A 72,089-nucleotide genomic window follows, 5' to 3' on the forward strand; every position below is an offset into this window, starting at 1 on the left:
CTCAGCATAATCTCTTCCAGTTCCATCCATGTTGATACAAAAGTTGGATATTCATCCTTTCTGATGGAGGCATAGTACTCCATCGTATATATATACCACATCTTCTTCAGCATCTATCAAGAGGATCATATGATTCTTGTTCTTTTTAAATTAATGTATCACATCGATTGATTTGTGGATGTTGAACCAACCTTGAAGCCCAGGAATAAATCTCACTTGGTCGTGGTGAATAATCCTTTTAATGTACTGTTGGATCCTATTGGGTAGTATTTTGGTGAGAATTTTTGCATCCATGTTCATCAGGGATATTGGTCTGTAATTCTCTTTTTTGATGGGGTCTTTGCCTGGTTTTGGGATCAAGGTAATGCTGGCCTTATAAAATGAGTTTGGAAGTTTTCCTTCCATTTTTATTTTTTGGAACAGTTTCAGGAGAATAGGTATTAATTCTTTAAATGTTTGATAGGAGCCTGGTGGTGGGTATTATAGAGGGCATGTTTTGTATGGAGCACTGGGTGTGGTGCATAAACAATGAATTCTGGTACACTGAAAAGAAATAAAAAAAAATTAAAAAAAAAAAAAAAAAAAGAATTCCCCTGGGAAGCTGTCTGGCCCTGGGCTCTTGTTTGTTGGGAGATTTCTGATGACTGCTTCAATCTCCTTACTGGTTATGGGTCTTTTTAGGTTTTCTATTTCTCCTGGTTCAGTTTCAGTAGTTTATATGTCTCCAGGAATGCATCCGTTTCTTCCAGATTATCAAATTTGCTGGTGTATAGTTGCTTGTAATATGTTCTTATAATTGGTCTTATTTCTTTGGTGTTGGTTGTTGATCTCTCCTCTTTCATTCACGATTTTATTAATTTGGGTCCTCTTCCAGAGGTTTATCAATCTTATTAATTCTTTCAAAGAACCAGCTCCTAGTTTCATTGATCTGTTCTTTTGGTTTCTATTTCATTGATGTCTGCTCTGATCTTTATTATTTCTCTTTTCCAGCTGGGTTTAGGCTTTCTTTGCTGTTCTTTCTCTAGCTCCTTTAGGTGTAGTGTTAGGTTCTGTATTTGAGACCTTTCTTGTTTCTTGAGACAGGCTTGTATTGCTATGTACTTTCCTCTCAGGATCACTTTTGCTGTGTCCCATAGATCTTGAAGAGTTGTGTTTTCATTTTCATTTATTTCCATGAATTTTTAAAAATTCTTCTTTAATTTCCTGGTTGACCCCTTCATTCTTTAGTAGAATGTTCTTTAGACCCCATGTATTTGAGTTCCTTCCACAACTTTCCTCTTGTGGTTGAGTTCTAGTTTCAAAGCTTTGTGGTCTGAAAATATGCAGGGAATGATCCCAATCTTTTGGTACTGGTTGAGACCTGATTTGTGACCCAGGATGTGATCTATCCTGGAGAATGTTCCATGTACACTAGAGAAGAATGTGTGCTCTGTTGCCTTGGGATGGAATGTTCTGAACATATCTGTGATATCTGTCTTTTCCAGTGTTTCATTTAAAGCCTTTATTTCCTTGTTGATCTTTTACTTAGATGATATGTCCATTTCAGTGAGGGGGCATTAAAGTCCCATACTATTATTGTATTAAAATCAATGTGTTTCTTTGATTTTGTTATTAATTGGTTTATGTAATTGGCAGTCCTATGTTAGGGACATAGGTATTTAAAATTGTTAGAGCTTCTTGTTGGATGGGCCATTAAATATGATATAATGTTCTTCCTTATCTCTTCTTATAGTCTTTGGCTTAAAATCAAATTTATGTGGTATAAGGATTTCCACCCCAGCTTTCTTTTGATGTCCATTACCATGGTAAATTGTTTTCTACCCCCTCACCTTAAATCTGGAGGTGTCTTTGGGTCTAAAATGTTTCTTGTAGACAGCATATCAATGGATTTTTTTTTTTATCCTTTCAGATGTCCTATGTCATTTTATTGGGGTGTTTAACCCATTTTACATTCAGGGTAACTATTGAAAGATATGAATTTAGTGCCATTGTATTGTCTGTTTATTGTCTTTATTCCTTTCTGTTCTATTACCTTTTGGCTCTCTCTTTGCTTAGAGGACCCCTTTTAATATTTCTTGTAGGACTGGTTTGGTGTTTGCAAATTCTTTTAGTTTCTGTTTGTCCTGGAAGCTTTTTATCTCTCTTTCTATTTTCAATGGAAGCTTAGCTGGATATAGTATTCTTGGCTGCATATTTTTCTCATTTAGTGCTCTGAATATATCTTGCCAGTTTTTCTGGGCTGCCAGGTCTCTGTGGATAGTTCTGCTGTCAATCTAATATTTCTACTATTGTAGGTTACAGATCTTTTGCTCATAGCTGCTTTCAGGATTTTCTTTTTGTTACTGACACTTGTGAGTTTTACTATTAGATAATAGGGTATTGACCTATTAATTGATTTTGAGGGATGTTCTCTGTGCCTCCTTAATTTTGATGCTGATTTCCTTCCCCAAATTAGGGAAATTCTCTGCTATAATTTGCTCCAATATACCTTCTGCCCCCCATTCCTTTTTCCTCTTCTGGGATCCCCATTATTCTAATAGTGTTTTGTCTTATGGTATTACTTATCTCTTGAATTCTCCGCTCATGGTCCAGTAGTTGTTTATGTCTCTTTTTCTCAACTTCTTTATTCTCTATCACTTGGTTTTCTATATCACTAATTCTTTCTTCTGCTTTATTTATCCTAGCAGTAAGAACCTCCATTTTTATTGTACCTCATTAATAGCTTTTTTTTGATATCAAGTTGGTTAGATTTTAGTTCTTTTATTTCCCAGAAATGGATTCTCTAGTATATTACATGCTTTTTTCTAGTCCAGCTAGCACCTTGATAATCATCAGTCTGAACTCTAGTTCTGACATCTTACTAATGTCTGTATTGATTAGGTCCCTAGCCATTGGTACTGCCTCTTGTTCTTTTTCTTTCAGGTGAGTTTTTCTGCCTTGTCATTTTATCCAGATAAGAAGAGATGAGTGAGAGAACAAAATACTAAATGTGTAGCAACAACCCCAGAAAAATATATACTAACCAATTGGAAGAGACCAAATTGGAAGAGACCAAATATATACTAACCAAATTGGAAGAGACCAAAATCAGAGCTACACTCTTGATTTTGGGTGTAATTTGGTCTGTTAGAAGAAACTACCCCCCAAAATTTTAAAGAAAGAAAAAAATATATATATACAAAAATAAAGGTAAACATGGTAAAGGGATGGAATATGACTGGAAAGATGAAAATTTAAAAAGATTCTAAAAAATGAATTGATAAGAAGTTGGTTGAAAAAAGAAAAAAGGAAAAAAAAAGGAGAGAATTTGATCTGGCTGGATCCTAGAATAAAGCCATATGCTAGATTTAGGGTATATTTTATCTGGTAGAAAAAACTGTATCCCAAAATTTTAAAGAAAGAAAAATTCATATGTATACAAAAATTAGGTTAAATATAATGAAGGTATAGAGTATGACTATAACAATGAAAATTTAAAAAGATTTTTAAAAGGGTATTGATAAGATGAAATAGTTAAATAAGGTTAAATAGGAAAAATGAAAAATTAAAATAAATAGAATAAAAAAGTTAAAAAAATTTAACTTTCCAAAGACTAAGGAATCATGGGAAAAAAGCCATGACTTCTGTGCTGTATTCCTGTAGCTCTGAAGTTTTGTAGTTCTTATTGACTGGTGAACTTGGTCTTGTCTGGATATTCTTGCTGATATTCTCAGGAGTGGTCTGTTGTAGTGATTCTCAAGTGTCTTCGTCTGAGGCAGAATTGTACCGCCCTTGCCAGGGGCCAGGCTAAGTGCCCTGGTTCACAGAAAGTGAATCTGCTTGGGTTCACTCTTGGGAGCTTTTGTTCCCTGAACACTTTCTGTAGAGCTCTGAAGGAGAAGAATGAAGATGGTGGCCTCCCAGTCTCCCACTCCTTGGGAGCTGAGAGCTTGGGGCACTGCTCCTCAGTGTGCCTTCAGAGAAAAGCAGTCAATCCCTCCCATGTCCCTGGTCTCCAGCCACACCCAGAGCTCACCTAACCAGTGACTGAGCATTCCTATCTCTGGTGCATGGCTCCATTTGGAGTCTCTAAACCCAGCTGATTCCTGCTGTCTTCTTCTGCACTGCTCCTCCCAAAGGATGAAGGTGAGTCTCCCTGGATTTGCCACTTGTGGTGTCCCTGATCAAAGAGCAGTGGTGTGACGGTGCCTCAGATCATGGTTTAAGGTAAGTCTGAGCTGAGCGCCCACTGCTCATCTCCATCTCTGCTGCAGGCTTCCTTGCTCCAATACCTGGGAGCTCTGTCACATTCAGACACCCCTGGTCTTTCTGTGACCCCATGGGTCCTGAAACCACACTGTCCCTGTGAGGGGTCCATCCCCCACTTAGCCTCTGGAGTGAGGTCCTGTAGTGAAGCAGAACTCCAAATTTCAAATTTTGTGCTCTGGGCTCTACCGCTTGCTGGGAGCTGGCCCCTCTCCCCCATGGTCTATCTTCCCATATATTACCTGGGATTCACTTCACACATCCTACCTTCCAGAAGGTGGTCAATTTTCTGTTCCTAGAATTGCTGCTTGTCTTCTTTTCGGTCTCCTGCTGAGTTTGTAGGTGTCCAGAATGGTTTGATAACTATCTGCTGAATTCCTGGGACCCGACAAAATTCAGGTCACCTATTTCTCTGCCATCTTGCTCCCCACCCCCACAAAAAGAATGTATTCTTCTATTGTTGGAGTGTTCTATCAATGTCAAGGTCCATATAGTTGATAGTATTGTTCAAATTGTTAATTATCTTTATTGTTTTTCAGTCTAGTTATTATAGAATAACTAAAGTTATTTAGTTATAACTTATATCCTCAACTATAATTAATGAATTCTCTATTTCTTCTTTCAATTCTATCAGGTTTTTCTTCTTGTGTTTTGGGGCTCCGTTACTATATTCATACCCATTTATAACTTTTATACTTTCCTTATGTATTAAGCCTTTTTTATCATTATGAAATATTTCTTTTTCTCTAGAAAAATTACTTGCCTTAATATGATTTTGCCTGAATTAATATAGCCACTCTAACTATAGTAATGTTTACACATTATACATTTTGCTATTCTTTTACTTTGATATATTTTTATTTTTGAGTCTAAAGTATGTTTCTTATAGATGAAATGTACTAGAATCTTGCTTTAAAAAAAGGCAGAGATAATCTCTGCCTTTTGTTTAGAATTTAGCCCTTCCATATTAATATGATTATTGAAGTAGTTGGATTTACACCTGCTATTTGTTATTTGTTTTTAGTTATGTCCTATTTATATTTTTGTCTCTCTTCTATTGCATTTCTTGTGTTAAATTAGCATTTTAGTATATGTATCATTTTTATTCCTCTGTTTTTTAAACTATGAATTTTTTTCAGTAATGACTAGTCTGTGGTTTTAAAATATACATATTGAGGTATCACAATTTATTTCAGGCTGATATTGACTTTATTGAAGTAAAATATGGCCATTTTGCTTCAATATTCCTCCATCTCCATTTATTTCACCATTCATTCATTGACGGACATTTGGGTTGTTTCCACATTTTTATTATCATGAGTATTGTTATTAATGCCATGCATGTATGTGTTTTTGTTTGTGTACATGCTTTCAGTTCTTTGGAGTATATTCCAAAGACTCAAATTGCTGGGACCATTGGGCAATTCCTTGTGTAGCCTTTTGGGGAATCACCAAACTATTTTCCACAATGGCTGTACCAGACTACATTACCATCAGCAACATATGAGTATTCCAAATTCTCTATAACTTATCCAATTCTTGTTACTTTCTCTGTGAAATGTGAAGTGTTACCTCATTGTGCCTTTGACTTCTGTTTCCCTCAAAACTAATGCTGTTGAACATATGCTTGTGGCTATTTGTATATTTTCTTTGCAAAAAGACAAATTCAAGTAATTTGCCCATTTTTAAGTTGGGTGTTTATCTTTTTGTTGTTGAGTTTATCTTTTGTTGTTGAGTAAGAGTTCATTGTATATTCTGAATGCTAGAGTATTATTAGATATATGATTTGCAAATATTTTCTCTCATTTTGTAGGTTGTCTATCTACCTTCTTGATACCCTTTGATGCACAAAAATATTTAATTTTTATGAAGTCTAGTTTATTTTTTTCCAGGGGAGAACACAAATATAGTTTTCCACAACCCCAAATTATGCAGCCAAGTTTCCCACATTTGGGAAAAATCATAGGGGTCAACATATTTAGAGTGCAGTGGTAAGACTTGCCCTGAAAAAAACCACTTTCCTGATCATGATATCCCCACTTCCAGGTAAATGTATTTATCTATTTTTTTTCTTTTGTTGTTCAAGCTTTTGGTGTCTTATCTAAGAATTCATTCCAGGTCCATGATCATGATGATTTACCCTTATGTACGTAGTTTTTTTTTTTTTTTAATTCTCTGAACATGTTTTTTATAATAGCTACTTTGAAGTCTCAATCTGCTAAACCCAAATTCAATATCTGGGCAAACTCAGCATTAATCTGTAATGATTCCTTTTTTCCCTGAGTATAGATCATACTTTTCTATGTATTTATATGTCTTGACTTTTTAAATTGAAAACTGGACGTGGAAAAAATATTTTGTAGCAACTCTGGATTGGGGGTTTTCTCCTGAAGGGTTTTTTCTTTAATAACTTGCATGAGCTTAATCTGTAGAATCTGTCTTCTAATCATGTGTAACTAGATGTATTTGCTTAGTTTTTGAATTCTTGTCTTTTTTTTTTTTTTAAACCAGGCTTAAGAGTTTCCACTGTATCTGTGTAGATCTGTAGTCAGATGATTGGGAAGATGTTGTGCTCATATGTTCATATGTCTTGGGTTCTTCCATGCACCACATGCTGCTATTTGATTTATACTTATGTTGGGGAGTGCAGTCCATATTTAGGAAGTTTTCAATATTTCCCTTAAGATTTAGTTTTAGTTTCTTCTGTGATCTCTTGAGTCCCACCTGCACCTACCTTCGAAAGGTTCTCTGTATAGCCATGATGTGTGAGTAGCTTATTTGCCTCTTTTAATATCTCTCTATTAAATTTCTAGCTATTTCACCACTCCCTTCAAGTGGGGCTGCAACCTTATATTAACAAATCTGTGGGTTGTCCCTCATTAATTTTCTTCTGAGTTTGCACATTTACTGACACTATCATCAGTTACAGATTTGCCTTCCACTCCAAAACAGGTCAGCTCCCTTTGGCAGTAGAGATGATGTTTTTCACAGTTAGCTTTGCCCTGACAAAATTATGGTGCCAACCCATGTGGGAAAGTGGACAGAGAAAGCCCTAGGAAGAAAGCCACTGACTCAAACATCTAGCAGTTTTTCATGCATAACCACTTCCAATTAGTCATTTACCTTTGGTCAATTCCCAGAATCCTTAAATGTTTGTATTTGATGACTTTATCCAGTTTTATTTTTGTTTTATGGGGCCAAAGATGACAGATCTCTTTTCTCCATTATGGCTGGAAGTCCCATTACCACAATTATTACTTGTAAGTTTGATTTGTTCATTTTTACACAGTCAAATATATCAGTGTTTTCCCTAGTGTCTTACTTAGGATTTATTTATCCCAAGATTACATTGTAATGAACAGAAATTTTATTCTATAATAAATATCATGGCTTAATTTTTTTCAAAGATTTTATTTATTTATTTGACAAATAGTGAGAGAGAGCAAGCATGCACAGGGGGAAGGGCAGAAGGAGAGGGAGAAGCAGACTCCCTGCTGAGCAAGGAGCATGATGTGGGACTTGATGTGGGACTCGATAGCAGGACCCTGGGATCATGACCTCAGCCGAAAGCAGACACTTAAGGAGTGTCTGAGACAACCACGTGCCCTCTGGCTTAATTTTCTATTGAAATTTTTAGTCATTTCAAGTTTATTTCTTTGTAATGAGGTAGGGCTCTGGCTTATTTTCTTTCTCTTTGTTGTCAGCTAGTTAGCTGTCCCACCCCATTTTAAAAATAATCTCTTTTTTTCCTGCTGATTAAAAAAACCTGTTTAAATATTTGAGTGATATGTTTACTTACTTGACTCTTCATTCTGTTCCATTCATTTGTTTCTGTTTTTCCTTTTCATTGAAAATGCCACCGTTTTAATTATTATACCTTTAGAACAGAGTTGAACATAAAGTGTGACAAGACCCTCCCTCCTGCCTCCTACATTTTGAATCACACGATGGATTTGCATTTTTCACACCACAAAGTTAGCATGTATTCCCTCACTCATGCATCCAGCCTTTCATCACACAGATGTTTTTTGAGCTTCTACCGCACGATGAACCTGCCAAGGTGTTAGGCAAAGCAGTGACTGGGTGTGTGATGGCCAGCCGTAGCCACATGGTCTCCTCCTTGCTGGGATCTGCATTCCAGCATGGTGTCAGGGAAAAGAGTAAACAGACAAATTAATAAAATCACTGAAAATGACAACACTGACTATGAAACAAACAATCAAGGTGGTGAGGTGTGGAATAGCAGAGATCCTGTGTTAGCTCGTGTGGTTGGGAGACTTGTTTGATGGTAAATCAAAGCCTACAGGTAGGCAACAGCCATGTAGGAGCTAAACATTGATTTTTGTTTCTAAACACTTGTCCATTGGTTCCAACACTCATTAAAAATTAACCATTTTCCCATGTGGGTGGGAGGAAATAGTCCATGCAAAGAGAATAGCACATCCACGAGTCCCCTGCCATGGAAAAGAACCTGAAGAACTAAAAGAAAGCCTGTGTGGCCTTTGCGTGACACGTGGGAGGGCCTGCAAAGGGGCAAGATTAGGTAAGGATGTAACAGGTCTTGCCGTGATTTGAAGACCAGAGAAGGAGATTTGGGTTGCATTCTTGTGTAGTGGGAAGCCCCTTAAGGGTCGACTGCAGGATGGTGATGCCTTATGTTTTCAGAAAACCTCTCCTGCTGTGGTTTGGAGATAGGTCTGGAGAAGCCTAGTGGAGGAAGACAGAACACGAGTTAGCGTGTGTTTGCATGGTTGGGGAGGGCTGCTGGTGGTGGTGGCCGTCAAAACTGGAGGGCATGTGGGGTGGTGGCCAGGGGACAGATAGCAGGTCCTGCTGATGAGCCAGACGTGGGGCAGATGGAAAGGCAGGTGAAAAGCCTGGGGACAGTTCTTTCCACCTGCAGGTTCTGGAAACAGGCCTTTAGTTATAAACTGTAAAAGGACACAGAAGGAATTTCTGCTTAGGCGGGCTGTGTTTTTTGCAGGCAGCTTCCACCCTGAGCCTGGAGCATAAGCTGTGAGTGTCTTGGGAGATGATTGACGTGGGGTTTGAGCCACACCTCACTGGTGGTCCAGCGGCGTGGACAGTGAGGGAGTGACTCCAAACCGCTCAGTAAGCCTCATGCACCAAGACTGGGAAGGGCCAGGAATGCAGCTGAAAAGCCAATCGGTGTGAGAGGAAGATGTAAACAATTGACAGAATGTTATGGGCTGAACAGAAATGTCAGGGTATTAAAGTGGGTGTCTGAGAAAACAGTAAGTTGCAATCTGAAATGATGAATAAGCCACTGACAGTTGTCACAGAATGTGTGAGAGCATGTGTGAGCGGAGAGGAGGAGGCAGTGCTGCACTCTGGGTGGCAGGCAGTGGTGGGCATGGCACCCAGCCAGGTCCCCTTGCCGCCAGGGATGGAGCCAAGATGCTGGCCCATGGTGCCCTGGTTCAACTGTCTCCTTTCCAGTCATGTATTGAGGTTTGTCTTTCTGGCTGGAATGGGAATTCTGTGAGGGCAGTGTGCTAGGTGGCCCTGAGTTTCCTGCTCTCTGGGGTGTGGTGCCCCATATAACCCCTCCTCATGGACGTAGGGGAAACAAGTGAATATGATGTGGCACATGGCAAAGGCAAAAAGATTTTGCAGGTACAATGAAGATCCCACAGGAGTTGGTTTGGAGTTAATCAAAAGGGAGATGATCCTGGGTGGGCCTGACCTAATCAGGTGGACCCTTTAAAAGAGGGTCTAGAAGTCAGGGCCTTGAAGCAGCAGAGATGTTCCCCTGTTGGTCTTGAAGAAGCAAGCTGCTGTGTTGAGGCAGGGGACTGAGGGGGCCTCTAGGAGCTGAGGACCTCATTCTTACAACCATGGGGAACTCAGTTCTGCCTATACTCAGTGAGCTTGGAAGAAGACCCTGGGCCTCAGCTGAGGTCATAATCCTGGCCAACATCTTAATTGCAGTCCAGTGAGACCCTCCATAGAAGATTCAACTGAGCTATTCCCAGACCCCTGACCTGGAGAAACTTTAAGCTAATAATCTGGTAATTTAATTGCTAAGTTTGTGCTACTGTGTATGAAGCAATGGAGAACTTACACAGGCAGGGGCGCCTATGACCACCTTGCTCATTGCCATGTCCTCAGACCAGGTAGATGGCCTGACCAATCGTAGATATTCAATACGTGTTTGTTGGATGAATAAATGAAGGAATAGATGTTGGATAGACAGGAAGTTGTGTGTGCTCTCATAAGCCATGGGGGTTTGTGTCTATACCTTAATGATCCATGGGGCTCTAGCTGCCTGTGAGCTCAGTGGGGGGCTCACTGGAGGGGGATTCCTAACAGAGACCAAGATGGCCTGAGGTTGCTTTTGCATGGGTCCTGGGTGAGGAAGGTTACACTCTTTTGTTGGGGTGGGAGTGAATGTGCCTGCAGTAGTCATATTCTGTGTGCAGTGATTTACAAAGCCTGGGTTGATCTGAGGGTATGGTGAGAGGTACACCAGACTGGCTTCAGGCTTGGAGACTTCATCTCAAGGTGTGGTGAAGGAGACCCAAGGTTGGGAGACCTGGGGGGTGGGTGCATGACATGGGGATGCTGGGCTTGATCTGTAGAGTCGGTCTGCTGGTGAGAATCTTGTGTATGGGGAGAGGTGACCAAGCCTGACTCTGCCAGGAGGTGTTTAAAATCTTCAGATGGCTTCCCAGTGCTTTGGAATAAAGTTCACTCCTTCCGCATATCGGTCAAGCCTGACATACTCCCACCGGGCCTTTGGTTCTAACCTCATTTTCTCCCACTAGCCCCATCCCTCACTCTGCTCTGGCCTTTCTCTCTGTCCCCCAACATGCCAGGTCCCTCCCTGCCTGGCTGTCTCCTCTGCCTGGGTGTTACCCTCCGGCTTTTCTCTGAGGTGGTTCCTTGTACCAGATCTCCCCTGGGAGGCCTTTTAGACCCGTGTCTGAAGACATAGTTACCCACTTGCACAATCACCGTGGGTCACTCTTTGTCACATCAACTGTTTTGTGTCCTGCATGACAGCCATCCCTGGCTGGAATGATCTGGCTTTCTCCTGTATGTATGTGCTTTTTGGCTGTGTCACCTGCTAAGAACAGGAATGGTGAGCTAGTCTTATCCACTGCAGTCCTCCAGCAACTTGACACGGGATGCCCAGTGCCCTGTCAGTGGAATGAAGGGTTTTGCCTTTTGTCTTCACTTCTCTGCGTCTAAACAACTTGGCTTGGCCTCGATGACCTCAAAGAGAGAATCCTTTCATGGACACATTTTTAAAAGTGGACTGTGGATGGGGCACCTGGGCGGCTCAGTTGGTAGAGCATCTGACTCTTGATTTCCAGTCAGATCATGATCTCAGGGTAATGAGATCCAGCCCCATGTTGGGCTCTACATTGAGTGTGAAGCCTGTTTGGGACTTTCTCTCCCTCTGTAGTGTTCACCCCTTACCCACTGCTGCTCTCTCTTAAAAAAAAAAAAAAAAAAAAGTGGACTATGGCCATCATTTTAAAGAAGACTGAATGAAGTTTGCTTATTTAGCAACAGGGCAAAGAGTGATGGAGCTGAATATCCCCCGGGGTACTGAGTACCAGCTCTGATGCCCCTGACCTGCAGTGAGTCCCCGGCTCCTGGGGGAGCCTTGGAAACACCAGCATGAATCCCTTCTGGTGGTCACCTTTGTATGAAATGATCTCAGATTCTCAGAGAGTTAAACATGTTTGCCAGTGATATTTAATACTCTAACGTATTAGAGGACAACCAATGGTTTGGATAGTTGTGTGGAGTTTATTACACAAGAACGTAATTGAACAAAAACAAAATTTCTCTTCCTGCCCTCTGGGGCCTTGTGATATAACATGGTGACATGTGACAAGTGACAAAATGTTTCAAAAATCCTTGTGGTTGATGTGATTGGAAACACTGAAGAGTGCGCCTGTTGCTAATCCTGTCAGTCACTCCCTGGGCCAAGAGTCCTCAACGGATAGTCATACCTTGTTTAATGCCAATATTCTCTGACAGTCCCACAGAAGTCAACATTTCACGTTGAGTTCAATACACAAGTGCTGTTGGTATTTTTTGGTGACCGGATACATTACAAGGGAAACAGAATAACTTTGGCTATCTTAAGGAGGAAGAGATTTAATACGGGAGGTGTGGTGCTTCTAAAACCTGGATAGGCTGGCAGAAAGACCATCAGGGGACAGCTCTGGCTGTTGGAGAGTCGAGACTTTGCTGGGTACCATGGACAGTGCCTCCAGCTGCCTCTGTTGTACCCCCGGCTACTCTGCACACTGCTGGAGAAGTTCTTATCTGCAGGGCCCATACGCCTGCCCACTGCTGTCACACGAGCAGTGATAAAGCTTCTGCTCTCATACTGGGCAAGTTTTTCTCATTGGCAGCATCCAGGAGGTTCCAGAAAATGTAGTTTCTAGCCCACGTGTTGCAAAGGAGAGCATTGAAGTGGGGATAATGGTGCTGTGTTGCCAATGGATAGCACGGGGTCCAGAGAGCCCCAGGAACTCTGTCACACCCAGTGTGTGCCTTGTCACAGAGAATGCACTTAACTCCAATCATCGTTAGGCTCACAGATTATAAAGTACCCATTAATTTCTCTGGTCTCATAACCGCGAGAAATAAATGCCAGGGAAACCAATGTCAACCCCAATGAAACATCGAGGAACTCAGGAGGGCACCTGATTCCTTTGAAGCATTAGATCAGATCTCCTGGCTTCAGTCTTGCCCAGTTTCCTGGGTGCCACAGAACTGCCCCCCCCCATTACATACAACAGGAGGAGGAAAGGTAGCAGCCACAGAAAGCAAGAAGTGGTGACGGAACTGAGAAACGTGTTCACACGGAGACTGTCGGCACCCCTAGACAGTGGCCCTGTGGACTTACATGGCAATCGGGGAGATCCAGAGGACATGATTCTCAAAGGAATCTCAGGACAACCCTGTGAAGTTTCAGAGATGTGTGTGTGTGTGCTGTGTGCATGCACCTGTGTGCACGTGTTAAGCAAAATAACATGCAGAGTGAGATAAAGGGAGATTTTTATCCTGGTGGCCAAGCCCTGTCCTCCAGCCAACAAAGAGACCTGTTCCTGCAGATCAGCCTCTCTTGTGTGTTCGCTCCTGACTGGGGGTTCTGCCTGCTTCCTGAGAGCCTGTGAGACGGGATGGGTGGGTGTCTGGGAGGAATGCCGTGTTCCGACTAAGTCCGCGTCGTGCAGCCCCGGCTTCTGCAGAGCAGGTGACCCTGTCTTAACAAAGCCCTTGGGGAGGGCTTGAAACACTTCGAACCTGAGTTCAGGCTGGATCACATATGGCCGCTGGCTTTCTCCTTGTCCAGACACACAAGCTTGAGTTTCTGTTTTCATTTCAGGGGCTGTGCCAGGTGAGGGGTGGGGAAGCTCTGTGTGTCGCCCAGACAGGGGGGCATCCACGGGTCAAGGCTGAAGTGGGGAACAAAGCAAACCCAGAGGGTCTTCTCTTGGGGTCTAAGAGGAGCTTCCAGGATCTTTCCCATTGACCTACCTTCTTCTCCAGAGCAAGGTTGCAGGGATGGAGCACATTGCTGTGCGCCGGCAGAGAAGGGAATCTTTGTGCCCCAGGGTCAAGGCCGTGTCCCAGGTTTTGGGGTCCTTGCATGTGAATTTGACTTTGGGACAGAAAGGTGGTCAGAGAGACTGACCAAACCCCATGGCCCTGTCACCCTGAGTTCCTCCCACTGGGTACAGCCCATGTCAGGGAAAAGAGAATCTTGAAGGTAAAGTCCCTGGCACCTACTGCCATTGAGAACTTTAGCATCTCGTGACTTATTTTTTTTTTTTAAATCATGTGAAGTTAGCATTCTATTTATTTATTTTTTAATTTTTTTAAAAGATTTTATTTACTTATTTGACAGACAGATCACAAGTAGGCAGAGAGCCGGGCAGATAGAGAGGAGGAAGCATGTTCCCTGCTGAGCAGAGAGCCTGATGCAGGGCTCCATCCCAGGATCCTGGGATCATGACCTGAGCTGAAGGCAGAGGCTTTAACCCACTGAGCCACCCAGGCACCCACTATTTATTAATATCCACATCTGATTTAATGTGAAAGAGAATGTCTGAGGCTGACTACATCATACAGAGTGAACCCGAGGAAGACATGCCCCTCTCAGTCTGTGGTTTCGTCCTGTGCTTCTCTCCCAGATCCACGCACGTCTGCAACCCCGTGGGACAAGTGCTGTGGTTTGAGAGAGACTGCTGAGAGGGACCTAACCCTGCCTGCCTAGCTCCCTCAAGCATGATTTACAGCAGCCTGGCACCAAGGCCCTGGCTGTGAGTTTTAGGGGAGCAGTTGTATTCATCTGGGTTCTTTAAAGAAATTGACCCAACAGGATCCTGTGGACCCAGGAAGAGGCAATGTTCTCATACAGAGACTGTCAGGCAAGAGACTTCTCTTTCATGTGGGGGAAGGGGCAGCCTTTTCGTTCTAGTCAGGCCCTCACCAGATTGGATGAGACCCACCCATGCTGGGGCGTGCTGTCTGCTTTACTCGGTTTATTTATTTATTTATTTACTATTTTTAAAAGATTTTATGTATTTATTTGACAGAAGGAGACACAGCGAGAGAGAGAACACCAGCAGGGGGAGTGGGAGAGGGAGAAGCAGGCTTCCCTCTGAGTAGGGAGCCCGATGTGGGGCTTGATCCCAGGACCCTGGGATCATGACCTGGGGCAAAGGCGGATGCGTAACGACTGAGCCACCCAGGCGCCCCTCGGGTCTATTGATTTAAATGCTACACTCATCCCCAGACACCCTCCCAGACACACCCAGAATAATGACTAACCGACTATCTGGGCACTCTGTGGCCCAGTCAGGTTGGCAAAGATTAACCATCCCAGTGGTGTTTAGGGGCAGGAGTTAGAGATGTCAAGAGTTTTCTCTGGATGGCCACTGGGGTTTCTTTTATTGGGGCACCAGAGCCTCGGCCTCTCAGCTGTATGGGTAGGGGGTGAGGTCTCATTAAGTGACATACATCTAAAGCCCCCCACCCCACCCCCCGCCAGATCCACGGCCGCTCTGGGAGCTAAGACATGGCTGTACCAGCTGGGCTGGGTCCATGTAGGGCAAGAACCAGGTTCAGGGGCCCAGCCTGAGACTTGGACTCAAGTAGGCAAGCACCTGAGTCACAGCGCCAACAAAAAAGCCCTCATCAAATGGGTTCTTTCTTTTTCTCCTTCTTTCCGGCAAGAGAAGAGGTTTCTTTCAGCCTCGACTGGTAAGTTTTCAGCCACACACAGAGCTGGGTTTTCAGTTCCTCCTCACACTCCATCTAGCAGCTGCTTGGGAAATAAAACCTCTTCCACTTAGATAAATAAACAACAATAACAAAAAAGTCAGAAAATTAATAGCCAGAAAGATACACTCATTTTACTGCCCTGTTTCAGAAACAAAACGAGGCGCAGGCCTGCACGGGAGAATGTGGAGGAACCCCGCTGGGTTGAGCTGGGCTGTCCCCTGGGCAGGTGTGGCAGGGGCAAGGCTGCTTGCTGGGGATGGGGACAGGACCCCCACCTCAGCAGCTCCCCCTGAGGGCTCAACACCAGCTGGCCCGGTGGGGGGTGGTCTGTGAAATGGGCTGGGCCCACCCTCCCTGCCCGCGGAGCCAGACTTCCAGACCACCGTGACCTCCTCCTACCCCAGGACTAGTTTCCCCTCCCTTGGGGTCCCTCTGAGGCTGACCTTGTTCGGACAGCTTCTGAGGTTCTCAGCTCTGGCACATCTAGCCACCTTTCCCGCCCCTGGGTCTGGCACCCTTTCCCAGGCGCATCTCCTGTCCAGGGGGCATCACGGACGCTCACGAGGGCTTTCTAGGCACCAGGGTCTGTGAACGGCAGTTCACATGTGTGGGTTCAGTTAAACCTCACGGCAACTACACCAGGTGGGTGCTGGTAGGATTATCCTCATTTTGTGGATGAGGACAGGGAGGACCAGAGGTTCAACCTCTAGGTGATGAAACTTGGCTAGATATGGAGAATGTTCTTCCTGTTTTTGATGGAAGCAAGAGTAGGTCCAGAAATAGTTTTCCAAAAGATGGTATATCTTCATGGGGAGTTTCCTCATTTTTAAATGTTACTGGTTTATAAATGTTGTTAGTTACCACTTGTTGGAAGGTCCTACTGATTTCAAGCTTACAGGAATGTTGCCTTTCTAAGGTTGTATGTGGTCTTTGGTGAAGCTCTGCAACAATGAATTAATGCTTTTATCTTTAATTTTAAAAATTTAATTCTTAATTATTTGTATTGTTATTTTAAAATTTTAATTGTAGTACAGTCAAAACAGTGTTATATTGTTTTCAGGTACATTATAGTGATTCAACAGTGATCATCACGAGAGGTGCACTCCTTTAAAGATTAAAAAAAAATTATTTATTTGAGAGAGAGCATGAGGCAGGGGAGGGGCAGAGGGAAAGGGATAAGCAGACTCCCCCACTGAGCAGGGAGCTGGACAAACTTGGGGCTCGATCCCAGGACCCCGGGATCATGACCTCAGCCAAAGGCAGACACATAGCTGACCGAGCCCCCCAGGGGGCACTCCCTAATTAAGCATTTTAAAAGCACGTATGCCACACAAGTCAAACCACGGGTGTCCATGTCCGCAAATCCTCCCCAGCTGCGTGGCTGTGGCCTGTGTGGTTTCTTAGCTGGAGGATGTTTGCTGGCTACCCAGGACAACAGATTTGCAAAGAAGCAATATTTTTAGGCTTTATCTTGTTCCCCCTCACTCTCAGGGAGGCTGAGTGTTTAATCACATTGTTTGATCTGCAACCATTTTCCCGCAGAATTCCCTGCTTTACCTGACCCCGGCGACCTTGATCGGGAAAACTTCTACTGAGATTCTTTTCCCCAGACGTGGACTTAGCAGGTGAGTATCCGCCAGTTTTATAATGAACTTCAGTCCCTCAGGGCAGGAGTCTATTTGGAAAACAATCCTGTCTCTGGCTACTTTAAAAGAGACTTACTTCTAGAAAATACCAGTGGAACAGGAGGGATAAGTTTCTGCGCGGCGTCTGCAGGGTGGAGCATGCCCTCAGCGGCCCAGAGCTGGGGGGAGATCCCCTCAACCCCAGCCATCACCAGCCCCTGTCACCAGGGTATTCGGGATGGCACTTGGCGAGTCTGCCGTGCTGACGCTGTCATCCCCTTGTCTTTACAGATGAGGGCGTTGGCCCATGACCATGCTGCTACCCAGCCTTCGTCCTGAGATTCGTCCCCGTCTGTGGATGTGAGGACTCAGACTCCTCTCGTCTGTGCTCTGCCAGGGACCTTTGTCACTGTAGCGGGAGAACGGTGAGTCTGGCCAGGCAGCCGCGTGTGGGGTGTAACGGAAGGCGGTATTGGGTTGGACACCTGGTAGAGGCTTACCAGGAGTTGTGGGTCATCACCCAGAATGTTGCACGAGACCTGCCCAGGGCAGGGTGGGCAGGGCTCCCGGAGTTTGGATTCCCACCTCTGCCGTCACCAGGACCCGCCAAAGTGCAGAGAAAACAGCGAGACTCCGTGTTTCCATGAAAAACCAGATTGTGAAAGGCCTCTCCACTGGCAGCTTTCCACGTTTCCCACTGCAGCTTCTTGGGGCACATGCTGGGAGAGAGGACTTTTTGCCCTCGTGGATCAGTCATGTGGACACTCCAGGGGGCCAGGGTGGGGGTCTGGGGCTGTTCGCAAACCCTCGGATGCTTGAGAGCAGGAAGGCGGGTGGTGCGCTATCTGGTCGGAAGCCTGGAGGTGATGTTCTGATGCGGGGCTGTATTCGGCGTGCCTTGCAGATAGTTTACAGTTGAAGTCACATTTCCAGTCCTTATGGCATGCTGTAGAAATGTTACAGTTGTTTTTCCCCTTATCTACATAAACAACATAACTTTGTCAGAAAATTGAAAATGTGCACTTTGTCCCATCAGCTAAAATGGGCTGTCAGATAAGGTGTTTTTTTTTTCTTTCTTTCTTTTTTTCCCCCCTCTTCCTCTGTTGCATCCAATGAGTGATGTAAATGGGTTTTGGCTTTGGAGGTTTTTTTGTTGGTGTTTTTTTTTTTTTTTTTTCTTGCCTGGCACTCGAGTAAATGATCAGAGTAGTAACATTTTTAACCTTACCTATCATACTGAAACATTTTTTCTGCCTCCAATAAAACATGTCAGAGTCGATTAAGGACATTTTTCAGTGAGGTATAATTCACGGATTTTAGTAGCAAATCCAAGAGCACTGAAGTATTAAAAGAGGCTGTGAATACTTAATTAGGGGTAGGTGCCCATCCTACCTTTTGCTTGAATTCCCTTAACGCTTTGGAGCGCCACGCCGGGGACGCACACTCCGTCTGATGGCCGGGGTCGGGGGAGCGGCAGGTAGGATGGCTGGGGATGTGTCACATCGTATCTGGTGACAGGGCCGTGAAAGATACGGCGGCTCAGTACTTTCGGCGGTGCTTATCTGGTACATGAGCGCACATTACTTCCCAAAGACCGGGATCACTTTGGACAGTATCATTAAATGCCACGTCATTACCTGTTATGGAGCAGAGCCTTAGCTTTCAAGGCCTCTCGGGACACGTGCAACAGTCGGAAGAATGATGGGCCAAGATGGAGCCGGCATTAAATTTTCAATGGAAGCGGTATTGGCTTTGACTTTTCAGAAGCCTTATCTGTTAGATGGTGTTTGTCACTGGGCCGCGGAGCCGTGGATGTTTGTCAGTCGGAAGTTGCAGGCCCTTGAACGATATGGACAGGTGAAGGCTCCGTGGGGACCGGCCCGGCTCGCGGAGAGCTGGAGGGGGTAAATTGAAGGTTTATTTATCCCATTCGCTGTCAAGGTCAGCTTGCTAGAGAGCTGTCCTATGGATGCTTACAAATGCCAAAATCCTGGCAAATTGTCGGAAAGAGCCTCCAAATCACTGACCTTTGTACAGCTCCCATCAACGTGCCCGTGTGTCTGAGCAGGGTCCTTAGAGGGAGTTAAATGGTTGGGTAAAATGAGGCGTAGGCTGTTGCTGTAATGTCAACCGGGCTGCTATGTATTTTTTTTTGTTTTTGTGTTTTCAGCAACAAAGATGAAGTTAAAGGTAGGACTGATGAAAGGTGTGTGTGTGTGTGTGTGTGTGTGTGTGTGTGTGTGTGTGTGTGTGCACGTGCACGAGTGTGCAGAGTAATTACGCCGGTGTGGGTTTTGGCGAGCCAGTCAGTGTGTGATCCTGCATTTGACGGTATTTCAGGCTTTGAGCCCGCAACATTTCAGTGTCTCTTCTTCTGGTCGAGAAGGGGTGTTGGAAGTTGCTCGTGTCATCCCTCCTCCCCACCCGGGGCCGCATGATGTAGCCGTCAGGAATCAGGGGGCCAGCTGTTCTGAGTGATGTGTTCTCCCGCTGAGGACTTCTGAGCTGACTTGGCTGTGACAGCTAATTTTAAGGAGGCAGGACAGGACCAATCATGTTGTCTTCTCTCCCTTTGGCCCACGGTGTTCCGGAATTTACTAAAGCAATGTTGCCGCCATGACAGTTAACCAAATGGAAAGGTAATCGCCTGGGGATGGAGGAACAGCCCCGCCATGGAATAGCACGCACCCACTAAAAAGAATGTGCGAGGGTTAGCCCCGCTGACTTGGAGATGGGTCCACAGGATCCTAAGGGAGACATGTGTGAACACTACGATTACATTTTACAAAAGGAAAAAAAAAAAAAACACCCTCTGCCCACAGGGGCTGGATAAAAGTTGCCCAGCAAATCTGAATTTGAATTTCAGACCAACAAGGCATAATTTAAAAATAGTTCAAAAAATGACTTGGTTGTCTGAAATTCAAATTGCATGAGATGTCTGGTATTTTTGTTAGCTCAATTTGGCAATAATTGCCAATAATTGGCCGTTGCCTCGGCCCCCAGCCCCACCATGGCATAGGGGTGTACACGGTGTATTGGTACATGGTTACAGAGGCATGAGTAAAGAAACACACATCTGAGATCATTCACGAGGATAATTTCACAAAGGAGGGGCTGTGTAGAGCTTGATAGGAGAATGTGAGGGGGAAGGCACAGGTGGGGGGGGGCAGAAGGAGAGTACGAGACAGAACAGGAAGAGTTTTCTAGATTTCCTGTGTCAGGGCCTGGGCTTGGAGAGGATGTGGCAGGGGCCCTGGCCCGATGAGCTCATCTCCTGGAGGGGAAGGCAGACAGGGGGCCAGCTGTCATCGGGCATGGGTGAGGGCTTGGAGTTCACAGGAGGGCTCTCTGTTCAGACTGGACAGTCAGCAATGCTCATGTTGCTGCTTTGGGATAAAAAAAATAAAAGGTTGCATCTCATCAAGTCTGCTTCCCCTCCCTGGGAACCCCTCCTGGTCTGATCTCCCTCCTTAGTTCCCAGGAGCCCATCAGTGATGACGAAGGCCTCCCAGGGCACATTCTGGTCCTGGTGGCGGGTCAGAGAGGGTCACCATTGGGAGGGACACCACGGCCTGTCTCTCTGTGTGAAGGCCTGCCCGTGCATCCACTCTTTACAAGACCGTTCAAAACTCTCCTTCTTATTTCCAGATTCAATTAAAGAGCCGTTAATATGTCCCAGGTTTGTTGTAATGAGCCCATAACCGAAACTGACATCATTATCAATTCAAACAAAACACAAACGCTTCATCTTCTGCTTCCACAGGGAAACCCCCAACTTCCCTGAGCCTCCCTGGCGGGGGGGTGGTGGTGGTGGAGGAGGCCTGAGCGTCGCCTGCCTACTGTCCTGCATGTACCTGCATGTACCCTGTACCAGAGGGAGGGCCCTCTCACCCTACCGTACCCTATCTCCTCTGGTCAAAGGAGACTTACAAAATTGTCATTCTGGAATGTTCTTTCTATAGATGACATCCCTTTTCAGACTCCTTTTGGGAGAGGAGCAGCTGCACAAAGCCTGGTGAGTGGGAATTTTCTGTGTCCTTATGTGGCCCAAATCTCTGATGTTCTGATGTGGCCTCGAATATCAGCTTCTCATGATGCAAGCTTTTTGGGGCTCTGACAATCCACTCCCTGGAATGAGGAAGAAATGGGCCAAGAATCCCATCTGGGTAGTAATGCAGAGAGAGAGAAGAAGAGCAGGGCGTAGGGGTGGTTAGAGGGGATGAGGACAGGACAGGGGCAGAGTGGGTGGCATGGGGGTGGGGCTGGTTCCCGAACCTTCAGCCAGGACATGGTGTGTCCAGCCAGGCTCCTCTGTCAAGACCCAAGGACTCACGGGGTTTCTGCTGGACGGGGCACTGATGGAGAGGTAGCCGAGGTGTTGGGAAGAAGGAACATGAATGGCACTGAGCACAGACTGGGGGCTGGGAGCTGCCGAGCCCCCGAGGTAGGTGACATTGACCTCTTCTTCTTTCAGCCATCCACGTATAGGGAGTGACAGTCTCAGTATCCTAGGTTAGGACATTGGCCCATTGGGAGGTCATATCATTTGCCCAACATGACAAGAAAGCTGGGAAATGGTTGGAACCTGAGTTGGAAGGTCTGTGTTTCACACTTTCTCAGCATCCAAGAGCTGTGGGTACTGGCAGACTCCCCACGACAGGTGTTCCTGGGACTCGTGAACCCCCTCAGCAGTGACCCTCCCTCATGCACAAGCCAACCCATCTTCTGGGCCTCCTGGGTCACTGGAAGCTTGTGAGTTCCTTCTTGTGAGTTCTTTCTCTCTATCCTGAATTCCTTGTCTGTTGCATGGGACCCGTGTTCCAGAGTCTGGCAGAAGCTCTCATGGGTACTGGCAATCTGTCCCTTGGCGCTCACACTGATCTGGGGGAGAATGCCGGTTCTATGAGGCTGGAGACTGAGTCCGGCTAGGCTGACAGCCAGCACTTGCTATGTCCTGGGGTTGATGCCGGGGCCGGGCAGCATGCCTGGGCCCTGGCTGAGGGGCTTTTCAGCCTGCTCTCGGAAGCCAAGACATAGCCTGTTTTCCACAAAGGCCTGGTGCCTGGAGCCCTCGCTGAAAGACCCCATGGAGCCTGGGCAGAACACACTCTGTAGCACTTGTAATGGAGTGAGTGCCCATTTCTTCTCGTCGTCACCAGCTGCCCTCCTCCAGCCTTTCAGGGACCCTCTGTGTGAGTAAGTCCAGGGGCCTGCATTGCACTGACCATCCCTACTGGAAAAATGACCAGTGTCTTCTGCTCAGACCCCAGGGGCTGGCTTGGCCTTGGCTGGCTCCCAGCTACCTGAGCTATGTTTCTCAGGTTGCTTCACAAGCTCCGAGGAAGGACGGACAGCCATGGATTCCGGTGATCGGTGCCCAGATCACGGAGAGGCCAAGCTGTGCCTCTCCCTCATCACTCACCGAGTACTCTTTAGCTGGTGAGGGTTTACTGTTAGCTGACATCGTCCTCGTCTCTGGAGGCCGTGGACAAAACAAACGAGGTGCCTGCATTCATGGAGGTGATAGGGTTTGAGGCAGCAGATGATAAACAAATAAACAGGCAAATAAGAACATTTTAGAGAGCAGGAAGTACTCTCTGAAGAGAAAACTCCAGAGGGGATTGTGATGGGCAGCTTTATTTAGGTCTTTGGGATCTGAAATTCTGAGGGGAGCCCACCAAGGGAAGGCCTTAACAAAAGATGCCAGGCAAGTCACATGCAAAGGCCCTGGGGTCAGAGGAGCTAGTGTGATGGAAACTTAGAGAGAACACAGAGGTGGTGGTTGGAGATGAGTCAGATGGGCAGGTAGAACTGGCTTGTGCAGGGCCTTGCTCTCAGAGCTAATGGTGCAGTTGCATTCGTAGCTCAGCCTCTCACAGGCCCAGACAGTGTGGCTTCCTGTCATCCCTGTGGTTTTGGTCCTGCTGCTCCCTCCCTGGGAAAGTCTTCTCTGCCTACTGGAATCTTCCTTTTTCTGAGATGTGCCCTCTCCTGCACAGGCTCCAGAGCTGTCATTAAATAGCCACAGCCAGGGTGTGTTTTTCTCACCACGGGCAATAAAAAATTCTTTAGTCCCTGAGCAGGAGTTGCTGGTGGGGGCAACTTCTTGCAGATGAGCACCGTGTGGAGTCCTATGTCAGTATTGACCCCAGCATCCTGGCACCCTGAACAGGCCCTTGGCCTCTGGTGGGATTTCTGTAGGGTGGAGTTTCTGTTTGAGTGGTGGCTGGTCTGAGTCCTCTCTAAGCTGGGAGATGTCCCACAGGGGCCCACGCCATGAGGCGTTTCTGTGAGAGTCACTCCCATTTACCAGCTGATCCTCCCAAGACAGCGTCTGTCTGGGATTTCCTTTCTGTACCCACCTCCCCACCTCTAATGTCCTGGCTGGGGACAAGCTCAGCTCCTGCCCTGAAGAGGTGGCACATGCATTCCCCTGGGGCCATTTTTCCTACCAGAAACCTGAGCACCTGCTCTGCTCTGACTGCCCAGACCTGATGGGGACTGGGAGGCAGCACAGTCAGTCCCATGAAGTCTGACAGCATGTGTCCTTCTGGTACCTGCACCATTTCTGCTCAGGTCCACGGTCCCCGCTTTGCCTGCTCTTACTCCTCAGCTCTGTGTCCTCTGGGTCGGATGCCGGGACCCAAGGGGACCCTCGTTCTACCTTGTTCTGCTACTGTCCTTGGAGAGACGGAGAGGCCTGACTTCTTCTCCTGGAGTGAACCGGCCTCTTGACCCTGCTCCTGTTTTCGGGGTCAGATGTGGTTTAATCCAATGGCAGAGAAACCATGAAGGTTGCTCATTTGGACCAACAGCTAACAAACTGCCTTCCCTCAAGATGGAGAGTAGGAGGATGTTTCAGGCCTGGCCTGGAATGGTCTTGCCACATCCTTTCTCTGCCCCAGCCATGGACTCCTTGTGATGGCTGAGCACCAGCACCAGGGACAAGCACACTCCAGCCTTCTCTGAAACCCCAAGCCCAGAACTGAACCCGGCACTGAACCACTGTTGGAAGCGTGATTCTGTGCCTTTTTGCAGTCAAATGCTCTACCCCTGAGCTATACCCCCTGTTTCTGTGGTTTTTGAGAGGAGCCGTTCTTTATCAGTAGCCAAAAACTCTGCTAAAGGAGGTAAAACTGTGACCTTGACCTTGAGGCAGTGCTATCGTTAACAGAGCCTCAAGGCTGTGCTCAGGGCCTCCTGCCTACGACACATCAAGTTGCAAAAAGTCTTAGGAATATTTACAGTTGGTCTTTAAACAGCAGTGGGTATGAATAAAAGAGCAATATCTCACATCATTAGTCCATAAATATGCAGTTTAGTTTTATTTGTCAAATAAAATAACCTGAGATTGAACTCTCTGGTTGAAAGACACAGACATACATACACCTGTCTCCTTGCTCTGCCCCCTTCCCTGTCTTCATGTCTACTGCCCTTCAGGAATGTTCTTTGCCCAAGGATGTCCTCCTCTCTCCCATTGTAGCATTCCTGTGGGTAGTCATTCTGGCAGGTTTCCTTCCCCCACACCCCCTCTTGAGGGAAGTCAGCTGAATGCCCAGACTGTTAGAGCGGCCACCGGCCCAAGCTCTTCAGGGAAGGGACAGTTGGAGTCCCCTCACCCATTTTCCTTATTTAAGGGTGACTCATTTTCGTTCTATAAAAGGCTTGGAGCCTGTGCTGGGCTGGAAGTTGGCTCTGCTGGTTGTGGGAAACTGTGCTGTATTCCCCTTGCGGGAACGGAGTGGGGAGGGCTCCATGGCACCGCAGGCTGGGGTTCAAGCTGTCTCCCCAAGCCCAGATGGGAGTGTGTCACTGGCAACGGTCCCGAAATGTGAGCAGGCAGGCAGGAACACATCTCCCTGGGGATCTGGGACTTCAGGTCAAAGAGTGCACGTGTGCCAGCCTTGTGTGTCCTGTCTCTGTCTGGCTCTGGGTACGAGAGGCGTGGGATGCAGGTGTGGACTGGGTGTTGCTGCAGAGTCGGCACCGTGCACAGAGTTAGGTGTCACGGCGAAATGAGGAGGGGCTCCTGCTGAGTGGGAGCGGCTAGGTGACCCACCCTCGTGCCTCTCAAACAAGGCCACCTGCATGTCATGACTCTCCAAAGAAGATGCTTGAACTTGATCTAACGTGGGTACTCCCAAGACGGAACAAAACACGTGCTGATCTGAACTTTAACAGTTGTCGGTCATGTTTAAAGCAGGAATATTAAAGAGAGTTTATTCTGTTAACACACAATGTCACTAAGACTCAGTATACTAAACCTGAACTTTTCTCCCAGAGTATCCGTTCTTTTGCAAGAAGGACTTTGACTTTCAGATTAACACCCGCCTTCTTGGCTCAGAGGCTGAGCTCCATCAGGGAGACTGAGGGGCACGATAGTGAGTGAGGGTTTTGGGGGACAGTCTGATGCCCAGTTGCCACACGCGAGGGGGTGCTAGGTCCAGCGCTGGAAGCTTTTGGTTAGCCTGGGGCTCCCCGTACAGGCTCAATTTTGGCTTCTCCTTGTCTTCTGATGGTGACTGTGATAAACCGTCATGGATTATAGACTGGCGGTCATTGGCACCCTGTAACATGGGGGGGCTCTGATGCATAAATAAATTCCAGTTTTCTAGTTGATGTGACTTTTTCTTATGGTTCTTCTTTAAGAAATATATTTTTTAAGATTTAAATTTTTTTTTTAAGATTTTGTTTTTTAAGTACTCTCTCCACTCAGCAGGGGGCTTGAACTCACGACCCCGAGATGAAGAGGGGCATGTTCTACCCACTAAGCCAGCCAGGAGCCCCTGAGCCTCCTTAAGATATTATGCTCAGAGATGCCGTGTGTATTAAACCAACTTGTGTTATATTTCTAAGAAGGAAGTTGGCCATGTGTTTTTGTGTGTTTTTTTCCCCCATCAAAATGCTCTCTCTGGGGGCTCCTGGGTGGCTCAGTGGGTTAAGCCTCTGCATTCGGCTCAGGTCATGACCCTAGAGTTCTGGGATGGAGCCCTGCATCGGGCTCTCTGCTCAGCAGGGAGCCTGTTTCCCCCCCTCTCTCTGTCTGCCTCTCTGTCTACTTGTGATCTCTTGTCTGTCAAATAAATAAATAAAATCTTTAAAAAAAAATGCTCTCTCTGAAAGGTACACCCAGAGGCACAAGTCTTCTGTGATCCAAACCGAGATGTGATTCCCCAACTGAGAATTCATTCTTCTCTAGGACGCAGAAGGGAAACAGAATTAAAATAATTAGGGAAGACAGAAGAAGGAAGAAGGTTGTTCCTGGTCTGGCTTTCCAGTCGGTTCACTGTGACCTCAGAACGGGAGGTGTTTAGACCTGTGAAAACGCCGTGTTCCCTGGGCTTGTGTGGTGGATTTGAACCCAGGGAGTTTGCTGAGAGCAAAGCCCCTCTGACTTGATTTGGAGGGTGGTCTTCAGGATGCGGGAAGGGCTGGCTTTTTCTGACTACATATCTCTCATGAAATCTTACCCTTTTGGTGTCCTTGGAATTTCATCTTTTAAAGTGATGGTCATTTTCCTGGTGCCAAGATACTGTTTTTGTGCCGGAACGCTTGTCAGAAATTGTGACATAAGACAGAGACATGCACTCCTTTCCACGAACAAAAAGGAATGTATCTTGTTAGCGGCACAGGCAGGATACACAGCCCAGGCCAGTGGCTTTTATTGCTTTGGCACAAGAGAGGAGAATTTCATCCAGTTCAATGATGCTCTCTCCTTGAAGAAACAAGCAGGGTTTAACCCGGAGCACCAGAATGATGGGTTTCTGATGGGCCACCCCTGCCGACCCCCAGACATGCATTGTGGGGGAACGTGCTCCAACGTTTAGGGTGAGATAAACAGCTCGCAGCACTCTGCGGGGCCACGTGTCAGATCTGGGGTCAATGGCCCTTCAGGGTACACACAGACGCATCCCAGTGAAGCCGCTCCTGAGGCCAGGGCTGCCCCCTGTGAGATCTTTCTTCTTGGCTGAAACAGGGCTTGTAGCATGAGGCATCAAGGAAGGGGAGCTGCCACCAATGGTCAGACAAACCGGCCGGACAGAAAGGGTCTGGCGTTCATTTCCTCGCTTCTCACAGACGCAGCTGAGAATGTGTTCCCCCTGGTGCTTAGTTTGACCTCCCCCAAAGCACGGTGAGTTTTTCTGTCGCAAAACAGCTAACTAGAAGTCCCATGAAAAGGATTCTCAAAGGTGGTGGTTGACAGTCAGTGAAAGCGTGGTAAAAGGTTTAAAACATAAAACCCCTGTAATGTGGGCATGTGGTCTGTGAGGTGCCTCTGGGGAGAGCTGACCTGTGTCCCCCCCCCGACCCCCCAATCTCGTGAGCACAGGCATGAGAGAGAGAGAGAGCAAGCTCTCTCCCCACAGGCTGAAACACAGGACCGATGTCCCCAGAGAGAACAGAAGGACAGACTCCGCCACGGAGGGAGCAGGCTAGGCCTCTGCACTGTGCATTTAAGACATTTATAAAACATCCCTAAACTTCTTCCAGGAACAAAAGTTTTAAATGAGGGAACGAGCCTCAGCTATATCAAGGTCTTGGATCCTCTCCCTCCTGGCAAATGTGAGGAGCCATGCAGATTTTGAAGTTCCCTCCAGAAATGGAGGAAGACAGATTTAGCAAGTATGCAAAGAGCCCACTGGTGTGAAACCCCTTGATCCTCTTTGAGGTAAAGCCCTCCTTCTCCCGGGGAGAACAGGCCCAGGTCTGAGGCACGACTGCCTGGCTCCCAGTGAGTTCGAGATCCTTCGCTGAGTCGGTTGCTGGTGGGGCAATCAGACGTGGGCATTTAGGAAGGAGACATGTGGCAACATGGAGGCCCGCGTCTTTGGCGCCTTTGCTGTGACCCTCAGGTGCTTGTTACCGGTTTCTGCGAGCCCGCGGAGCTTCCAGAATGCCTTCCGGTTGCTGGAATGGGCTTCCAGGGCTTCCAGTTATGGCCTCTTGCTCTCACCGAGCTCGTAGGGAGGAGGATGATATCTTCTCTTTGTATCTCCAGCCAAAGGCTGCCATGCTTCGTTATAAAAGTTGATTAATGGATGCCAATTGATTATCTGGCTTGCTTTTATTTTTTTATTTTTATTTTTTTTTTAAAAAGATTTTATTTATTTATTTGACAGACAGAGATCACAAGTAGGCAGAGAGGCAGGCAGAGAGAGAGGAGGAAGCAGGCTCCCTGCTGAGCAGAGAGCCTAATGCGGGGCTCGATCCCAAGACCCTGGGATCATGACCTGAGCCGAAGGCAGAGGCTTTAACCCACTGAGCCACCCAGGCGCCCCCTGGTTTGCTTTTAATTAGCTACCCTCTCCCACACCCCCAATAAGACCTACGAGAAGGTTTGATAGGAGACATATGGATGGACGGTCAAGTTTTAAGAACATGACATCTAGTCTTCATGAGAACATCAGTGCTGTCTCTCTTATGTTTTCTGGACAAGCGTCCCCCCCCACCCCGTGACTGCCCTGCTATGCACGCCTTAATCCAGAAACCACCACCCTCTCTAGGAAGTCTTCCCTGTGTCCTGCGGCGTGGACGTGCACCCACACTGGACACCTGGCTCAGGCTGGAACAGCCGAGGGGCATGGGCAGCTCAGTGACAGGGAAACCCTATCTGATGACTGAGTTCCGGGATTACAGCCCCAACCTTCCGTGACAGGGCCAGCCGAGACTGCAGACTTATGTGCATCGGTCAGTGAAACCAGGAGGGAAGCTTCAAAAGAAAGTCATTCCAGTAAAAATTTAACAAGCCCGGGGCTGACTTTGACGATGTGCGTGCCATCACAGCAAAATTATTTTTGTTTCTGGGCTAAATGATTTCAGTTTTCGGTGGGTAAGTGTTTGGAGGTGGGCTGGTTTTTGTTGTTTCCCCTAAAGATGAGCCTGGAGGTCCAGAGAGTTTCTCTTGAAGAGAGCGAGCCTCTGAGTAATCAGATGAGAGCAGGCAGGAAGGAGAGATCCAGTGCCCGCCTCCGAGTCCCCCGTCTCAATGATAGACGGACGACGTTACCACGCGCACACAGGTGAGGACAGAGAGGGCTGGGAACCTCTCTGACCGTCAAACGCTGTTATGTCTCAGTGATCCTTAGCAGGCTTCATGGGAAGAACCAGGTAATCAAAGCAAAAATGTCAAATAATAATAACAATAACAAAAATAATAATACCAGAGGAAAGTTCAACATCATTGACTGGATTCCCAGGGGGGACAGCCTCAGCTGACACCATCAACAACACGGTGCCAGTCTTTTGTTCCGGGGACAGATGATAAAGAAGAAAACGAATCACAAACTGCCCATCCCCTGATAACATAAACACAACCACAAATAAACATGTCAATGTCTCCACACAATGCACATTTAGGCACAATCCATACTCCCAGCGATTCTGTAGTTATCAAAGCAAACGTCCTTTGGAGCCTAAGAAATGACGCTGTTAATTCAGTCTTGGGGCTTGGGGTAAAGTTTGACTGTCTGCATAAAAAGGGGAGGCTGATTAAGCGGTGTTCATTGGGGGGTTGGGGAAAGAAGCAGCTTTTTGCGGGAAGAAGGTAATTATATCTTCATTGACCCTCCAGTGGCTCCCCCAGCCCGGCGTCAGGGGCTCTCTGCCTGGCCGTGTGACATCTCCTTTGGAGATGCGCTCCCGTCACCTTGCGGAGGCCCCCCTCCCCGGATGCATTTTCTAATCAGTTCACATGATTGAGCTCCCACCAAGTGATGCTTTACTTAATTCCTTTCCGCCTGTAGGGGTGTGAGGCTTGGAGGGCCTCTCGTCAAAACTTTGGAGGGTTCTGTCAGTTTGAAAAGAACATGACCTTTAAATTGTATCAGTATGTTTGCTGGTGCATAAGGGAAAGGAAAAGGTTTGTCCTGATGGAAAACCACTCGGAGACCAGGGAGTAATTCAGAGGGAACCGGCCCAGGAAGTTAATTTGTTTATACATAATTTGCTAAGTGGGGTGAGAATGGGGTCCATGCACCTGCTGGCTACAAAGAACCCATGGCCCGGGTCTGGGGACAGTTGGCTTGTTGAGGCTGTTTTTCCTGCCGTTATGGTTCCCCTATGAGTCACCACAGTTGCAGAACAGGTAAACCAACAGAGTCCTGTCACTCTGATGGAGGGACAGATTTTAAGGAAGCATTTTCTCCTCTAAGACTGGCAGCTCTGGAACGGAGTCATCAACTTCCAGTGGGGTTAGCAAGGACCGTCTGATGCTCTTTGGTGGAAACCAGAAGGCGAGGACCTCTTTGGAGAAAGTTCCTGAAAACTGCTTCTTCGAAATCAAGGCGTATATTCTGATTTTATTTTAAAAGTGTTATTAGAATAGGAAGTGTTCAGGAAGCCCATCTGTTTTGCACACACACAAACACGTGCATGTGCACACACACGTACACTGATGTGTATACTTTTTGGACTGTGTGTACACATTTTGTTGTTTATCTGGACACTTTGTTTCTTTCTAAGTCGAGTGACTTTGAATTTAGAAAACCTTCAAGTGGGACCCTTGGCATCAGGGTTTGCTACTACTGTTTTCTTTTTTTCCCCAGTTAAAATATTTTGATATGTGATGCAGAAAAAAATGAGAGGTTAAGAAAATGGGCACTTCCTGCTTTAAAGAAGTGAAAAAAAAAAAAAAAACCCAAAAAACCTAACAAGATTTGAGCTGGGAGCAGGCGTATACTCATTTTTAGTTTTTCCATTTGAAACATGTTTATCTTTCAGAATCAAGCAAGCTGCCACATCGCCATTGCTGTCCACTCAGGGAGAGCGATGGCTAGCCCCGCAGAGCCCAGCGAGCGCGCATATGGAAATGGGAATTCAGTACAAACATCTGGTTTGCTCTGCTCTGACGCTGGGATAGAGCACCTTGTTTTCTGGGGGAGGGTTCTGCGATTTCTGGAGATTAATAATTCTGGAGGAGGAAAAGGTGGCTTCTTCAAGAGGCACTCCCGTTAGGAGCCAGATGCGTGGTGGTCTCTCTGTGAAAATACATTGTGTCGAGACAGTGTATTTGCTCTTTTGCAGGGAGAAAGAGCGGTGAGCGGGCTCCTCACTCCGAGCCCCGTTTATCCTCGTGCCGTGAAGCAGAAGCATTTGTCAGGTTAGGTGAAGCCCCTATACCTGACCGCAAGCGGGGCCGTGCTGTGAAATATTGACTGAGTCTAGGTTCCTAATGCAAAATGCAAAATGGGATTTGAAACATACTTGATGGAATTAAAACATTAGTATTGGCTTTCAGCTCTTGCCTCTCTGGCTCCCGTAATAAATGCAGGGCATCTTAAAAATAAAAGCCAACAAACCAAGAGAAAACAGCCAGACGCCTTTGCAAGACAGAGGAGGCACAAAACCTCTCTGCGAGATTTGAGAATTGATTTTCTCCAGTGTGAACTCCGGCAACTGTTTCATCTCCAAGTTTGACATATACTTTTCATTTATTTTAAGTAGAATGCTTTTATTGTTACGACGGGTATATGAAGACACTGACATGTTGATAAATGGAATAATCCTGATTGCCACGTTAAGCCATATATAGGGAGGGTTCAAAAGAAAATGCCGCAAAAGCCCTTACGTGTATACATTTGCCCTCACGTCGGTGTTCAAGCGTGTGTGTCCCCTGGGCCTCCCCACGGTGCAACATCCTGGGGTTCGGTGTCTGGTCCCTTCCACGAAGGCCCAGAGAAGCTTTCATCCGTGAGAGCCTCCTCTTGTCCACGGATTAGGTGTGGTGTCCTTTACTAAACAGGCCTGGTATCCACCCATCTGAACGGCAGGAACCAACATGTGTGGTTCTCTTGCCCCTGAAGGATGTTCAGGCCTGTATTTGATCCCAAATCTTGGAACTCTAATTAAACTGTGACAAGCGAGCTCCTTGAATCCTGGCGAATCCAGGTCCGATGCTTTCATACTAGTTTCTCAAGCCTTTGAGGAAATCTGTGTTTGGGGTGACCAGCCTGACGTTCACCAGGAGGTAGTGTGCTTGGACCAAGGAAGCAAAAGGCCCCAGAGGGCCCCGTCTGGGCTCCAGACGTATGCGTTCACTTAGGCTCATGACATTTCCAGTAATCCTAATTGAAAGTAAAGAAAGCCACAGTAGTCTTTTCTAACGGGTTTCTTTTCCCCCACCAGCTCAAAACCTGGCGCTCGAGACAGCCTGGTTTGCAGCCACTGGTCCACAGAGGACTCCTGGTCATGCAAGCAAGTCCTCAGTCCTGGGGAGGTGAGAGGGTAAAGGGGGGAGGCTTAGGAAACAGAGGGGACCTTCCTCGGACCCTAGTTCATCCACACAGCCAGTGGCTCTTGATAGAAGCCTCCAGGTGAGCCCCTCCCCCCCACTCACCCAGTCCCCACCTCCCGTGAATCCCGGGCTGACGTGGGGATGGTTTATTCTGATGCAACCCAAAGGTTTCAGGTTCCTTTTCATGTCCCAAGCAGGCTGGGCCTCAAGGAGCTGCAGAGCTAGGCTGCTAGACTTGCTCTTTTTAATCAGGAAGATTTGCTGGGACTTTGCTGTCTCACTCTAGGCTCTGGACCCCCAGGTTTCTGGAATTGTGTCTGCACCCCGGCCCTCTCTCCAGAAGATTTTTTCTAGGGTACTGCAGGGCGAAGCCTTTGACTTTGTCTGAAGAGCTCGGGATAATTTCTGGCCATTTCCCCGAGGGCTGCAAAGGGTTGGGCTCCCTGGGGGGCACCTGCTGCGGGGGAACATCCTTCTCTGGGTTAAGAGTGAGCAGCTTGGCCTGTGAAGCGCGAAATATTGTCCCGGGGTCTGAAACTTTCCTGAGACTTGGGTCTGTCTAGGCGAGGTAAATCTATGACTCTCCAGACACATTTTGAGTGAATTGGTTTCAGCTTTCACAAAATGCTAATGTTGATATTGTTTACGTCTGGTTGCATTGTTTTTCACTTTAAAATTACAGCTTTAGTACATTAAGCTAATTTCATAATACTGTATTAACTTAATATTCCATAAATCACACATGTCAGATTGCATTGTTACGGATGCACAAAAGCCAAATTTACTACTCAAGCTCTCCAAACACATGTATTCATAATTTGCTTCGGCGAGCCCTGGGCCGCCATATAGGGTTAAGGAATTACACATTCCAATGCCAGGCACAGATCATGCCGCTCTCTCTCTCTCTGCAATTGTTCTCCATACAAATTGAAACAATATATTTCCAGCCATTTTCATAGTTGTAATTACTAGCAAAAATCGTAATACCGCGAACATATTTTAAACACCTGCACTTTTGGTCCAACTCATTTTTTTCTTTTAAGCTGAGTGTTTCCATTTGAATAAGGTTGAGAGAGCTTACTGGTGTAGCAGTCGTGGGGGATGTTTTTCCTGCTGGGGGAAAGATGATAACTTTTGACTTGGAAGGAAGAGAAAATTTTGACTTGGAAGGAAGAGAAAATGGCAGAAGAGCTCAGCCTGCACCCTCTCTCGGCAGTCCCCTCCTTGTTCGTTCTCTCTCTCTCTTTCTCTCTCTCTCTCTTCACCTTGGCAAAAGGAACTTAATTGCAGCCGGATTGGCTTTACGTGCTGTGGGGCCCTGTTGCAAGGGTGCAAAGTTCTGTGCCTGTGCCCAGGCTCGCTGGTTCCGGGAACAAAGGGATGCTGCTCTCTGTGGGGGACATGGCGGTGGGCTGGGGCACAGAGGAGCCTCTGTAGGTTTTTTAAGCACACACTGTCTAATCGGGCTCTGACAAGTCCATTGTAAATCAAAGGTCTGGTAAGTGGGGATGCCAGAAATGTTTGATCTCCTTCCAAGCCTTGAAACAACTTGCTTATTTTTTCTGCAGTTTGGCTCCTCACTAAAATAAAACATTGCGAGATGAATGTTCTGACGGGTCATTGTGTGTCAAACTGTCACTCTGTAATGGTTACATATTTCAGCTGGATTGAGGTGGTGCCGGTTGGGGGAGGTCTGTGAGAAAGAGAGAGGCAGAGAGATAGGGTGAGGAAGAAGACAAAGAGTAAGAAGATTTCTGCTTTCTCCTTGTGGCTGATCTTCATTTAAACCAAACACTTGTCATGTTCAGGGGAAGTTTTATAAATTTTTAATGATATTGGGTACAACTGGTGCTTTGAAATTTGCTGTACTTTAATTTTTTCTTCGTTAGCAAAGGTTCACTAATGCATTGAAGTGCTAAGAGCGTATCCTAGGGATGCCACGATAATTGTGTTGTTAATAATATTGTGGCACTAGTAATGTTCTCCTGGTAATCAAGGCATGAGATTTTTTTTTAATATATTCAGTTATTACACTGCATCTCGTACAAATCATGTCAATTACAATTGCCAGCCTGTGACAGTTAAAATAATTGTATACGTTTTCTAGAATTTTCCATTGGCTTGGCTAATCAAGCTAAAAAAAAAATCAACACATTATTTGCATTAATTTTATTTCTACTCTATTCCCACTCCTAAATCATTTGTCCATCTACTTCAAAAGGCAGAACAGTAAGTATTTTAATAATAAATATACGCACACATTCACACCAACCTAATTTAAGAATACTTCTATAGGTCTAGCAAGACGGAATCATCTGGTAGGGGATGTTTTGTGTGACTGGGTTTATGACTTTCAGTGGTCTGCATGCATGCTGATATTGAGTTCACATTGTATACACTTGGGATATGTGGAGTCTATGTTTATAGAGACAAACCTTGTAAGAACATTCACTTTAGCATTTTCTATTTCTGTATGCAGTCCGTAGTTCTGTCTAGGTCAGGGAAATTACATGATTTTGGTCTTTCCTTTTTGGCTTCACTGAACTAGCTCAATATTCCTCTGCACCAGGAAATGATGTATGTAATACTTTGCAGAACGGCACTGCAAATTTGCAGCTCAAACACTAGTCTTCCACTTCTATGAGCTCTGCCTCCTGACCGGCGCTGAAGCTTTCTTTATTTGGAACTGAAATAGCTAAACACTCAGAAAGTCCTGAACATGTGAGACCGGCTGCACACGGAGTCCCCTGTGGTGTCTCAGCAAATTCCCCCAAAGGCTGGCCTCTCTCTCCGTCACCCAGAAGTCCCTCCCTGTCACTGCCAAGAATGGGGAGGGGTTCTGGGGACACGGAGGTGGTTTTGAATGAGGACCCCAGGATGCACAGGAGAGTGGGGGAGGGGCTGGGAGGCTGGCGGGGGAGCCTTTGGCTGCACACTCGCACAGTGGGTCAGGGGCGGGGTTAGGTGTGTGGCTGAGGACGGCTCTCAGGCAGACCCTGAAGAGTGAGTCAGCCTGGCCTGTTTTATCTGTGGGAAAAAAGAGGGTCAGGAAGTGTGCGGGAGGAGAGTCATGTCACAAGGTGCCCTCCAACAAGGAAGAATGGCATCTTTTGCAAAGGAACAGTGGCAGGAGGCTCTGAGGAACGACAGGTGGACAGATAGGATCATTTGAGCCATTTTCGGGCAGCTCCGTGATATTACTCGGAGACCCATAAATAAGATCCTCAATTTCTGAGGTCCTCTACAACCGTCCCTCGTTCTCTGCACCCTTCCAGGCCACGGCTGCAGTGTTCAGATTTTGCATGAGGGTCAGTGGCTACGGGTTATGTGGGACAGGGAAACAAAATATTTTTTCCCCTTTTTAATGCAATCATATTCTCTTAAACATGGCTTGAACAAATCATCTCTCCAAACGTAGAATTTATTTCTCAACTTTGCCTGGAGGTACAGCGGAGAGAACAGATTTTTTTCCTCTCTCTGGCCCTTTGAGTCCTGACCAGGCAGAATGGATGGCTTTAGAACTGTACACGGACAGGAAAATCAATGCGTCATACCAGGAGGCTTCAGGGGTTAGGTTCCCATGTCCATGTCAACAAGGCTATTGGTTTTTTTAATGCTCCAAAGTTATCACTTCCCGCCTGCAAGAGCCACTACTGTGACTTGTGTGGTCAAACCTTAACAAAAGAATTTCCCTTTGCCCACCGCTCGGTGGCACGGAATTTAATTACTGCGCAGGGAGAATTTTTCCAAGAATGACAATCGAAAACAGACAGGCGGGCCCCCAACGGCAGACGTTCCCAAGGCACCTGGCCGGTGTGTTTTGGAGGGGATTGTGATCTAGCTTGGGGCCCGGGCACCTCGTCTGCTGCTGGCCTCAGCTCTAGGGAGCGATGGTGGGGGGCAGGTGGGGGGTGTCTGTGGGTCTCTGCTGTCTCCTGGAATGCAGCTTGCAGAGAGTGAGAAAGACTGACCAGCCTTCTGTGAGTGGGTCATCTTGGTGTCTGTTGGGAATTGGGGTGTAGAGAGTGGGGACCGTGAGCATCTCTCCTGCCTTAAATGCCCCTGTTCTGGGAAGGAGGCTTTGATCTGTCTATGGAATTATGTGCCACCAGGTGAAGATCACATTGCTTCCAATAATACTCGTTGTCATTAGATTTTAAACTGAGCATCCGAAAAGGAGGCCTTGGTTAAACCTCTGTCCGTTTCATCAGTCCAACGACTGCATTGGGTCTATTGAGCCCGGAGGAGTCCCGGGCCCCTGAAAGCAGCTAGCCTCGCATGCAGACATAGAATTTTTCAGATTCACAGATCCTGCGGCCGCCCGGGGTTCCTGATCCCTCCTGGATGGTTGCGGATGCGGGACCAGGCCAGCCCACCCCCCCACCCCGCTCTTCTCCACCTGGCCCTTTGATCTGGCTTCCATTCCGGCCGCCCCCTCCCCCACCGCTTTTCCCCAGGCTGTCCTGTCGGCAGTGACACAGTGCTAACGCCACAGTACTGGAGGCCACGGTGAGCATTGCTCACTTGCAGCAGGCGGATGAAAAGGCAGTGCAGATGTAATTTGTTTTCAATGGCTGTTTCAAAAGAATAATTGTGGTGACATTGTGGGATCAATATTATAGATTTTTGTTTTCAAGTACACTGTATGTGTGGCGCTAAGAGGAGGCAGGAAATACAACACTGCAGCCTGAATACAATAAAAATGGATTGAGGTCTGCGGGCTTTTGTCGGCTGCTAGCCATCACGGCTTTGGAACATCATTGGTGGGATTACCGAGTTTGTCCTTTGGGTTGGCATTTCATGGCGAGCGTGTGCACATTTCCTGTAGCGTTCGGCCCCGGGCTTCTTTTGGGACCTGTTTCCTGAATTCGTGTAAAGTAACTGGAGATGAATTTCCATAACCCGAGTCTGGGTTTTGCTCCCTACCGAGGGCAGGTGGCCAGGGCCGGTGTGCTGCCTGCGTGTGCTGCCGAGGCGGTGTTAGGATCTGTGGACGACGCCGGACTTTTCCCCAAGAAGACGTCAGCTTCTCACCCCAGGCAAGAGTCTGATGGGTTTGGCGGCTGCAGCGGAACCCTGCTTTTTGTGTGGGTCTTCAAATGGACAGGCCTCCTGACCGTGCTGGTGGGTCCTGGGGGAAGGGGGACCTGTGATCGTGGGAGCATCTCCCTGGGCTCCCCTTCAGAATGCTGACGGCTGCACCTTCATCCTTGGACAGCATGCTCTTTGGAGAAGCCCTTGGCTCAGGAGGCTTGTCTGAGCCTCATGACGGTCGCTTGAAAAATCTGCAAACACCAAAGGAGGTGAGCAGGGCCTCCTGAGTTCAGGCAGGTTTCCTGACTTGGGGTAACCAGGCAAAAGGGCAGATCCCAGGGTGAACATTATATGAACCAAGAAATTAGTAATAAAGCTGAATAAATGTAATGAGATGTGAAAGGGAGCATGGTGCCTGCTTTTCCCCCTGTCTTTTGTAATTAGCCCTTCAAAGAAATGGAAATCCCGGCAACATCCCTTTCTAGTTGCTGGCTTCAGATTGCAAATGAGCGAGACTTGTTTAGAGGTGTGAGAAAGGGAGCAGGAGGCAGAAGGACACCCAGGAGAGGACTGCTGGGACCTCTGGCCCAATCGACTCATTTGACAGATGGGGAAACTGAGGCACACATAATCCCGGAGCCCCACCTACTCTTCCAGTGAGATCAGAGAGGCTGCCTCGTCTGACTTCCAACCCAAAGCTTGCCAAAGCCCGTCCATGAACTTGGCTCTTTTGTGGGCTTATTTTATCTGGATAGCGCAATGTCTTTTTTTGTCTTCTTCTTTTTTGAAATTGAGGATAAATATAAAATGGAGAGAGTCCCATAAAAACCCAGTTTTGCATTCTTTTGAAAAATCCGAATATCTAGCAGCACCGGACCCATGTCCTGTGTGGCGGTATCTGCCTGGCGCGAGTCCCTGCCGTCTCTTTGGATGGGGTCTCCCCTCTCAGTCCCGCTCAGCCCAGAGAGCATTGGGGTTCATTGGTCCTGTTGCAACGGTCCTGCAGCATCCATGGGAGCTGAGACCCGTCTGGGAAATTCATTAATTTGGCAGAGTGAATGCCAGGGCACGTTTCCCTCTGAGTTGGGATGTCCTCAGTTTTCCTAAGAAAGAATTGCATTAGTAAATATGAACTGATTAGCACCCTCTGACCCTCTGTTAGCAATGTAGGTGTCTCTGGGATACCAACTGCCTAGAAGAAAGAAAAGAGAAGAATCCTCTCAAAAAGAGCCAGATGTTTACATTCACACTTCCTGAGGATGTCATTCAATAAGCATTCGCCGAACTCCTTGCTTTGAGTTCCGACTAGAGGGAACACCTTCTCTCAAGGAGCTCACAGTCTAACAGGAAAAAAAACCAAAAGAACAGAAATACGTACTAACTACTTATGGTGTAAAAGTAAACTCGGGTATTATTTACTGAGCACCAACACTGTACCAGGGCCTGTGATTATCGTTTGAGTCACCAGACAAGGAAAATACCCTCAAAAGACAGATTATAGTGAACAAGGCTATATTTATGTGTTGGGTTTGAATCTTGTTTATGGTGGAATTAGAGTCCTAATTTAATAGATATTTATTGTCAGCCGTGAGTTTGACATTGTGCTAGGTGCTGGGCTATCATCATGAGCAAAAGAAACTTTAATCAAATGATGACACAAATATAGGATTCAAACTAATAAGTCTCAGGAAGGAGGAGTGCGTGGTCCTACGAGCACATGTAACGGTCATCTGATCCAGACAAGGGACCATCAAGGACTTCCCTGGTGTCAAGTTTGAAGCATGTGACAGAAGACACTTTGGTGCAAAGGAATCAGCATATGCAAAGGTTCTAGGGCAAGAGAAAGCATGCCATAACTCAGGAAGCCAAGGAAAAGGCTAGTCCCTCTCTGTCTTTTAAAACAAGAATTGATCTTAAGTTGGGTTTCCCCGGAAGCATATTCTGAGATTCTGAGATTTTCTTGTAGACTGTTCCTTGGCAGAATCTCTTAGGAACAACATCTGTGAAGAGTAAGGAGAGTAGAGTTGGGTAGAGGGAGAAGTTAAGCCATAACAGAGCCGCAAGAGAGGCCTCAGCAAATCTTCTGGAGCATTCTGGAGCTGGAATGGCTCTGTAGCAATGTCCTGTACCACTTACTTCTAACTCACCAACCAGCCATTGGAGGTAGGCTGCCTCTGAGAAGTGGGTGCGATCTTGGATAAGGCTTGGATAAGTCCCATCATCTGAGGACTGCTTCCAGAGGGGAACTCGGCTGAGAGCTCTCAGCCACGAATACGCTCAGGAGTTAGTAAATCACACGCAGACAGCCACAGTCTATGCTTTGCACAATGCAGATTAACTTGTTTCGTATAATATGTTTTATAAACAGCTCTTCCAGGATCCTGGTGGTTCTCTTTTCCAGGGGAGACTTACAAGAGGACAGTTAGTGGGACCAGCCACAATCCCCACCACTGAAGCTGGTCTTTGGCCACTTCCGTTACTCATCATTTCTGTCTTCTACTACATATTATTCTTATCCTTATCCTTAGCTAGCAGTTCTATTAGTCTGAGCAACTCACCTGGTATAATGATCATCTCTAAAGGGAATGGCCCTCTGGTCACCATGCCCTTTTCCAGCCACAGCTGATGCATTCATCTGTCTGTTTCCAAGATAGGGCTCTGGTGACAAGAGAGGTTCTCTGGAACAGCTGGCTGCCTGCATTTATAACAGTCCTATCTCCTCAATTCCTTTCTTGCTAGACTTTCAGCATAGGAACTCTAAATGAACAGGTGACAATGATAGCGAAAAATGTAATGGGACTCTTGCTGAGTCCTCTGGTGGAAGGGTTCTTGGTCTGGGAATCAGGACCTCTAGCAACACTGGGCTCAGAGTCATAGGAACAGCAAGCCCAAATTCTCTAAGCAGATCATTAGGAGGGATGGTAAGTGGGGGTCAACCAACTTCCATCTTCAGCTCTTGACCCCATGTACACTACTGGTTGGAGAAACAGAATCATCTAATTTTCATTGCTTTAGAGTGGATAGAGCCCTGGAGAAGGATATTCTATTCTTTCAGGATGTCATCTTAAAGTTGGCGTTTGAACTGAAACTTCAAATGAAGGACCATTCCATTCCTCTAAGAACCTGGAAGTTTCCTTTGTGGTGTGATAAGGGAAAGGACCAGTGGATCTCATGGTCAATAGTTCCATGTTCTAAAGTGGGCCCCTTGGTCCAGTGCAACATTATGTGTGATCCAGCGTTGGTGTAAACCCTTGGACACAAGCGCTAGCTAAAACCCGATGGACAGAAAAGGCAAACTCTTATCCAAAGTAGGTGTCAATTCCAGTCCAACTGAATCACTACCTTTTCCAGGGTAGAAGCAGTGCAATGTAATCCAGTTACCCCCAAGTGGATGGTTAACTCTCTTGTGGTATGCTGCCATGTCAAGGATTCAACACTGGCCTGCCTCTGTTGCTGGAAAGTTGGACATTTGGCAATGGTAGTAGCTAGATGAATCTTAGATTAATCCCGTAATACTGGGTCCATGCATAACCTTCATGCAACCATGTCTTTGCTCCATTCAGAGGCTGGCAGATACCTCCTGGTTCAGTCAATCATTCTGCTTATTGGTTTAGTGCTTCCTCCATGCTTCCTATTGGGCATTGTCAAGTCACACACATATCTTCATATTTTGTGCCCTCCCATAGATCCTTCCATATACCTCTTTCCCTTATCTCTCTGTGTGCAGTCTTCCACTTATTTTCCTCCTAAGCCTCTTGATCAATCAACTAAACAATTTGCCATTGCCCATGTTTCTCTCTCTCTCTATATATTAATACATCAAGCCACTTTTCCCCCTCTTCTATCTACAGAGTGAATTACCAGGTTCACTACCCCAAAGCTCAGGCTATTGGGAGGATCTTCCCTCCCTACTGTCTTTGAAGGCCACTGCTGTGTGGAACCATGGTCTCTTTGAAGCTTATATTCACATACTGGTCTGAGAACTGAGCTCAGCCTTTTTCCTTCTCCATTAGCTGGTCATAAGGGTACTTATGATATTGGTGGTGTTAGCCAGGGGTGGGGGTGTGGGGGTGGGGCACCTGCTACAGTAGCAGATGACACAGGGTCTGGGATACCAGCTTGTGCCAGCTGGCCCTACTTAGGCCAACCCTTCATGGAATTCTCCCATAGGACAGTGGGTTGCTGCTGGATTTACTTGATCTTATGATTTGGTAGGTCTGACGAAACCCAGTTCACCATGGTCAGTTCTGCCTGCATGGTAACTTAATATTCCACGGGGAAGCACTTTGTCTCTACCAGGGCCCAGGAGTACACTTCAGTTGTTGTTCATATGGTGTATAATTTCTTGCTGCATAAACTCTGCATAGTTTTTTCCCACCACAATCACTTCTAATAAGACTGTAAGAAGGATTGGTTGTATCCTGGACCTGCTGCAGAACCCTTTCCTGATCTGGGGCCCTTCTCAAAGTCAGAAGACAGACTCATCACTCAGCAAATGGATTGGAACACTATTCTGAAAAGTGGAATAGGTATCTCTAGAACCTGGGGGTGGAGGGGTTGATAAACTGATAGGGCGTTTTCTTTTTATTTGTTAGAAATGTGAGGTGCAATAACTTTGATTGGGATGTCCCCGTGTGTCTTTGACCACTGCATCCCCAGAAGCATCACTGATTTGATGGGTCTCTGAATTTTCTTAGGGTTTATCTCCCACCCTTTGGAGTGCATGCATTTTAGGAAGCTTGCCCGTCATCATCTTTCAGGATCTGTTTGATTTCTGCGGGGATCAGACTGGTGAATTAAATGAGATATATACAGGAGCCACAACCTTTTATCACAAGCATTTTTACTCTCTTGACTGGGCACAGGAGCAGTTTCAGAGACTTCCACCTCTGTTCTATGATAGTTCTTACTCCAAGGCCCAAGGAGCCAATTTAGAGATTTAACAACTTCCAAAGATGTCCATTTCAATTATGCATCTTGGGGACTTGGAGGTTGCTACTAAGTGGACCTACCCAGACCTAGATCTGGGCCAGGATTCCATTTTACACCTGGACCCCATGTATGCAAACTCAGGTCATTTCCCTAGGAAGCAGAGAGGGTGATTGCAGAGAAAGGGTGAAGACATTGAGTGATAGGGGCTGACTCTGACTTGGGTCCTCGTCTGAGAAGGCTGGAGGAAGGTTTGGTGAAGTAGCTTGCGTGGGACGTATGAATGGTGTTAAATCGTACAAGGGCGTGGTATTTAGTTAGAATGAGTCACAAGTTAGGTCAGTTATTCCTTTTTCAGTTCAACATGTCTGAATATTTATTTGTTCCAAAATGGACAAGTTTGAAGCCTCTTGGGTGGGAGTTGAGAGAAGAATGAGTTTCACCTACAAAGATGGCACGGCAAGTGGTTGATTTTTGTAGCATTGTCTTCTCCCAGCTCTGGAATAGGACTTGGACCCTTACTCCGAGACAAGAAATATTGGGACAGCTTCCTGCAGAGGAACTAATGAGCTTAGCCTGTTTCACTAGCCAGGTCCCCACGTTGGAGATGATGTGCCCACCTTCTGGGTCTTAAACCCACGTGTGACTCTGTGAGCTGGGAATTCAGGAGAGCCACCCAGATTCCTCCAGTCTAAACAATAGGGAAAAGGATTCACCTTCTGGTTCTGAAAATTTTAATTTATGTGTAGTAGAGAGTGATTGATTTCTAGAGTTTAAATGGACTAAATACTGAACTTTCTTCGTCCAGACTATCCCTTCTAAACTTGGCATGTCCTTTCTGCTATCTTTAGTTACTGGGCTTAGCTTAGGGTAAAGACCCACCTCCCTGGAACTCATTTATCTCATGCTAGAGATCAAAAGGGGGAATAACCTCGGAACTCAGGGCTTTCCGGTCAATAATTTTTCTTTTACTTGGGCAAGACATCATAAGACCGTGTATTAGTTTCCTATTGCTACTCTGCCAGATCACCACGAACCCAGTGGCTAACCAATACGAATGCATTATCTTGCAGTTCTGGTGGTCAAAAGCCTGACACAGGTCTCGTTGGACTGAAATCAAGGCATTCCTTTTGGAGGCTCGAGGGACGAGTTCATTCCCTTGCATTTTTCTGGCTTCTAGAGGCGGCCCTTATGCTCTGGTTCATGGCGGCCAAGTTGCCTTTCTCTGACACTGTTTTCCCCTTCATGTCTTTTTCTCTGACCAAAGCCAGGAAAGGTTTCCTTTTTTTTTTTTTTTTTTTTTCTTTTTTCCCTTAAGACTTGAAGTGTTAGTTTGGGTCCACCAGGATAATCCAGGATAATCTCCCCACCTTCAGGATTTGTATCCTTAATCCCATCTGCAAAGTGCCTTTGCCATGTAAGGGTAGTGTGTTCCGAGGCTGTGGGCTTCGCATGTGGACATTTTTGGAGGTCATTATTCTGTCTACTATAAACCGTAACATTTAAGAAGGAATCTTAGATTCTAATCTCTGACCTCCCACTGGCTTGGAATTCCTTCTGAAGCATTCCTTTTAGCTGTGCCTCACCCTCGAAATGCACTCCCCAGTCAGGGGGAGCCCATCGCTGCTTGGAGGAGTGGGCTCTCTTCCCTCTTCCCTTCAACGACTCCTTAGGCGGTTTGTTGGTTTGTTTCAGTCAGGCTTACCTCTGGAATTTTGTAGAATGAGGTCAGTAGAGGGCCGCCTCCACAGGACTTGTGACTGGCTGCCCAGAGCCGCGTCACAAGCCATGGTGTGTGTGTGAGCAGGTTCTGGGTGTGAATTTGCTTTCTTTCCTCCAGACACAGAATGCATGCCGGAGATGTCTTTTGGCTACAAGCATCGGCTTCGAGGAGCCTCTTTGTCTCGTGAGAGCCTGGGAGTTGACAGGGTCCTGTTCACATGGCCCGTCCATTTACAAACGTTTATCGAGCCAATGCCCTGTGCCCAGCGTTGTTCTGGATACTGAGAATGAGCAGTGAACAAGGCCAAGTCCTTTCTCTCCTGTGGCTTCCATCGTGATGTTGACGGTGGGATGAGAAATAATAAACGATTAAGTCCATATTGTCCCGTCTTAGGGAAACAGGCGCTAAGAAGAAAAAATACAGCAGACGAAGGGGAAGGCGGGAGATTGATGGGGGCTGTTCTGATGACGTGATCAGGAAGCCCTTCCTGGGGAGGAGGAATTGAACAAAGTAGCGAATGGAGTCAGTGATATCTAGAACTAGGAAGACTTGTGGAGTGACATTCTGAGACGTTAATCAAGGTCTGTTTCCACCCCTCGTGTCCCTTCCATGTCGCTTACGTTGCCGTGCCCCCCAACCCGGTCCTCCCTCCAGCTCAGGACCTGTGTCATCCCGACACGCTGCTTCCAGAAAAGGTTGCCAGGGCAGAACGCTAGGACAAGGAAAGCAATACTTTCAAAAAGTTTCAAAATGGGTTTTTCAAACTCATGGCAAAGTTTTTGCTCTGTCAGAGCCAGGCTTTGTGGACAACAGAGCCCTTAGGACCCTTAGGACCTCATAAACGGTCAGTGTGGAAGGACAGCAAGCAGCAGGTCACCTGGGTTCCAGACGCACATTCCAGGGGTTGTGTGGGAGGGTAGGGAGGAGACGGGAGGGGTTGGAGGATGTCCCCTACAGTCCACGACAATGACACACTGTAGGGATTTCTAGCTACAGTTCTGGGTGGAACTGAGAAAGAAAATCTTTTGCTGAAGGGGATGTAGCTAGTACATTGAGTAGGTGAGACACTGGGTCTGTCCTCTTGGCCCTAAGCCTCCGAGCCCAGATTCTAGCACCTTAACTTACTTCACTGGTATTCATAAAGTGCTTTGTTCCCAACCTTGACTCCTAAGGACCCCATGCACCCCCAGTGCCCTAAGAGAAACATCAGGATTGATTTGAGCCAGTGGAGTCTAGCCAACAAGGAGGATGGCCTGGTGTCATTTGTAAGCTCATTGCCTCGTAAATACTTCAGAGACATTTCCTTTGGGCTGGTTAATTTTAAAAACCAAGGTGCTCATTGAACCAAGGTGCTCATAGGAATGAGCACCTTGAATTTCCTATTGAATAGGAAATACCTGAATAATTCCAATTTGGTACGATCCCCCCTGCTTTAGCCCAGGAACCCCAAAGCATGGTGGCTGAGCGCCCAGGGCACCCCTTCCTGATCCCTCTTGTGTCCCTGCCTCTCTCAGTCTCTCCTTGAGCACGAAGAGGGCTTAGCCGGGAGCAGACTGAGCCAACCTTGGGGCAAGTGCTCGAGAACCAGCCTCGAGGTCAGGGCCGTGCAAAACCTTGCACGGGGCAAGTTTCTAATATGAGCATCCGGCAAAGGCTGGGAAAGTCTTCGGCTGCCCTGACTAATAAGGACCGAATCCCATCGTGGCTGTCAAAGCAGTTGGAAAAGCTGCAACCCCTGTGAAGCCAGAATTCGGGCAAGTATCTTGACGCAGAAAAACTGCGGTGTGCGCCCTGGTAGAAATTATACTTTTATGGTTATTTTTACATCCAAACATTACTCTTGGAGTGCCGTCATATTTTATGAAAACTTTTATTAACATTTCAAAATGACCTTACCCTCATGGTGAGGCTATCAGTCCCGGGAGCCACAACCTATTTAAAACATTTTCATCTTTACAAACACAATAAAGTAAGCTGTCTTCAACATAGATTTGTAGATCTCATTAGAGATACTTTTTCAAAAAGGTAGTGTGTCTCTGGGGAACGTAATGACAGGTTGTAATCTTTGCATGCAAAGTTTTCAAACACGAACACTCTGTTGCAAAGGGATTGTTTCATCTCTGGGCCGCCGGTGTGACCGGATCTGCTTTGTAATAGCTCGGGTATTGAGTGGGGATGGCGAGGGCTCCGGCTGCCCAGGCAAGGCAAGGAGCGTTGAGTGTGGTAGTCCTGGCGGTCCCCACAGGGTAGCCGCAGACTTGGCTTGGCCCTCTGAGGTGTGGTGAGGGGCTGGGGACCCCCGGGGGTGCCAGGGAGCTCAGGCAGAGACCAAAGACAAACGAAGCCTCTCCTTTGATTAAAGCCTGCCTGGTTTTCTCGGTTGTAAATGAGGCTTCCCCCTTGGGTAGTGACTGGCTTAGGTGGCAGTCGAGGGGGTAATTTTTCAGAAATGCTGCCTCCAGCGGGCCAGTGTTCTAGAGGCTGCCCTGCTTAAATGGTCTTTTTATGCAGCAAGATAATGGCAGCTCGCACACTGCTAAATCAGGCCTATTTTCTGAGGAATGGTTGCATTCGGCGCACTTCTAATTTGTCAGAAGAAATGCAGACCATCTCTCCAGGAGTCTGCTGAAGAGGACATCATTTCTCTGCGAGCTCTGCCTTGGGTCAATGTGCGGCTCGCCTAGCATACCATCCCCTGTTGCTTCTACCTCCCGGGGACGCCCTGATTTATTAGGATTAAACAAGCCATGTCCTCCTCCTGACTCAATCCACAGGACGAACATTCCCTCTCTTCCCCCCCATTCCCTTGCCCCTTCCCTCCGGAGCCCCAAGACAAGCAAAGGGTCATTTTTACAAATGCTCCCCAGGTCTTATGGGAAATGGTGCCAAGGAAGTGCCAGTCTGCTGCGGCCGTGCTTGGGGCTTAGGGGCTTGTGCTTAGGGCTTGGTCTGCAAGGAGGGCCAGGCCACCAGGCAGTGGGCTCTGGGAGTGGCTGTATGTCTGGTTTTCTAACTGTGAGATGACGATGAGACCACAGGCCTTCAGAGGCTGGAGAGATGAAGCCAGAGCCGTTGGTAATTGAATACAATTATTTTCTCCAGTGTCCGACTGGGGAGCAGATCCCAAGGGAATCGCATTGCTGATGCCCCCGAATGCTTATCTTGTAGCCACATTAATTGCATTTCCATTTGTGCCCCCATGAAGCTCACTTACTGAGGCACCGCTCTGGCTTGGCGTCAATGGTAAAGCATTTGGTCTGGCATGGATTTATTACATTGTTATTATTGTCATTCTAGAAGTCATGCCGGTGAGGTCTGATTCCCAGCTGGGGTCCCCTCCCTGTCACCTCACCTCCTTGTGATGGCCTTGAGCCCCAGAGGCCCCCTTCAGCTGCAGAGCATGAGGGGGGTCCATGGTGTGTCTCCCCTGCCGACCGCACAGGTGGGACCCTGCTGTGTCGCACCCAAATGGCTTAACTCTGCTGTGGGACCACAGTGGAACCCTCCCACAGGGCAGTGGTCAGGATTCAATGAGCTGACACATGTCCAACCCCGAGGACGGTGCTTGGCAGGTGGTAAACCCACTAGAAGCAGCATCTACCCCATTAACTGTTGTTTCCCGGATGCTTTCTGACCCTATCGACTCATCTGTCCCGGCGACCCTGCCTTGCCCTTCTGCCTGTAGCAGGCTGCCCTCTGTGGAGGCCCCAGGATCTTTCTCCATCACCTGGGCTCTCTTACAGCGGTCCCTGTGCACAAAGCCCCCAGCCATGGGAGCGGGTCAGGTGAGAACCATGGAGGTAGGACTTGGGTCTGGAGAAGTCCCTGCTTCCCCATCATCAGGAGGCATGCTGTGTCCCTGTAAGCCTGATCTCCATTCTGCCTGGGGTATGAAGCTGCTGGCCTTTGCCCTCAAGGCAGATTTAGGTCTGCAGCCTCTGTCCCAGGCCCTGGTGCACGGAGCAGCCCAGTGCTCCAAGGGCAGGGCCTGCCAGTCTGCAGGCTGTGGAGTTCTGAGACTCACATCCCCCTTGATCTCTCCATTTGAATGATGATGCGTTACCTCTTCTTGAGTCTGTGTCCAACTTCGCTGCTTCCCCGGGTCATCCATCCACGTATCATTGGCTTATCCGACCTATGAGTCCCTTTCGAGGGCCTTCTGTGAGTGTAAAGATTCGGGAGGCATGACGTGCCTGTTTTCCATTGTATTAAGTGGAGGCTGGCAAAGAACAAGGACTTGTTCATTTAAATCTCTCTCCCTCTACTTTCTTCATTTTGGCTAAATAATGAGTTTGGCCGAGGCTTTCAGCCTTGTTAGCAAGGTTTAGTCCAGTTAAAAAACAAGGGCGTGCGACCCAATGCCTAGGTTAAGTTGATGAGAAAGAATATTGGAAAAGAACCCCCGCCCCCGCCCTTTTATTTGTCTAATCGTGTTTCCCATGGAGAAGCTGGATTGAAAGTTTTTGACTTGGTTTTCTGGTCCAGCAGCTGGAACTGTTGGCTCTTCTCAACCCAGACTCATTTTTAGGTCCTGCATTCTGTACATTTCTCCAGCATATCAGCCCCCATGCTGCCCAGGCATAGGGTACAAAATTGACAAAGATTGGTTCTTATCCCCAGCTGTGTGAGCACAGAAACCGTGTTTTTGGCACAAAAGGCAAGAGGCTGTCATTGCTCACATCAGAAAGACCAGAGACACCTTTCTTGGGAAGAAAACTGACAAATGGTCCTTGGTAAGGGGAGGGACATCCTTGGGAAGCCAAAGAATGCAAGCCACAAGTTTACATTGATCACAGCCCATACGATGCTCTCTGAACTAAGCTGTCTAGGAAGCCATTTAAACTGGTGAGCAAAGAATACAGCATTTGACAATGGTTGTTTTGTTTTAAGACACATGCATTAAAAATACATCTGAAATCCAGGACACAAAGAATCCAAATAATGTTATTAAATTTCTTGTTGAAGAAGGTCCCTTGGGACAGCTGGCTCTGCACTTTTGAAAAAAAAATTAAAACAAAACAAAACAAAACAAAACAAAAAACTTGCAGAACTCAACTTGTTGCACGAACAAAGCATCTTCATTTCTTTCTGCTTCTCTCTCTCTCTCTCTCTTTTTTTTTTTTGCATTTTCCACTTTCCTATTTCTCCTGAGGAGACAAACAAATCTCCAAGGGACTATTAAGCTGCAAATACACCGGAGCCAAAAATAGAAGATGCGGCCTTATAAACATTTTGCATATTTTGGTGTAATTTGTTGAAAATAGTACAAAATATGCTCACAGTTGGCATCTAGAATGCAAATATTAGGAATCCGGTCCCCTGTTACATTATGGTTTTTCAGCAGTATGGTGCGGGCTCATCCAATAGCTACTGTGTGGCTTTGTAGTTTGTTGGAAGGTGAATAATAGTGGCGACTTGTTCGTACAGTCTATGAGCGGAGATACCTGTTGCCAAGGGATATGAGAGTTCCAAGGGACAGAAGCCGAGAGTGGAACTCCGGGGAAAACCTGAGGCGATACAGATATTTGTAACATCACTGATGCTGTTTGTTTTCCTGTGGCTATTTCCTTAGAATAAAACCCTGGGGCAGGGATCCAAGCATGCAGGGGGCTGGCAGACACATGACCCTCTTCCTTTCGTATTCCAGAACGTGGGTTAAGTGGCAGGGCTTTCGGAAGAAAAACCTGCCGGTTGGTGTGCGAGCTGGTGGAAGTCTCTCCCTACCCAGGGCTTAAATGAGGCTGACTGGTTTTACGGCTGCCAGTAAATCCGTCTTCCCTCTCCTCTGACAGGTGAGAAAGCGTCCCGCTTTGCATGGGGGCTCCCACTGCACATCTGGCACCCACCTCACAGGTGAACCTTCCCGCTCCTAAATGATGACTGGTAAGAAAAACAAGATGTCTTTCTTGGTTATAAATTTAACTCTTCTATGATTAGTCTGGGCAATTAGGACACCCCTGGGGTTGAGTCTATGGCTGAGGCACAAGCTGGAAGTCTGATTAGCTCAGGTCTCTTGAATGCTTGTTCCTGGTAGTAAACGCCTGGCACATATAGTATTGATTTCATTTAGATATCTTAATGGTTTCCAGACAATCCCGCAGATGTGGGCTGAACTCAGATCTGCGGGAGCGCCGGTCTGCAATCTGCAAACATTTTTCTTGCCACTTTGTTTCATTTTCCTAAACTTAACTGATTTGGAATCGGGAGATATAAATGAAAAATGCCGAGTTACCCTATCAATCACGGCATGCACAAACATGGCCACTGCCCTTTCCCTAAACATCTATTACCACCGGGTAGTTGGCTAGTCAAACAGGAATAAAAAATTACACTGCAAACATCATAAGTTAGGCTTGATTTGTTGAGCAAGTAGCCTGACAATTCGGTAAGAGTTATATACCTCAGCTTCGCTGAAAATCAGGCTTGTTATGGCTCTGGTACGTCTATAAAGATTGTTCATTTCATATAAAACAGCTACCTGCACTGAACGCCCTGGAAGGAAGAATGATGCTGGTTATAAATATAGAGGAAAATCTATTTGTCTGCCCCTTCATGCTGTTAGCGAGTCACATGGAACGGCCCTTTGGTGTTTGTCGGCAGTAGGGGGAGTCTCTGCCAGCCTGGCCCGGATTGAAGTGTCTCATCTCTCTTTGTCATATGAGATAAAGCAGTGAAGTGTGACCGGTGCCACCGCCTTGCTCTCTGCCCACCAGGGGGACGCTAATGATGGTGAAAAACTAGACGGCGTTGCATTGAAACCGAATGTGAGGGGAAGGCTGTCTGTTGGCCGGCCGGGCTGGATAACAGTTAACGTCAGAAAAGATAAATAGAAATTATTAGAATGGGTTTGGAAGGATATTTTATAGGGCAGGGTTGTGTTCGTTTAAAGATACATTATTGGACTGTTATATATCTGATTTCAAGCTGCTGGGTAATTAAATGATTAACATCCCTTACTCATAGGGTTCAATTCATTAAAGTTTTAAGCACCCATTGTGCTCAGAACGGAAGGATAGGACATCCGTGTTGACTCGCACCAGGGATCCCTCAGGCCGGCCTCATGCTTATTTTCCCGGATCTCTCAAGCCACTAGGTCCATTTCTCAGCTGGGGGAGAAAGAATCGGTGAATGCTCACCCCTCGGGCTCTTGCTCTGAGAGGAGGAAGGGAGAGAAACCAGAGAAGCTGGAAAATCCTACTAAGGGTGCTCTTCTCCTACGTACCAGCTCCTTCCAGCTGCTGGTGTTGGGAACCGGTGCCTTTGGGGTTCAGCAGCGGTGCCCCAAGCGCACGTCTAGACCTCAGGTCCACAGCGTCCGCAGAGGGGCTGAGCTGGGCGGTTGCATGGGGTGAATGTCATGTATGCGGCAGACACAACAGTCAATTTAAATGCCCCAAAATACTGTTTCTGGTGTTCTAGTTTTTACTTTTGCATTTATAAAGTATCCAGCAATGTGTTGGTGGAAAATTAAGACCAGTGAAGTGGCGGCAAAATAAAATCGCCTGGTCGTTAGGGTCCACTCATTTTTTGTCACCTTGCTCCCCAGCGTTCAGGGACGAGAGAATGACATAACCCTCGTTACTAGTCTCCGACATAAACCTTAACCAGCAGAGGTAGTGATTTACAAGACCGCTTGAGACACAAACTTATTTTTTAAGGCGAAGATATGGCTTGGAATTTATCACCCTTTGGCAGATTCTGGGGAAAGTCAATACCAGCACTGCCCAGCTGTGTGACCTTGAGCAAGACAGTTAACCTCTCTGAGCCTCAGTGTCTTTATCTGTAGGATGGAGATAAATATATCTTCTTTATAGGCTTGTAAGGATTAGGGAGTGTTGTAAGTGAGTGCCTAGTATAATGCTTGGCCCAGAACAGGTGCTTAATGCATGATAACTAATATTCTTAACATCCATTATGATGCGAATAACAGTATTATTATTTTTATGCATGTCTGAATGCTGTAGATACTGACAACCCAAGGAGATGCAAAATGGAACCAGGTGTTCCTAGCCAGGGGCCTCAGGAGTGGCCCACGTGTGGTGAGCTGTCATTTCTTAGCTGGTTAAGAGTTCCCCAGCCGTCTCCTTTGCCCTGATCACTTGTTGACTTGGAAACTTCTGGAGAAGTTACAGTCTATACTTCATTTAATTGATGTCCAAAAGCACACACGTGTCTCCGAGAGAGAGACAGGGAGACAGAGAGAGACAGAGTGACATCATAAACATTGCTGCAGAAGTGGACTTCAGGTCACTGTGCAGGGAGATTGGCTGAGAAAGAGGTACCAGAGAGGATGAAGTGGGTCCTCCCTTCGTTTGGGGGTCCCAGGCACAGTCGCCATGACTCTCCCATGACCCTGCTCTCCCTAGAGTGGGTCCTGGAGGCCACTGTCAGCCCACTTATGACCAAACATTCCCTGCCTTTTTCCCTCCATGGTGGCCTCAAGGAAAGAGGTCTCTACCAGCTTGGCAGAAAGACACCACACTCATGATGAGTCCTTTTTGTTTTCAGGGAGGATGGCCATAGACCAGTAACGGGCCTAGGTCAGTCACGGTTCATGCTGGTTCCCCTGGTGTAATAACACCTCTTTTAATCTGCAAAGTGGCCCTGTTGGTATGGTAAGTTACATAGTCACTCTAGGCCGTAGGATATTTAGAGCAGGAGGCATTTGAGATGCTGCCCCGAGGTACTTGGAAGGCCTACAAAGCTATAGACCCAGAGAAATGAGACAAGGAATCCGTCCCAAGTTCATCCGTGTGAAGGCAAGGGCGTGATCAACAAGGTGCTCTGAGAGCAGCAACGGTGATGCATTTGTTTCTGGGTGTGAAATCTATGCTTATCACAAGGAAAAAAGGAATGTTACACACAAAATGTCATTTTTAAGTGTTTATGACAAGAGTGTATTTTTGGAGAAAAGCTCATTTTAACCCTTGAGACCAAATTATTGGTAAAGGTTTTTTTTTTTTTTTTTTTTTTTATTTAAAAGTCAAGGCTCCCATCCATTTCATGACTTGTTACTCTAGTAGTTCTGTTCTGAAATTTTTTCACAGTAGGCTTTGGTGAATGTCGGATCAAGGTCTATTGTTACTGTATCAGAATAACTGTCTTCATTTGGACTTGGCAGGAGTCTAAAAGAGTATCAGAAATTAAGAAGAAGGGAACATAAGTAAATAATGATTTTCTTTCACCCTTTGGAGGCATGCTTTTTTTGTTTGTTGGTTTTGTTTTTCGTTTTGGGAAAAATACGGCTGTCCCATATTGATGTCGTTCTAATCAAAATCGCAGAGTCTCACATGTTGTGCTTCCAAAATTAGGTTTCCAAATCGGGACACAGTTGGGCCAAGACTGCATGGGTGGTTGGCCACGAGGAGGTTTGTTACCAGCAGAATGAAGAATAGTTTCCCACGATATGTTATTTCTACCTCTCTTTAGACGCCTTTTCCCCCAGTTTCTATTGGAGTTTCTTGTGGGTTGCAGGGTCCCTTCCCGTTTTTGTGCTATCTTCCCTGGTTCCCTGAGCATCAGGGGGTGCGAACTGTTGCCCCCCAGGTCCGTTTCAATCAAAAAACACATTTGGTTGTCCACCACACAAACGCACGCATACGCGCACGTGCGGGAACACATTGAAATGGAATGAGCTGCCTGCATTTAAAAAAAGACTTCAGATCAAGCTAGAAATCTGTCTTTTTAGGAAAAGAAGAAGAAAGGAAGAGAAGGAGATAGTAGAGCTGGACCTGTGTTTCTGCAGAGCAACTGTCAGCTACCATGGCCGCAACTGCCTGCTTTAAAGAGGAATGTACTCTCCCTTTGGCCATGGCCCCACCTCTTCCTCCTTATACTAGGGCACTGCTGCTGTTTTTCTTCCCTGCCCCGGCCCTACAGGTTCATGAGTTTAAAACCCTTCGTATACACAGTAGGTGCTTAATGAATGCTTAACAAACGAATAAACACATTAATGCACAAATGAACGAATGCAAGAACAAACGGAGCCCCTCGCTGGGTGCTGGTATTCCCTAGTGTTAGGTAAGGATGCTGGCGTCCCACCACTCAGGAGGCATTATAGGTAACACCAGCCTGGGACTTAATATTGGGATGATCAGTGTATGTGGTGGGATGCATCTGTCTGAGCCTCACCTGAATCCTTCAGTCAGTACCACTGGTCACCAAAAGGGAAGTGAAGATGGCCCAGGCTAACCCTTCCCACCTCCAGAACAGGACTTCTGATGAGTTATACCATGTGCTGTTCCCTGACTCCACACAACGTCACCGAGTGCAGAGGACACAGAGGTTATTGGTAGATACTGGGGTGCAGAGATGCAGAGAAATGTACTACGATCGGGAGCTGGTGGTCAAGTTAAGACACACATGATTACTCTAAACAGCTGTTATGTTTTCATTTGCCTATTCACATGCATTCTTCCCCTTCTACCCTATTCTTTAGCCTCAGGAGGCTGGTGTGTGTGCATTATATCAAGGGGTCTTGTGTCATCTGGATTCTGGTTGGGTTCTGATGAAGGAAGGGGAGCCCTGGCCAGAGATTGGAGGGGAGGGCTGGCAGGGAAACTGAGGTCAAAGTACTTAGGCTGCTGGGTCCCTCCTTCTGTGGATGCTCCCTTGACTGAAGATCTCAGCCATTCTCAAGACAGTGCAGGACTCTTTCCAGGCACAGGAACCTCCCCTCTTCCCATTCCTTTAGGTCTAGACACTGGTTCCTACACTGTCTCTTGGGGGCTTCTCTACAGCTACTTCCCGCTTTGTGATTTGCTTCTTTGTAAATAAATCTTCCTTAGAACATCCTCAGTGGAGTGTGCCCACTGCTCTGTGATGGGACCCCGACTGAGAGATGGTCACAAGGGAGGTGGGGTGGTAAAATGCGCATGAGCCATCTGAGGAAGGAGAAGGGATGGAATGAGAGAAAGAGCATCCCACTCGGAGGAGGCAGTATGGTGCCTAGACATGGGGCGGGGGCAGGGAGAGTGGAAGCATGGAGTTTTCTCCAAGGATAAAGAGAATGAGCAAAGTGATGGGGATTGTGGTTGGAAAGTCAGGCTGGGCTTGTTCTTGGAGGCACTGGTTTCTAAGTTAAGGACATTGTTCACTACGAGTTGGGGACGCCCAGAAGGTTTTTGATCAGGGAGATGAAATGAGTGGAGCTCACATTTTTGATAGAGATATAAGAAACAGAAATCTCTAAATGTGCATTTGGCACGAGGTTTTCCATGGAAATAGCCAAAAGAATGTAAATATAGGGGAAAATCTGTGTTCATACTGGAAACCAGGGAAGGCAGCCAGCCATATCACAACATTCTGAGAAAATTTCTGTGAAATATACAGCCAAGAGCACCAGTCCAAGGGGAGGACTTGTCCACACCTGGCTACATGCAAATGAGCACTTTACCTGGAAGGCGTTTAGGAGGATCCCATAGGGGATCCTGTAACAGAGAAGGTGCCATGAGGCTGAGAGTCAGGGAGTCTGGGGCCAATCTGGGTTCCCAGCAGTGGAGAGAGCAAGACAAGAAGCTTGGACTTGGATACTGGTTTTGACCACTTATTATCTATGGGTTGGGTAAGTTATGTATCTGATTTGGTGTCTTAGTTTCATCATTCCTAAATGGAGTTAGTCATCATCCCAGCCTAAGAGGTTTGATCTGAAGACTGATGGATCTTATCCTTGTAGAGCATGTAGAACAGAAGTTTGCCCCAGGGCAAGAACTCAGCAAATGCTGGGTGGGGTTGATCCTGTCTGTGTTCTGGACCTGCGCCAAGACCAATAATCCCATCCTAGACTCTACTCCAAATCCATGAGTGAAAAGTCAGTTTCCTATGAAAAGATCAGCAGGTGAGAATGTTTGAACGAAGGGTCGGGAAACAAAACCAGGAGATACGGTCCAGGAGATTCAAATCACATGTGACAGGAATTCCAGAAGGAAATTGCATGGAGACAATGAAAGGAAACAGTTTTTGAGTTTCAATAAAAGCTCAAGATTTTAGATGAAAACATCCACTGAATACCACTCATAATTAGTGAGTAGAGTCCCATGGAAATAACACCTCAAGACACTTTTGAATTTCAAAGGTAGACAAAATAAGTTAGGAAGCAGTAGGAAGGAAGAAGGGGAAGTCAAGCTGCTATTTGAATTTTCTCCTGCCAGAGAAGATGACCGGATCGCAACAGTGATATTTACAGAGATTTGGAGAAACATGGTTGGGTCTCCATCATGACACATGAGTGGGCAAGCAGACAAATCTGTAAGATGGAGAATTTGTCCCAATCCATGCAACAAGCATCCTCATGAAAAAGGGGCCATTTCTAAACTGGAAGTAATTCAAAGAAATAACCATTGGAATTACATCTAGTTGGGACAAGTGAAGGGCGATTGGGGAAATTTAAGTATAGTCTGGGTACTACGTGACATTACAGTTCAAGGCTCTGACAAGGTGGACATTTATTTATGGAATAAAAGCACGTTACCAAGCAGTGTATACAGCAGGATCTTACTTGAACAAACAGACATATACACCTGTGTGTATAGAAAAAGAATCCAGGAGGTTTTGGTCTAGGGTATTCATGGGAGGAAAATGCAGATTTTATTTTCTTACCTTTACTTATCTAAATTTTCTAATTTTCTACAGTGTCTGTGTATTGCCTTAGCAATAATAAAAGGTTATTTTTAATGGACAACACAGTTCCGCATTCTCTCAACCTATCATTCCTGAGACAATCTTGCAGATTTAGAAATATGGGAGTAGCTTGGGAAGTATACCACTCATGTGCTCTTCATGAAAAAACAAAACAAAACAAAAAACCAAAAAACCAAAACAAAACTCAAAGAATTGCTCCAACCGAAAGAAGGGCATATAAACAACAAGGAACTCAAGAAATGGGAAGATGTAGTGTAAAAGAAATGGCACAGAGCACTGAAAAGGAAACATTTATTCAGATTAGTTGTTTAAAATGCGGCGAGGCCTGGGGGTGGGAGGTCGGGGTACCAGGGGGTGGGTATTAGAGAGGGCACGGATTGCATGGAGCACTGGGTGTGGTGAAAAAATAATGATATTGTTATGCTGAAAATAATAATGAAAAAAAAAGAGACTAGAACTTGCAGTACAAAAAAAAAATAAAATAAAATGAGTCTCTTATAAACAAACAAACAAACAAACTGTGGCTATGGAGTTTATGGCAAAGGCAAACACAAGATTTTTAATGGGAATTATTTAAGTTCCCTATTATGTTAGCTGCAATTGGGAGATGAGAGGCAGAGAAGGTACAGGAAGAAAGAGGACAATAGAATTTATCCTTTTACACAAGGGATAGAAATAGACATTATATCATTTTCAGTACTGTAGAGGAAAATGAACTCAAACATATTTTTCCTCAAAATTTCAGCCCAATCAAGTAGGTGTAAATAGTAAGATATTTAAATTCTGTATCACTACTTATTTAAAAAAGAGCCAACCCAGCTAGGTTCTCAGACAAAAGGATAAAAAAACAAAACACAAAAATAATCGAGAAACAGTTAAATAAGATGACGGGAAAAAAGAATCAGTATGAGACATGACAAAAAGCAATGAACTGGTTATTCTTTCTCGAAGAATCTCTCGAAGATGTTTCCCAGTCAAATGAGAAGCAAATCAAAATCTGTGAGCCAGAACAGAGAATATAAGCTATAAATTCTAGAGTAAGAATTGAGATACAGTGAAATATTTTAAGTAAGTCAATATAATTGTGGTAAATGTAGCTATAAAACAGAGGGCAATAATGCTCAAAAAACATAAATAATTTAATAGTTGCTAAAAACTGCAACAATAGTTTGGGACCAAGTATTTCTCATTGTATTAGTAAATTAGAAAATTAGTAAAAATTAGAAAATTAGGGGAATAATATTAATATTCTCATTTTACAAAGAGGTAGTGATAATTATAAACATAAAGGTGGGTACTTTGTCTTTTCATTTCTTTTTTTGGTTTGTTTGTTTGAATTATTATTGACATGCTTACTTACTGAAGTATCACATACGTGCAGAGAAGTGTTGTACATTCAGCTTGGTAAATTTTTACAACTACCAAGATCAGTCTGAAGACCTCAGAGGATACCCCCTGCTTCTTTCCAGTTACTGTCACGTCCCCAAGGGTTGTCACTCTCTGGACTTCTACTCCTGATAAATTGAATCATACCACGTGCTTTCTTCCTGCTGGCTTCTATTTCTCCGTATTACATTTCTGAGATATATTCAAGTGTGGTTGAGTAAGTGGAGGTTGTCCCTTTTTTTAAGTGGGTAGCATTTTGTTGTGTGAATGATCACAATCTACTTATTGATTATCCTGTTGATGGCATTTGAGAAGTTTTCCAGTTCTCGACTGGTAGGAATGGCATTGCTGTGGATAATCCAATACATGGTTTTGTTAAAAAGATGTATGAGGGTATGTGATATGGTGAGTGCTGTGAAGTGTGTAAACCTGATGATTCATAGACCTGTACCCCTGGGGCTAATAATGCATTATATGTTTATAAAAAAATAAAAAAATTAAAAAAAAAGATGTATGGATTTTAGTTGAGTCTGTATTTAGGAGTGGAATTACTGGGTCCAAGAAAAATACATGTGCTGGTTTACGAGCTATTGCCAAGCCGTTTTCCTAACTGTTTGTACCAGTCTACACCACCAAGAGACGTGCATGAGAATTTCTGTTGTCCTCTCTCCATTGGTATTTTCCATCTTTTTTCATTTTAGTCATTCTAATGGCTAGTGCATTGAATAGCACTTTTTTTTTTTAAGATTTTATTTATTTATTTGACAGAGAGAGATCACGAGTAGGCAGAGAGGCAGGCAGAGAGAGAGAGAGGAGGAAGCAGGCTCCTGCTGAGCAGAGAGCCCGATGCGGGACTCGATCCCAGGACCCCGAGATCATGACCTGAGCCGAAGGCAGCGGCTTAACCCACTGAGCCACCCAGGCGCCCATTGAATAGCACTCTTAATCTGCATTTCACGGATGACAGTTAGGTCCCTTTTCATATGTTTAGTGGCCATTTTGAGATCCTCTTTTATGAAGTATCTGTCTGTTCCTGTCTTTGAAACATTTTCTTAAAAAGTCTTGTTCTTATTAATTTTTAGTTCTACGTATATGTTTCAACAAGAGACCTTTGCTGGAGATGGTGTGTGTGTGTGTGTGTGTGTGTGTGTGTGTGTTTTCTACCATGCTGTGGTTGGCCTTTTTACTTTTTTTTTTTTTTTGTGGTTTGTTTAAGAATCTTTATGGACTCCCCATGTCTATATGATGCTCCAGTACATCTGGAACTGATTTTTGTGTATGGTGTGAGAGAGGGGTCAAGATGTATTTTTTTCTCATGTGGATATTCAGTTGACCTGGCATCATTTATTGAAAAGACTGTACTGTTGAGGTCAAATTTTTATAAATTAGGTGACAGAACATTATGTGGTTTTAAGGCTCTTTTATTATGCTGAGGTTTTTTGGTCTATCCTTGCACTAATGTCACACAGTCTTATTATTTAAATTTCAAGGGTAGACAAAATAAGTTTATTATAAAGCTCTATAATGAGTCTTTATACCTGGCCAGTGTGAATTCCTTTGTATTGTTTTTCTTATCTTTTTAAAAAATATTTTGTTTATTTATTTGACAGAGAGAGAGATCACAAGTAGGCAGAAAGGCAGGGAGGAAGCAGGGCCCCTGCTGAGCAGAGAGCCTGATGTGGCACCCGATCCCAGGACCCTGAGATCATGACCTGAGCTGAAGGCAGAGGCCTTAACCCACTGAGCTACCTAGGTGCCCCTGCATTATTTTTTCTTTACAATTGCCTCTACTCTTCAGATTTTCACAAAAATTTAAGAATCAGCTTGTAAATTCACACACACACACACACACACACACACACACACACCATGCTTGGATTTTGATTGGGATTATGGAAAATTTTAGAGCAATTTGGGAAAATTTGATATTGCAAATCATCTTCCATTTATTTACATCATTTTTTTTTGTTGTTGTTCTTTTTTTTGTTTGTTTGTTTCTCTTGACAGTATTTTGTAATTTTCAATATAAGGTCTTACACATTTTCCTCTTTTCCCTTAGATTCATTTCTACATATTTGTTGCTCTTTGATAGTAATATAAATGTTAATGATTTTTAAGATTTTATTTTCTGTGTGTTTGTTGCTAGTATATAGAAATAAAATGATGTTTTACATATTTTCTGGCATCCAGCACCTTTTGCTGAGTTCTCTATTAATTCTAATTGTCTGTATATTCTCTTGGATTTTCTTTGTACATAATCATGTCATCAGAAAACATTAGTATTTTTCCTTTCTCATGTAGATGTCTTCTCTTTATTTTTCTTGCTTTATTGCACTGGCTAGAACCTCCAGAAAAATGTTAATAGAAGAGATGAAATTGTACATCCTTCTCTTATTTCTGATTTTTAAGGGGAAACGTTTTCAGCATGTTTTTACTTATATTACCTTATATTTTACCTTTTCCCAGCTTTATTGAGCTATAATTGACATATAATTATGAAAGCTTAAGATATACATGTGATGATTTGGTACACATATCTATTGCAAATGATTACTACAATAAGATTAGTTAATAAGTCCATTACCTTCATATAACTATCATTTTCTATTTGTGGTGATAACATTTAAGATCTACTCTTTTGACAACTGTCAAGTATACAAAAGAGTATTGTTAATTATAGTCACCATGCTATACCTTAGATCCCCAGAACATATTCATTTTTTAAGTGGAAGTTTATACCCATTGACCTCTAGCCCACCCTAACCCCTGGCAACCACCATTCTATTCTGTTTCTATGGGTTCAGCTTTCTTAGATTCTATATGTAAGTGACAATATGTAATATTTATATTTCTCTGTCTGAATTATTTCACTTAGCATAATGCCCTTTGTGTTCTATCCATGTTTGTTGCAAAAGGCAGACTTTCTTTCTTTTTTTATAGCAGAATAAGATTCCATTGTGATATGTGTGTGTATCTATATCCATATATTTCATGTTTACTTTTTCCTTTCATCTCTCTAAGGACACTCAGATTCTTCCCATATCTTAGCTATTGTGAATGATGCTGTAATGAATGTGAGGGTGCAGATATCTCCACGTGGCAGTGATTTCATTTCCTTCAGATATACACATAGAAGGGGGAATTGTTGGATCATATGGTAGTTCTGTTTTAATTTTTGAGTGAGCCTCCAAACTATTTTCCATAGTGGCCATCCCAAGTTGCAGGCCCCAATAGTATATAAGTGTTCCCTTTTCTCCGCAGCCTCAGCACCACTTGCTGTTCTTTGTCTTTTTGATAATAGCCATGCTAGTGGATGTCAAGTGTTATCACATAGTGGTTCTGATTTGTATTTCCCTGGTGATCAATGATGATGTCGAACATCTTTTCACATACCCATTGGCCATTTGTATGTCTTCTGAAGGAAAATATCTATCAAGACTTTTGCCTACTTTTAAACATTTTTTTGTTGTTTATTGAGTCAATTGAGTTTCTTATTTTGTATATTAAACCTTATCAGATAGATGGTTTGCAAGTGTTTTCTCCCATTCCATAGATTGTCTTTTCATTTTGTTTATTGTTTCTTTGCAGTGCAGAAGCTTTTTTATTTGGCATAGTCCCAGTTGTTTATTTGTGTATTTTAGTTGTCATATCCAAAAAATTTTACCAAGAGCAGTGTCAAGGAACTTTTCCCTATTTTTTTTTCCTGTTAGTTTTATTGGGTCTTAATTTAAGTCTTTAATCTAATCTGAGTTAATTTTTGTGAGTGGGTGTAAAAATACCAATTCCAGTTTCATTCTTTTGCATGTGGTTATTAGTCTTCTCAAGCTACATTTATAGAAGGGGCTGTCTTTTTCCCTATCACATCTCTTGTCTCCCCTGTCAAATATTAGTTTGACTGTACATGCATGAATTTATTTCTGGGTTCTCAGTTCTGTTCTATGTTCTATGTTCTATGTGTCTGTTTTTATGCTAGTACCAAGCTGTTTTGATTAAGATTTTTGATATTTACGGCCATATCATCTTCAAATAGAGATACTTTTGCTTCTTCTTTTCTGATTTGAATGCCATTTATTTCTTTTTCTTGCCTAATTGCTCTAGCTAGAACTTCCAGTATCAATGTTGAACACCTGTGGTGAGCAATGATCACCTTTGTTTTGTTAGAAAATAAGCTTTCAACCTTCATCATTTATAGGCAAGTATTTCAATGAATATTCTTTATCAGTTTAAGGAAAATCTGGTTTAAGTTTGCTAAGAGTATTTTTTAAAAAAAAATCATAAATAAATATTGAATCCTTATCTTTCAATTTTCTTCCTCTTTTGATTCAAAGGTAGGAACTCATAGAATAACAGCAAAAAGGAAAACAGAGAAAATAAGATGCAAAAATTTATAGTGGCTTGAATCATGTTTGTTCTGTTTTGAATATCAGCTCTAATATATAGTATTCTTCAACAATTATTTGTCAAATGAATGCATGAGATTAAACTCAATGGTTCAAGAAATAAATTGAAATTGAGGTCTTTTACTATTTAAGAGAAATGTTTATAGCAGCAATGGCCACAGTCGCCAAACTATGGAAAGAACCAAGATGCCCTTCAACAGACGAATGGTTAAGGAAGATGTGGTCCATATACACTATGGAGCATTATGCCTCCATGAATACCCAACTTTTGTAGCAACATGGACGGGACTGGAAGATTATGCTGAGTGAAATAAGTCAAGCAGAGAGAGTCAATTATCATATGGTTTCACTTATTTGTGGAGCATAACAAATATCATGGAGGACAAGGGGTGTTAGAGAGGAGAAGGGAGTTGGGGGAAATTGGAAGGGGAGGTGAAATCACGAGAGACTATGGATTCTGAAAAACAATCTGAGGGGTTTGAAGTGGTGGGGGGGTTGGGAGGTTGGGGTACCAGGTGGTGGGTATTATAGAGGGCACAGATTGCATGGAGCACTGGGTGTGGTGAAAAAAATAATGAATACTGTTTTTCTGAAAATAAATAAATTGAAAAAATTAAAAAAAAGAGAAATGCTAAAGTAAATTTTCAAAGAAAGTATTAGAATAAAGGGATTTTTTACGGATATGTTAACAATATATAAACCAAAAGAAAGCTGCATTGACCATATTTGTATCAGAAAAAGTAAAATGTAAGACAAAATAATTAAATAGAACATAATTATCTTACTTTGATAACAAGTTCCCTGTATTGTGAAGCTAGAGTAGTCATAAACTTTTATGTCTTGAATAACAACATCTAAATATTTATGTATATAACAATTTTAAAGTTGTTATTATAAAACCAAAATTGTAGTGAAAGATTTAAACAAACCATTTAGTCTTTAACCAGTCAAAAAGCATATTAAATAAGGATTATAGTAAAATTCATCTTAATTACATAATTCATCTTTGTTATTATAAAATTAATCTTGATTTACTTAACAAATGTGTAGAACTTGTGAAAAAGGAACAAATGGTTATTGTGTCTTTAAAACAGTCATAGGACAGTTAAGGACATCTTACCACAAGTGACCTAATCTAGGGCTTTGATGGTGGATTCTGTTAGCAGAGGTGGTATTTGATGGACAAAGGATGAAGAGTGAAGAGGACTTTTATTTTTGAAGAGAGTGGTATAGTGGTGTTTACACTCTGTGCTTTCTAAGATGCTGTGATGAGGGCGGACAGAGGTACAAACAAACACATGAAAAACAAACAAACCCAAACCTCTTATAAAAAGGAGAATCCGTGAAAGAGAGCAGGGAGCAGGTTTCCAATGCAGAAAAACAAACAGCGAATGATTGAGAGTGGACAGCAGTAGGCTTGAAGATGACATAATTCGAGGACAGCACAGACCAGAGGATGCACCAAGAGGGCCTCTGAGGAGGTGAGGGTTGGGTGCCCTTAGAGATTCCTGGCTCAGCACAGCCAGGCAGGGTAAGCCGGTCCAGGAGAAGGTGGAGCAGTAGGAGTTCAGGGCACGGCGTAACGATCTTGGCTGAAGACATGACCCTTTTCCCACTTCCGCACACTGAGTTGCATTAGGTTGCTGAAATTTAATTCTTGAAGAGGGGAGATGGGGACACTTATACCAAACAAACAAACAAAGGTATGATCTGGGAAATGCTGTCTTCTGCCTTGAAAGATAATACCTGGAACTGACTAACCTCTCCTCATTTTGGGAGGTAGTAGGGTCTTCTTCTCTCCAACACCCTCCCTCATCTAATCCAAACTCTGTCGCTCAAAGTTCTCTGGCCATTTTCTGCCTCTGAAAGCACTCTAGTTGGAACACAGCAGTGAGGCAGGGGAGAAGTTGTGAGGGAATTATACTGTCCTTCTTATATACAAATAGACAGCCAGGGGTCACCAGTAGAGGGTGTGCGTGCGCATGAAAGTGCATATATGTGTGTGTGTGTGTGTGTGTGTCTGTGTGTGTCTGTGTGTGTCTGTGTGTAGCAGAGAAGAGAAAAACCAAGATAAAAAGCAAGACAAAAATATATCCTAAAAGTACCTTCTGTGACATCTGAGATGTTACATTCGAAGAACAAGAGCCATAGTTGAGGGAAAAGGATCAGTCAGAAAACAAGAATGTCTCAGAGATTAAAAATGTGATTGCCAAAATAAAAGAAGCAATAAAAGGTCTGGAATTAGGAGAAATTAGGAGATGATAGATAAGAAAAATGCAGGATCAATACCCAAAAGGTCTAGTCCTCTATTATTGGGAGAACTAATAGCAGAGAACAGAGGATATGGAGAGAGAAAACATGGCTAGGAAACAACAGAAGAACCTTCCCCCAAAGGATAGGAGTATGTATATTGAAACAGTTCTCTGAGTTTTTATAATAGTAATGAAAAAGACAGCACAACTGGATTTATCACCGAGAAGTTCCAAGGCACTGGGAACGTTGTACGTAGAACAGGACTTGGAACACCATATGCCTTTAGTAATGGTATGTTAATATCATTATCCTAAAAAATTAAAAAGGAAAAAAGTCACCCTATAGGAAAGAGAATCAGACTGTTATTTGCTTTTTCATAAGCAGCACCGGATTCTAGAAGGTAATGCTTTCAACATTCAGATTAGAAAAACCGGTATGACCTGGAAACCCATACTCAGTTGAACCATCCTTTGAAAGTGGAGGTCAGTTTCAGGGCGTTAGAAAGCTTATCTGCTGGGCACCATTTTAGAAAATTAGCATTATTGAAGTAAAATTTCCATAGAATCCAAATTTCCATATTTAATCTTATAATTCAATGAGTTTGATACGTGCATAATCATGGTACTGAGTATTTCTGTCATTCCAGAAAGCTCTCTCCTGCCCCTTTCCAGTCAGTACAGTTCCCTCCACTCTTTTTCTTTTCTAGAATTTCATGGGTATGGAATCACACAACATGTAGTCTTTTGTGGCTTCTTTCCCTACATACAATGCTTTTGAGATTCATCCATATTGTTTAGTGGATAAGCAAGTCATTCCTTTTCATTTCTGTGTAGTATTTCACTGTATGAAAATAGCTTATTGTGCTTATCTACTCACTAGGACAGGGACGCAGGGATTGTTTCCAGGGTTTGGATATTAAGAATACAGCTTCTCAAATGTTTGTGTTCCAGTCTTTGTGAATCAATGTCTTCATTTCTCTTCTGTAAATACCTAGGAGTAGTACCGCTGCATCAGACAGTGAGTGTATGTTTAACTTTACAAGATACTGCCAGACTAGTTTCAAGGGGTGTGCCATTTGGTACCCCCATCAGCAATATGCAGATACTGCCAGACTAGTTTCAAAGGGGTGTGGCATTTGGTACCCCCATCAGCAATATGCAGATACTGCCAGACTAGTTTCAAAGGGGTGTGCCATTTGGTACCCCCATCAGCAATATGCAGGCTTTCAGCTGCTTCTCATTCTTGGCAGCACAATTCTAAGCCATTCTAATAGAGGCGTAATAGTACCTCACTGTGGCTTTAATTGCGTTTCCCTAATGACTAATGACATTGAGCATCTTTTCACGTGCTTATTTGCCATCTGTATATCTTCTTTTGTGAAATAGTTATTCAAACCTTGTGTGCATTTTAATTTTTTATGGCAGTGTATGGGTTCTTTATATATTCTGGATACAAGTTCTTTCTCAGAAGCTGTTTCGCAGTTTTCTCCCAGTCTGTGCTTGGTCTTTTCATGTTCACAATGGGGACTTTAAAGCACAAAAGTTTTTAATTAGAATGAAATCCAATTTATTTTTTCTATCTTTCTAGGTCTTTTTTGTGTCTTAACTAAGGAATTTTTGCTTAACTGAGGGTCATTCTGGCTTTCTTTCAAAATGGGCTTTCTTCAGAAGCATATAGAATTAGTTACATTTGGGTCTTTAATTAATTTTGAGTTAATGTTTATGTCTGATGTGAGATCAAGATTCTTCTTTTTTTCCTTTTCCTTTTTCTTTGCATATAGGTACTCAATTTTTGCAGCACATTATTGAAAGGACTATCTATTCTACATTGGATTGTCCTGGTACTTTTGTCAGAAATCAGTTGATCATGTTTTTGGAGTGTATTTCTGAACTCTGTTCCATTCTATTGGGCAATAAGTTCATCTTTTCACCAATACCCACTGTTTTGGCTGCTGCAGATTTAGAGTAAGTTTTGAAATCGGGTAATGTAAATTGTCCAACTTTGTTCTCCTTTTCCAAATTGTGTTAATTAATCTAGCCATTCCAATTTCCATATAAATCAATACATATTTCCAGATATAAACATTAAAGACATACCAATTTCTACGAAAACTCTGTTGGCATTTTGATAACCATTGCATTGAACCTATTGATTGATTAGCGAGAATTGACAACACTGTTATATTAACATGGAATGTTATGGACACTGATTCTCTCTCTATGTATTTAGATTTCTTTACCTTCATAGCAATATTCTGTAGTTTTTTTAGCCTATAGGTCTTGCACATATTACATTAAATTTATCCCACCATACATTTTGGATGCTATTGTATTTGATAGCCTTTCCATTTTAATTTTGAATTGTTTATAACAAGAACATGGAAATCCAATTGATTTTATATACTGAACTTCCATGTTGTGGCTTCATTACACTTCCATATTAGCTCTGGTTCCTTCTTTGTAGATTCCTTAAAGTTTTCTACATAGATGATCATATCATCTTCAAATAGACACAGTTATATGTTCCTTCCAACATGTATGACTCCTTCTCTCCCCCTTTTCTTGTTATAGCTCACTGGTTAAAACCAATGTTGAATAAATGTGATGATATTCAGCACACCTGCCTTTTCCTTCTCTTTATCTTAGCAAAAAATATTTGCTCCTGAGAGGTTGAGGAAATTTCTGTCTTCATTTGCTAAGATATTTTATTGTTGCTATTTGTTTTTAGCAGAAACAGGTGTTGGGGATTTGTCATTTTTTGCACGTATTAAGGCCATCACATGATTTTTGTTTTTCAGTTTGTTGTGAATTACATTGATTGCTTTTTCCAAAATTGGTTAAATTTTGCATTTCTGGGATGAATCCCACTTTGTCATGATACATTATATATACTTTTTTTGTATATTGCTGGATTCTATTTGCTAAAGCATTTATCATTTTTGAGTCTGTCTTCATGAAGAAAATTGGCCTTAGTGTTCTTTTCTTATAATGGTTAGGAACGGCCCCCTTCCCTTTTGTAGAAAATATTTGGATATGTTCTTTAGGAATGTGAGGGACTAAATCAAGAAGAGGAAAACAAAGGTCCAGGGAACATTGAGGCTCAGTAGGAAGTCACAGATCTGAAGTCCCAAGGTGAGAGTTATAAAGTAGTGCAAGTCAGCAAGTGGTTTTTTAAAGAGACAGAGCAGAGGGATCTGGGAGAGAAATGTTAGAGTATGAGAGTAGAAAGTGTGATTAGGAGTTAAAAAGAAAAAAAAAAAAGATTTGATAAACGTAAAAGGTGCCTCAAGAGAAAAAAAAAAACCCTACAATTATAAACTCCAGGAGGGAAAAAAAATCAGTCTTAGATAAAACAACAAAAGCAAAACTTTGCACGGTTGTCATGTATACAGTATGAACTAAATTGCTGCGTTATTTTAAAGAAGTGATGCAAATAAACGAGACTCCACCTGAACTTAATGCCAAGCACATTCTTCTCTGAGAGAAGTGACCACTTCTCTGATTGGTCCAGGAGTCATGGCACTGAAGTTCTGAAAAGGAATCCTAGCATATGGTGTGGGCAGCCCTGGAGAATTCTACAGGAATGATCCTGATTAATAATTTTTAGGTTTTGGAGTCAATCTAAGGACAAAGTGTGGAAGGCTTGACTGATTGCAGGATGACAACGTTAAGTTACAGAATAGTTGGCCAAAGTTGGGTGGTGGAGATGTGTGTTGGGGTTGGAGGGGTTTGGGAAGGAAGATACAGAAAGAAAGGTTAGGTCATGGCATCTTGACTTTATGAGGTAGGGACTCAAGAGACACCTTCACACATTGGTGAAACAGAAGTAGAAGTTTCATATTATTTAAGTTTCTAAAGATAACTAATAAAAAACTCCAATAGGGATATAATTAAAAATATGGGAAGGAGGGTAAGAATTCATGTAAATGTTGATTGTTAATAAAGCACTGCCTTAACAACACAGATTCTTTCTCATATATTGCTAGTGGGTATGTAAAATATTGCAGCCGCCGTGGAACACAGTTTGGTGATTCTCCGCAATATGGTGATTCTACCATATGACCCAGCAATTTTACTCCAAAGTATATATCCAAGAGAACGGAAAGCATATGTTCACCTAAAAATACGTACACAAATGTTCACAAACACAACATAATAGTTTTGCAGTGTAAACAACCCAAATAACCATCAACTGATAAGCAGCTAAATAAAATATGGTATATCCCTACAATGGGCTATTATTCAGTCAGCAAGGAAGGACGTGGAGATAACATGCTACAACATGAATGAATCTTAAAAACATTATGCTAAGTGGAAGAAGTTGGACACATATTGGAGGATTCCATTTATATGAAATGTCCAGAAAGGGGAAATCCACAAGGAAGGGGGTTTGGAAGTGGGGGTTAAGACCAATGTCTGCCAGGTGTGCAGTTTCTGTTTAAGGCAGTGGAAATGTTCTAGAATTGGAGGGGTGATGGTTGCCCCACAGTGTGAAGATACTAAGACTCACACATTCTATGATTTAAAGTGGCAAATTTTATGTTCTATGAATTTTATCTCAATAAAAAAGGAATTGAATGTGGAACAGAAACTCTGGAACCTGGGTTGAAGAGTGTTTCTGGATTTACTTCTTGTGTGGCCTGGGACAGGTTGATCAATCTCTCTGTCCCTCAGTTCCTAATTTGTATAATGGGGCTAATACCTGTGTCATTGGTTTTTGCAGGGATGAAATGACTTAATATTTGTAAGATGCCTGGCACAAATAGCACTATACATAGGGCTTTATATAAAGATTTAAAAGATAAATGGGGCACACCTATTGGAGTGACCCAAATCTGGAACTCATAATAAAGGCTGGTAGGAATTAAAAAAAATGGTACAGCCACTTTGGAGAACATTTTGGTGGTTTCTTAAAAATCTAAACTTCCTCTGGGGCACCTGGGTGGCTCAGTGGATTAAAGCCTCTGCCTTTGGCTCAGGTCATGATCTCAGGGTCCTGGGATCGAGCCCCGAGTCAGGCTCTCTGCTCCACAGGGAGCCTGCTTCCTCCTCTCTCTCTGCCTGCCTCTCTGCCTACTTGTGATTTCTCTCTGTCAAATAAATAAAAATATTAAAAAAAAATCTAAACTTCCTCCTGCCACTTAATCCAGCAATTGCTCTCCTTGGTATTTAACTCAAAGGAGGTTGAAAACTTATGTCCACACCCAAATCTGCAAACTGATGTTTATAGATACTTTAATCATTTTTTTTTCTTTATTCATTCTTGCCAGAACTTGGAAACAACCTAGATACCCTTCAGTTAGTAATGGACATCTAATCTAGACCATGGACAATTATTCAGTGCTGAAAAGAAAGGAGCTGTTAAGGTGCCTGGGGTGTTCAGTCAGTTAAGCATTGTGTCCAACTCTTGGTTTTGGCTCAGGTCATGATCTCAGGGTTGTGAGATCAAGCCCCATATCAGCCCCCAAGCTCAGTTGGTAGTTGGCTTGAAGATTCTCTCCCTGTGTTCCTCCCCCTACTCTCTCTCCTTCCTCTCTCTCAAAAATACATAAAAAAAAAAAAAAGAACTGAGCTATCAAGCCCTGGGAAGACTTAGGAAAAGCTTAAATGCATATTACTAGATGAAAGAAGACAATGTGAAAAAGCTGCCTGCTGTATTATTCCAACTATATGACATTCTAGAAAAGCCAAAGCTATTGAGACAGTAAAAGATCATTGGAGAACACTGTGGGTTTTTATCGTGGTGAAAATACTCCATATGATACCATAACAAGGGATACATGTCATGACACATTTGTCCAAACCCAGAGAAGGTACAAAGCCAAGAGTGAACAGAGGTGCAAACTGTAAGCGTAGGTGGTAATGACACGTCAATGTAGGTTTGTCAGTAGTACAGTCTCTAGTGGTGGATGCTGGCCCCTCGTGGGGGCAGGGAGTATACAGTCAATCTCTGTACCTTTGCTCAATTTGCCCAGGAACCCAAACCTGCTCTGAAACAATAAAGTCATAAGAAAAAATCTTCAAGAAGAGTGCAAGGATCCCCAAATGATGAAAATCATAATTTAAAAGAAATGAGGTATACTTAAAAGTAACAAGCTGGCATGGGTGAATTATATTTCAACAAAAATGATGACATCAAAGCTCCCCCTCATCAGGAGTCACTTTCTTGGATGGTATGCACAAAATCACAAAGCACTAAACTGTACAAAGGAATCAAGAGAAAGGAACGAAGGCACAGTTGTAATGAGGCATCCTAATGCAAAGCTCTCAGCCCTTGACCCACCAAGCAAACCAAAGCAGCATTAGGTCTGTGCTTTGAGAGCCACACCACTGCCTTGACCTCTAAGGGGAGTCCACTGTCTTCTCTTAGAATGCAATTAAGCCATCAAAATGTCAGTAGATTAAAAAAGTAGATATGCTACAAATTACATTCTTTGACCATCAAATAATAGCAGATGGCAATAGAAAAATGCCCTCTTTATCTAACCAACCATTTTGAAATTAAGACAATAGTAAGTGTCATCAGTGAACCACACCCCGGGGCTGAAGATAGACTCAAAACTAGAATTATAAAATATCTTCCTCTCAGCATTGTACGGAGAGGAAAATTCCTATTTTTTACCTTTTAAGTTAAAAAAATGAAAATAAATTAAGGATGCAACTCAAAACCTTCATTAAAAAGCAACATGTTAAACCCAAGAAACTAGAAAGTCACATTTAATAATAATAAAAGCTGAAATTTGATAAATTGGGAAATGGAAGAACAATTGAGCCATAAAATAAAACAAGGAGCTGGATATAATAGGTAAACTTCTAGAAAACCCAGTAAGAAAAAAAAAAAAAGGCTAAAGGACATCACCAACAAGGAGAAAGCAGAAGAAACGCAGAGAATGAAGGATGGAATAGACCACTTTGTAAAATCTTGATACAAAAGTTTTGATCACCTGGATGAAATTGATAGTTTTATATGGAAATATGAAGATTAATCTTGATACAAAATCAAAAGCTAATAGACAATACAAATGGAAAACTTTGTTAAAGAGCCACCCTCACAGAGTTGTAGGGCCAGACTTTCCTTTTTAAAATTTTTTTCACCCTTTAAGGAATATCTATGAAATCAAAAATAGTCTTGGTAACACAATTAAAGTAAATATGTGCATCAAAATCCATAACTGACATTGGACTTAATGGCAAAATAATGAAAACATTTACAATAAAATGAGTGAGAGTTCAAGGCTGCCTTCTATCACTGCTACTATTTAACCTTTACCAAAATTTAAAATGCTCCTCCTCTCAGTCACCTGGACAAAGGAGCATCCTTCCTTAAACATGATTAGCAAATGTCTC

At 44.5% G+C, this 72,089-nt stretch overlaps 1 long non-coding RNA gene and 1 other non-coding gene across 2 annotated transcripts; one reads left to right on the forward strand and one right to left on the reverse strand.

Annotated features, from left to right (window-relative positions):
* Positions 1-6,134: 6,134 nt before the first annotated feature.
* LOC116580388 lies at positions 6,135-6,299 on the reverse strand. The gene has a single exon (XR_004281640.1). It is a non-coding gene; the product is annotated as a U1 spliceosomal RNA (small nuclear RNA).
* A 10,769-nt stretch (positions 6,300-17,068) lies between these two features.
* On the forward strand, positions 17,069-49,949 carry LOC116580204. The gene is made up of 3 exons (XR_004281548.1): positions 17,069-17,147; positions 17,439-17,572; positions 49,858-49,949. It is a non-coding gene; the product is annotated as an uncharacterized LOC116580204 (long non-coding RNA).
* The last annotated feature ends 22,140 nt before the right edge of the window (positions 49,950-72,089 follow it).

The sequence above is a fragment of the Mustela erminea genome, chromosome 19 (genome assembly GCF_009829155.1).
Source record: "Mustela erminea isolate mMusErm1 chromosome 19, mMusErm1.Pri, whole genome shotgun sequence".
NCBI lineage: Eukaryota > Metazoa > Chordata > Mammalia > Carnivora > Mustelidae > Mustela > Mustela erminea.